Source organism: Coregonus lavaretus (assembly GCF_964263955.1).
Source record: "Coregonus lavaretus genome assembly, contig: HAP1_SCAFFOLD_1415, whole genome shotgun sequence".
NCBI classification, from domain to species: domain Eukaryota; kingdom Metazoa; phylum Chordata; class Actinopteri; order Salmoniformes; family Salmonidae; genus Coregonus; species Coregonus lavaretus.
Genome location: NW_028162922.1, coordinates 44172 through 116260, shown reverse-complemented (window position 1 = coordinate 116260; position 72089 = coordinate 44172). Strand labels below are relative to the sequence as shown.

The following is a 72089-nucleotide window of genomic DNA, read 5'->3' as shown; positions in this document are numbered from 1 at the left end:
TGAAGAGACATTATACTGTCTGACTGATATCTAACCAGCCCAGAGGCTTGAAGAGACATTATACTGTCTGACTGATATCTAACCAGCCCAGAGGCTTGAAGAGACATTAGACTGTCTGACTGATATCTAACCAGCCCAGAGGCTTGAAGAGACATTAGACTGTCTGACTGATATCTAACCAGCCCAGAGGCTTGAAGAGACATTAGACTGTCTGACCTGCACTGCCTCCTCCTGACTGATATCTAACCAGCCCAGAGGCTTGAAGAGACATTAGACTGTCTGACTGATATCTAACCAGTCCAGAGGCTTGAAGAGACATTAGACTGTCTGACTGATATCTAACCAGCCCAGAGGCTTGAAGAGACATTAGACTGTCTGACCTGCACTGCCTCCTCCTGACTGATATCTAACCAGCCCAGAGGCTTGAAGAGACATTAGACTGTCTGACTGATATCTAACCAGCCCAGAGGCTTGAAAAGACATTAGACTGTCTGACCTGCACTGCCTCCTCCTGACTGATATCTAACCAGCCCAGAGGCTTGAAGATACATTAGACTGTCTGACTGATATCTAACCAGCCCAGAGGCTTGAAGAGACATTAGACTGTCTGACGGATATCTAACCAGCCCAGAGGCTTGAAGAGACATTAGACTGTCTGACTGATATCTAACCAGCCCAGAGGCTTGAAGAGACATTAGACTGTCTGACTGATATCTAACCAGCCCAGAGGCTTGAAGAGACATTAGACTGTCTGACCTGCACTGCCTCCTCCTGACTGATATCTAACCAGCCCAGAGGCTTGAAGAGACATTAGACTGTCTGACTGATATCTAACCAGCCCAGAGGCTTGAAGAGACATTAGACTGTCTGACTGATATCTAACCAGCCCAGAGGCTTGAAGAGACATTAGACTGTCTGACTGATATCTAACCAGCCCAGAGGCTTGAAGAGTCATTAGACTGTCTGACTGATATCTAACCAGCCCAGAGGCTTGAAGAGACATTAGACTGTCTGACTGATATCTAACCAGCCCAGAGGATTGAAGATACATTAGACTGTCTGACTGATATCTAACCAGCCCAGAGGCTTGAAAAGACATTAGACTGTCTGACCTGCACTGCCTCCTCCTGACTGGTATCTAACCAGCCCAGAGGCTTGAAGTGACATTAGACTGTCTGACTGATATCTAACCAGCCCAGAGGCTTGAAAAGACATTAGACTGTCTGACCTGCACTGCCTCCTCCTGACTGATATCTAACCAGCCCAGAGGCTTGAAGAGACATTATACTGTCTGACTGATATCTATCCAGCCCAGAGGCTTGAAGAGACATTAGACTGTCTGACTGATATCTAACCAGCCCAGAGGCTTGAAGAGACATTAGACTGTCTGACTGATATCTAACCAGCTCAGAGGCTTGAAGAGACATTAGACTGTCTGACTGATATCTAACCAGCCCAGAGGCTTGAAGAGACATTAGACTGTCTGACTGATATCTAACCAGCCCAGAGGCTTGAAGAGACATTAGACTGTTTGAGCTACACTGCCTCCAACTGTGAGAGCCACGTCAGGCGACACTACATCGTCCCAACAATGCAAACACACATCCTGGTCGAGGTCACTGGAGACGGGGGGACACAAAGGCCACCATGGCAACGCTGGAAAGACAAAGATAACTCGAGATAATTTTCTGTTATTTAATGTTCCTTTATGCCATTGACAATACCCCAATTTGATAAATACTCCTATTTGATAAACCATTTCTTTGTATTTCAGTTAGAGAAACTAAACTGTGAACTGTGTGTGTCATGCTTAGGAAAGTGACACTGAGGAGGAGGAGGAGGAGGAGGAGGAGGAGGAGGAGGAGGAGGAGGAGGAGGAGGAGGAGGAGGAGGAGGAACGGGGGAGCTTCTGTAAAAAGATGAAGATGCAAGTTATTAAAGTGGAAGAAGATTCTGCTGAGGAGAATTCTGACAAACTATTGAGGAGGATATATGAGCTAGAGCAACAGAACAGAAACATCGATATAGACTTGAAGCAGGAGAACTCTGAATTAAAGAAAACTTCTAAGGACTTGAAGCAGAAGAACTCTGAGCTAGAGAACACTTCTGAAGACTTAAAGCAGAAGAACTCTGAGCTAGAGAACACTTCTGAAGACTTAAAGCAGAAGAACTCAGAGCTAGAGAACACTTCTGAAGACTTAAAGCAGAAGAACTCAGAGCTAGAGAACACTTCTGAAGACTTAAAGCAGAAGAACTCAGAGATAGAGAAAACTTCTGAAGACTTAAAGCAGAAGAACTCTGAGCTAGAGAACACTTCTGAAGACTTAAAGCAGAAGAACTCAGAGCTAGAGAAAACTTCTGAAGACTTAAAACAGAAGAACTCTGAACTAGAGAACACTTCTGAAGACTTAAAGCAGAAGAACTCTGAGCTAGAGAAAACTTCTGAAGACTTAAAACAGAAGAACTCAGAACTAGAGAAAGACTTGGAGCAGAAGAATCAACAGGAAAAGTCGTGTTCTATAAATTAAGCTCAGACTACACTAAAAGAAGGCGCTACCTAGAACCATAACGGTTCTTCAATTATCTTCGTAGGAGAGCCCTCTGAAAATATATATTTTTTGTTACAAGTGGAACCCTTTCACCACTAAAAGGTTCTAAGTAGAACCGTTTTCGCCACCCAAGGGTTCTACCTGAAACAAAAAAGGGTTTTCCTATGGGGACAAACGAAGAACCCCTTTGCGCGTAGTATCAAAATAACTATAAATGGGAATTCTCTTCTTGGAGATAAGTGTCAGAATCTGGGCACTAAACTCCCTGTTTTTGTGTTTTAATCACAGTTTATATCCATTTCTACTCAGAACAGACTAATAATACCCACCCAGTCCTGTAGATGAATACCTCTCTGAGTGGTTTTACAGTGTCCCAGTCCTGTAGATGAATACCTCTCTGAGTGGTTTTACAGTGTCCCAGTCCTGTAGATGAATACCTCTCTGAGTGGTTTTACAGTGTCCCAGTCCTGTAGATGAATACCTCTCTGAGTGGTTTCACAGTGTCCCAGTCCTGTAGATGAATACCTCTCTCTGTGGTTTTACAGTGTCTCAGTCCTGTACATGAATACCTCTCTGAGTGGTTTTACAGTGTTTCCGTCCTGTAGATGAATACCTCTCTGAGTGGTTTTACAGTGTCTCATTCCTGTAGATGAATACCTCTCTGAGTGGTTTTACAGTGTCCCAGTCCTGTGGATGAATAACTCTCTGAGTGGTTCTCCAGTGTCCCAGTCCTGTAGATTAATCCCTCTCTCTGAGTGGTTCTCCAGTGTCCCAGTCCTGTAGATGAATACCTCTCTGAGTGGTTCTCCAGTGTCCCAGTCCTGTAGATGAATACCTCTCTGAGTGGTTTTACAGTGTCCCAGTCCTGTAGATGAATACCTCTCTGAGTGGTTCTCCAGTGTCCCAGTCCTGTAGATGAATACCTCTCTGAGTGGTTTTACAGTGTCCCAGTCCTGTAGATGAATACCTCTCTGAGTGGTTCTCCAGTGTCCCAGTCCTGTAGATGAATACCTCTCTGAGTGGTTTTACAGTGTCCCAGTCCTGTAGATGAATACCTCTCTGAGTGGTTTTACAGTGTCCCAGTCCTGTAGATGAATACCTCTCTGAGTGGTTCTACAGTGTCTCAGTCCTGTAGATGAATACCTCTCTGAGTGGTTTTACAGTGTCCCAGTCCTGTAGATGAATACCTCTCTGAGTGGTTCTCCAGTGTCCCAGTCCTGTAGATGAATACCTCTCTGAGTGGTTCTCCAGTGTCCCAGTCCTTTAGATGAATACCTCTCTCAGTGGTTCTCCAGTGTCCCAGTCCTGTAGATGAATACCTCTCTGAGTGGTTTTACAGTGTCCCAGTCCTGTAGATGAATACCTCTCTGAGTGGTTTTACAGTGTCCCAGTCCTGTAGATGAATACCTCTCTGAGTGGTTCTACAGTGTCTCAGTCCTGTAGATGAATACCTCTCTGAGTGGTTTTACAGTGTCCCAGTCCTGTAGATGAATACCTCTCTGAGTGGTTCTCCAGTGTCCCAGTCCTGTAGATGAATACCTCTCTGAGTGGTTCTCCAGTGTCCCAGTCCTTTAGATGAATACCTCTCTGAGTGGTTCTCCAGTGTCCCAGTCCTGTAGATGAATACCTCTCTGAGTGGTTCTCCAGTGTCCCAGTCCTGTAGATGAATACCTCTCTGAGTGGTTCTCCAGTGTCCCAGTCCTGTAGATGAATACCTCTCTGAGTGGTTCTCCAGTGTCCCAGTCCTGTAGATGAAAACCTCTCTGAGTGGTTCTCCAGTGTCCCAGTCCTGTAGATGAATACCTCTCTGAGTGGTTCTCCAGTGTCCCAGTCCTGTAGATGAATACCTCTCTGAGTGGTTTTCCAGTGTCCCAGTCCTGTAGATGAATACCTCTCTGAGTGGTTCTCCAGTGTCCCAGTCCTGTAGATGAATACCTCTCTGAGTGGTTTTCCAGTGTCCCAGTCCTGTAGATGAATACCTCTCTGAGTGGTTCTCCAGTGTCCCAGTCCTGTAGATGAATACCTCTCTGAGTGGTTCTCCAGTGTTTCTGTGTTTAATCTACATGATATATCAGCTCTTACTGTTCGCTTCAGACTTGCTCATTCAAAACCTCTATTAGAGGCATTTCCACATTATCCCTGTAGGATCAGCTGGATCCTGGAGTGTTCAGAACATTAAAGCATGATCTGGCTTAAAGAAAAAAAATAAGCAAACACATTCCCCCTTCCATATGTTAGGGGGAGACTCCCCACACATATGGAAGAAGGTACTCTGGTCAGATGAGACAAAAATTGAGCTTTTTGGTCATCAAGGAAAACGCTATGTCTGGCGCAAACCCAACACCTCTCATCACCCCGAGAACACCATCCCCACAGTGAAGCATGGTGGTGGCAGCATCATGCTGTGGGGATGTTTTTCATCGGCAGGGACTGGGAAACTGGTCAGAATTTAAGGAATGATGGATGGCGCTAAATACAGGGAAATTCTTGAGGGAAACCTGTTTCAGTCTTCCAGAGATTTGAGACTGGGACGGAGGTTCACCTTCCAGCAGGTCAATGACCCTAAGCATACTGCTAAAGCAACACTTGAGTGGTTTAAGGGGAAACATTTAAATGTCTTGGAATGGCCTAGTCAAAGCCCAGACCTCAATCCAATTGAGAATCTGTGGTATGACTTAAAGATTGCTGTACACCAGCGGAACCCATCCAACTTGAAGGAGCTGGAGCAGTTTTGCCTTGAAGAATGGGCAAAAATCCCAGTGGCTAGATGTGCCAAGCTTATAGAGACATACCCATAAGAGCGTTGTGCCAGTAACCGAAAGGTCGTTGGTTCTAATCCCCGAGCCGACTAGGTGAAAAACCTGTCGATGTGCCCTTGAGCAAGGCACTTAACCCTAATTGCTCCTGTAAGTCGCTCTGGATAAGAGCGTCTGCTAAATGACCAATTAATTTTTTTATTTATACCCCAAGAGACTTGCAGTTGTAATTGCTGCAAAAGGTGGCTCTACTAAGTATTGACTTTGGGGGGGTGAATAGTTATGCACGCTCAAGTTTTCTGTTTTTTTGTCTTATTTCTTGTTTGTTTCACAATAAAAAATATTTTTCATCTTCAAAGTGGTAGGCATGTTGTGTAAATCAATTGATACAAACACCCAAAATATATATTTTAATTCCAGGTTGTAAGGCAACAAAATAGGAAAAATACCAAGGGGAGTGAATACTTTCGCAAACCACTTATATATATATACATTTATAATTAAAATTAATATGTTTTGTTTAACTGATTGAACAAACATTTTGTTTTTAACTTTTATTTGTGGTGTGGTTTTCATATCAGCCCTTTTGAGCTTCCAGCCTCACCTGAACACCGTTTTTACCTGTTTATTTATCTGCTGTGTTTTGTCTTTCACTTATTTTCTTTGGTGTGAATAAATAAAACCTAAAACCTAATTGAGAAATGTTTTCACTTGCAATGACATGTTATGTTTAAACCGTGATTTAAACTGAGACTCAGTGATATGACATGTAAGGCTGTGTGTCTGCCTGTATTCATATATGGACCTGATTTCCATTCAGACTGCTTTGTCCAGCCAAGTGGCACTTTGTGGGATACTGATGGAGTTGAAGTTGTGTTCCCAGCAGTCCACAGGATGGCGCCAGAGCAGCATAACTGGACGGGTGGGACCTGAGTAATATCCCAGGGAAATACACTGTATATCAAATCAAATCAAATCAAATTTTATTGGCCACATGCGCCGAATACAACAGGTGCAGACATTACAGTGAAATGCTTAATTACAGCCCTTAACCAACAGTGCATTTATTTTTTTTAGAAAAAAAGTAAAATAAAACATCAACAAAAAAGTGTTGAGAAAAAAAGAGCAGAAGTAAAATAAAATAACAGTAGGGAGGCTATATATACAGGGGGGTACCGGTGCAGAGTCAATGTGCGGGGGCACCGGCTAGTTGAGGTAGTTGAAGTAATATGTACATGTGGGTAGAGTTAAAGTGACTATGCATAAATAATTAACATAATATACACAAGCATGTGGACACTCTTCAAATGAGTGGATTCTGCTATTTCAGCCACACCCGTTACTGACAGGTGTATACAATCGAGCACACATAGTTACACAGTGCTTTCGGAAAGTATTCAGACCCCTTGACTTTTTCCACATTTTCAGCCTTATTCTAAAATTGATTAAATTGTTTTTTTTTTTACACATCAATCTACACACAACATCCCATAATGACAAAGTTATGGGTTTTTAGAACTCCTGTGTTGTCTTGGTTGTGTGCTTAGGCTCATTGTCCTGTTGGAAGGTGAACCTTCACCCCAGTCTGAGGTCCAGAGCGCTCTGGAGCAGGTTTTCATCAAGGATCTCTCTGTACTTTGCTCTGTTCATCTTTCCCTCGATTCTGACTAGTCTCCCAGTCCCTGCCACTGAAAAACATCGACACAGCATGCTGCCACCACCATGCTTCACTGTAGGGATGGTGCCAGGTTACCTCCAGATGTGACACTTGGCATTCAAGCCAAAGAGTTCAATCTTGGTTTCATCAGACCAGAGAATCTTGTTTCTCATGGTCTGAGAGTCCTTTAGGTGCCTTTTGACAAACTCCAAGCAGGCTGTCATGTGCCTTTTACTGAGGAGTGGCTTCCGTCTGGCCACTCTACCATAAAGGCCTGATTGGTGGAGTGCTGCAGAGATGTCCTTCTGGAAGGTTCTCCCATATCCACAGAGGAACTCTGGAGCTCTGTCAGAGTGACCATCGGGTTCTTCGCGGGTTCTTCGTCACCTCCCTGACCAAGGCCCTTCTCCCCCGATTGCTCAGTTTGGTCGGGCGGCCAGCTCTAGGAAGAGTCTTGGTGGTTCCAAACATCTTCCATTTAAGCATGATGGAGGCCACTGTGTTCTTGGGGACCTTCAATGCTGCAGACATTTTTTGGTACCCTTCCCCAGATCTGTGCCTCGACACAATCCTGTCTCGGAGCTCTACGGACAATTCCTTCGACCTCATGGCTTGGTGTTTGCTCTGACATGCACTGTCAACTGTGGGACCTTATGTAGACAGGTGTGTGCCTTTCCAAATCATGTCCTAACAATTGAATTTGAAGTCGTCCATGACGATGTTAACTCCAGTGGTGGAAAAAGTACCCAATTGTCATACTTGAGTAAAAGTAAAGATACCTTACCAGAAAATGACTCAAGTAAAAGTGAAAGTCAGCCAGTAAAATACTACTTGAGTAAAAGTCTAAAAGTATTTGGTTTTAAATATACTTAAGTATCAAAAGTAAATGTAATTGCTAAAATATACTAAAGTATCAAAAGTAATAGTACAAGTATAAATAATTTCAAATTCCTTACATAAAGCAAACCAGACAACTTTCTTGTTTTTAAAATTTACGTTCAGCCAGAGGCACACTCCAACACTCAGACAATTTACAAACAAAGCATTTGTGTTTAGTGAGTCTGCCAGATCAGAGGCAGTAGGGATGTTCTCTTGATAAGTGAGTGAATTGGACCATTTTCTGTCCTGCTAAGCATTCAAAATGTAACGAATACTTTTGGGTGTCAGGGAAAATGTATGGAGTAAAAAGTAAATTATTTTCTTTAGGAATGTAGTGAAGTGAAAGTAAAAGTAGTCAAAAATATGAATGGTAAAGTCAAGTACATATACCCCCAAAAAACTACTTAAGTAGTACTTTAAAGTATTTTTACTTAAGTACTTTACACCACTGGTTAACTCTCTTTCTTAGCTAGCTCGACTATGCACTTGCCCCTGCTAGCAATACACTGTGCTAACATTAGCCTATTCTCTACCACAGAAAATAACAGTTTTAAACAGTTGTAAAAACCCACTTCTTCCAGACAGAATAGTTCCTGTAGATTCGGACTTACTCATCACCAATCTTTTGTTATGTCTCGTGGGTTTCATAACCACGTCTGTATAACAATTCAATAATGATGAGACAGGATACAGGAATCAGTTCAACCATTTATCTGGAACGTGATCATCTCAATACATACAAACCCCCATGATGCTCTGCAGCACAACCCCAATATACAACAAATACATAGATAAGTAAATGGACACTAAACAAAACTCATAGAGGAATTTAAATGTTCAGTTGTAGAAAGTAGGGCCATGGGATAGGGTCAGAAAGGTCAGTATGTTTGATAACTGGTTACAGAGGTGACATAACAAGCATAAGGCCCATTATAACACAGTGAAGTAGAGGTGGGAGCTAAAAGCAGACATGGACAGTGAGACGGTGTGAGGAGGTCAGGGGTGAAACACTAGATCAGGACAGGTAGAAATGGCAGGGCTGGAAATAGACACAGAGACACATTCTGATCATGGCTCAGACCTGACCTGAGACACCCAAACAGAAGATGCCAGAGCAAAGTCCTGTCCAGTAGGCTATATGGGATTTCCTTTCATCAAAATCCAACACATGGAAATGTGTCCTGTGTGTGTGTGTGTGTGTGTGTCCAGTGTGTGTGTGTATCCAGTGTGTGTGTGTGTGTGTGTACAGTGTGTCTGTGTGTCCAGTGTGTGTGTTCAGTGTGTGTGTGTCCAGTGTGTGTGTGTGTGTGTGTCCAGTGTGAGTGTGTGTGTGTCCAGTGTGTGTTTGTGTGTGTCTAGTGTGTGTATGTATGTCCGAAGTGTGTTTGTGTGTGTGTGTGTGTCCAGTGTATGTGTGTGTGTGTGTGTCCCCGTTGTGTGTGTGTGTGTTTGTCCTGCGTGTGTGTGTCCAGTGTGTGTGTTCAGTGTGTGTGTGTGTGTACAGTGTGTGTGTGTGTGTGTGTTTGTTCAGTGTGTGTTTGTGTGTGTGTGTGTCAAGTGTGTGTGTGTGTCCAGTGTATATGTGTGTGTGTGTGTGTCCGGTGTGTGTGTGTGTCCAGTGTGTGTGTGTGTCCAGTGTGTGTGTTTGTCCAGTGTGTGTGTCCGGTGTGTGTGTTCAGTGTGTGTGTGTGTGTGTGTGTGTGTGTGTGTGTGTGTGTTTGTGTGTGTCCAGTGTATGTGTGTGTGTCCAGTGTGTGTGTGTCCAGTGTGTGTCTGTGTCCAGTGTGTGTGTTCAGTGTGTGTGTGTGTGTGTACAGTGTGTGTGTGTGTTCAGTGTGTGTGTGTGTGTGTGTGTGTGTGTGTGTGTGTGTGTGTGTGTGTGTCCAGTGTATATGTGTGTGTGTGTGTGTGTGTGTGTCCGGTGTGTGTGTTTCCAGTGTGTGTGTGTGTGTCCTGTGTGTGTGTCCAGTGTGTGTGTGTGTGTGTATGTACAGTGTGAGTGTGTCCAGTGTGAGTGTTTCCAGTGTGTGTGTTTGTCCAGTGTGTGTGTGTGTGTCTAGTGTGTGTGTGTTTCCAGTGTATGTCCAGTGTGTGTGTGCAGAGTGTGTATGTGTGTGTATTTGTACAGAGTGTGTGTTTGTCCAGTGTGTGTGTTTGTCCAGTGTGTGTGTGTGTGTGTGTGTGTGTGTGTGTGTTCAGTGTGTGTGTGTGTGTGTATGTGTGTGTCCAGTGTGTGTGTGTGTCCAGTGTGTGTGTTCAGTGTGTGTGTGTGTGTGTGTGTGTCTAGTGTGTGTATGTGTGTGTGTGTCCAGTGAATGTGTGTGTGTGTGTGTCCAGTGTGTGTGTGTGTGTTTGTCCAGTGTGTGTGTGTGTGTATGTGTGTGTGTGTCCAGTGTGTGTGTGTGTGTTTGTCCAGTGTGTGTGTGTGTGTATGTGTTTGTATGTTCAGTGTGTGTGTGTGTGTGTCCAGTGTGTGTGTTTGTCCAGTGTGTGTGTCCGGTGTGTGTGTTCAGTGTGTGTGTGTGTGTGTGTGTGTGTGTGTGTGTGTGTGTGTGTGTGTGTGTGTGTGTGTGTGTGTGTGTGTGTGTCCAGTGTATGTGTGTGTGTCCAGTGTATGTGTGTGTGTCCAGTGTGTGTCTGTGTCCAGTGTGTGTGTTCAGTGTGTGTGTGTGTGTGTGTGTGTGTGTACAGTGTGTGTGTGTGTGTTCAGTGTGTGTGTGTGTGTGTGTGTGTGTGTCCAGTGTATATGTCCAGTGTATATGTGTGTGTGTCCCCGGTGTGTGTGTTTCCAGTGTGTGTGTGTGTGTCCTGTGTGTGTGTCCAGTGTGTGTGTGTGTGTATGTACAGTGTGAGTGTGTCCAGTGTGTGTGTTTGTCCAGTGTGTGTGTGTGTGTGTTTCCAGTGTATGTCCAGTGTGTGTGTGCAGAGTGTGTATGTGTGTGTATTTGTACAGAGTGTGTGTTTGTCCAGTGTGTGTGTTTGTCCAGTGTGTGTGTGTGTGTGTGTGTGTGTGTGTGTTCAGTGTGTGTGTGTGTGTGTATGTGTGTGTCCAGTGTGTGTGTTCAGTGTGTGTGTGTGTGTGTGTCTAGTGTGTGTATGTGTGTGTGTGTCCAGTGAATGTGTGTGTGTGTGTGTCCAGTGTGTGTGTGTGTGTTTGTCCAGTGTGTGTGTGTGTGTATGTGTTTGTATGTCCAGTGTGTGTGTGTGTCCAGTGTGTGTGCTCAGTGTGTGTGTGTGTGTGTGGTGTGAGTGTGTCCAGTGTTTGTGTTTGTCCAGTGTGTGTGTGTGTGTGTGTGTTTGTTTGTGTCCAGTGTGTGTGTGTGTGTGTGTGTGTCCAGTGTGTGTGTGTGTCTAGTGTGTTTGTGTGTGTGTGTTCCCAGTGTGTTTGTGTGTGTGTGTGTGTGTGTGTGTCCAGTGTATGTGTGTGTGTCCAGTGTGTGTGTGTCTAGTGTGTGTGTGTGTGTGTGTGTGTGTCAGTGTTACCATGGTTATTATTTACAGGGACACTGAGGAGTCAACACCATGAACCCTAAACCCTGGATAGAGGGGCTCAGTGAATGTGGAGTGGAATGTGTTCAGGTGGGTCAGTGTGTCAGAGGAGACTCTGTAGAAGGACAGAGTGCCGGCTGGCCAGTCCAGATACACTCCTACTCTGTGGGAGCTGGAGGAGGGGACGTCTATGGTAGTGGGGTTATCATTGTGCCAGGCAGAGTAACTGTTGCCATAGCAGTTCAGACTCCAGGACTTGTCATTACATCCAATCCCACAGTCCTTACCCCTTCCTCTCCTGCTGATTCCTTTATATGTCACTCCTATATCAGCCCCTCTCCCACTCCACTCTACCTCCCAGTAACAGCGCCCAGTCAGACCCTCTCTACACAGCACCTGTTTCCAGTCCTCAAATCTCTCTGGGTGATCAGGATACGGCTGCTCCTCTCTCCTCCATGTCACCTTTCTGTTCTTCTTAGACAGAGAGAGGAATCTGTTTACTGTGTTTAGGTCCAGTATGAGATCACAGACATCTGATGGATGAAACCAGACACAATATGAGAAATCATCATCATTCACATTAGAATGTTAACTCACTTTTCACTAATTCATTTAATGTAGATGTTTCTAGGTATCAAAAGGAGAAGTTAAGGTAACTTGAGACTTGTTGAATGATCATATGTTATACTGTATGGTAATATAAAACACACTTATTCCCATTAATTACACACACACACACACACACACACACACATCCTGAACACACACAGGAACACGCCACACACACATTTCTAATGTAACAGGAACACGCCACACACACACAGACACACACATTGTCAAAGCAACTCTTTGTAAACTTTGGTGTCCCTGATTTGTGCTTCTGTAGAACTACAGCTGATATTTAATATGACCAAGTAAGTAATGATGGTGGTCTTTGACTTTGACTTCACTTGAAATAAGACTTATTCTTAGTCATATTCTTCACAGCAGTCAACACTCACATTTTCTAAGTCCAGGTTTCATTGTGTTCTCTCCACCATGTTCCACACTGTAGCGGCAAGCAGAAGAACAGACAGTCATTGAGGGATACACCTGAACTCACACACACACACTCACACACACACACACACACACACACACACACACACACACACACACACACACACACACACACACACACACACACACACACACACACAGGACACACACACAAACACTGTACACACACACACACACACACACAAACACACAGTCAGCATATAACTTTGTGTGTGTCTAGTGTGTGTGTGTACAGTGTTTGTGTCCGTTTGTCCAGCCTGTGTGTGTGTCCAGTGTGTGTGTGTGTGTGTGTCCAGTGCGTGTGTCTAGTGTGTGTGAGTGTGTCTGTGTGTCCATTGTGTGTGAATGTGTGTGTGTGTCCAGTGTGTGTGTACGGTGTGTGTGTGTGAGTGTGTCCAGTGTTTGTGTGTGTGTGTGTGTCCAGTGTGAGTGAGTGAGTGTGTGTGTCCAGTGTGTGTGTGTGTGTGTGTCCAGTGTTTGTGTGTGTGTCCACTGTCTGTGTGTGTGTGTGTATTTGTGTGTGTGTTTCCTTTTTGTGTGTGTGTGTGTCCAGTGTGTGTGTGTGTGTCCACTGTCTGTGTGTGTGTGTATTTGTGTGTGTGTTTCCTTTTTGTGTGTGTGTGTCCAGTGTGTATGTGTGTGTCCAGTGTGTGTGTGTGTGTCCAGTGTGTGTGTGTGTGTGTGAGTCCAGCGTGTATGTGTGTGTCCAGTGTGTGTGTCCAGTGTGTGTGTGTGTGTCCAGTGTGTATGTGTGTGTCCAGTGTGTGTGTGTGTGTGTGTGTGTCCAGTGTGTGTGTGTGTGTGTGTCCAGTGTGTGTGTGTGAGTCCAGTGTGTGTGTGTCCTGTGTGTGTGTTTGTCCAGTGTGCGTGTGTGTGTGTGTCCAGTGTGTGTATGTGTGTGTGCCCAGTGTGTGTGTGTGTTTGTGTGTGTGTGTCCAGTGCGTGTGTCTAGTGTGTGTGAGTGTGTCTGTGTGTCCATTGTGTGTGAGTGTGTGTGTGTGTCCAGTGCGTGTGTCTAGTGTGTGTGAGTGTGTCTGTGTGTCCATTGTGTGTGAATGTGTGTGTGTGTCCAGTGTGTGTGTACGGTGTGTGTGTGTGAGTGTGTCCAGTGTTTGTGTGTGTGTGTGTGTCCAGTGTGAGTGAGTGAGTGTGTGTGTCCAGTGTGTGTGTGTGTGTGTGTCCAGTGTTTGTGTGTGTGTCCACTGTCTGTGTGTGTGTGTGTATTTGTGTGTGTGTTTCCTTTTTGTGTGTGTGTGTGTCCAGTGTGTGTGTGTGTGTCCACTGTCTGTGTGTGTGTGTATTTGTGTGTGTGTTTCCTTTTTGTGTGTGTGTGTCCAGTGTGTATGTGTGTGTCCAGTGTGTGTGTGTGTGTCCAGTGTGTGTGTGTGTGTGTGAGTCCAGCGTGTATGTGTGTGTCCAGTGTGTGTGTCCAGTGTGTGTGTGTGTGTCCAGTGTGTATGTGTGTGTCCAGTGTGTGTGTGTGTGTGTGTGTGTCCAGTGTGTGTGTGTGTGTGTGTCCAGTGTGTGTGTGTGTGAGTCCAGTGTGTGTGTGTCCTGTGTGTGTGTTTGTCCAGTGTGCGTGTGCGTGTGTGTCCAGTGTGTGTATGTGTGTGTGCCCAGTGTGTGTGTGTGTTTGTGTGTGTGTGTCCAGTGCGTGTGTCTAGTGTGTGTGAGTGTGTCTGTGTGTCCATTGTGTGTGAGTGTGTGTGTGTGTCCAGTGTGTGTGTGTGTGTCCAGTGTGTGTGTGTGTGTGTCCAGTGTGTGTGTGTGAGTCCAGTGTGTGTGTGTGTGTGTCCAGTATGTGTGTGTGAGTCCAGTGTGTGTGTGTACTATGTGTGTGTGTAGGTGTGTGTCCAGTGTGAGTGTGTCCAGTGCATGTGTGTGTTTGTGTGTGTGTGTGTCCAGTGTGTGTATGTGTGTGTCCAGTGTGTGTGTGTCCATTGTGTGTGTGTGTGTCCAGTGTGTGTGTGTGTGTCCAGTATGTGTGTGTTTGTCCAGTGTGTGTGTCCATTGTGTTTTTGTGTGTGTCCACTCTGTGTGAGTGTCCAGTGTGTGTGTGTGTCCAGTGTGTGTATGTGTGTGTCCAGTGTGTGTGTGTCCATTGTGTGTGTGTGTGTCCAGTGTGTGTGTGTGTGTCCAGTATGTGTGTGTTTGTCCAGTGTGTTTTTGTGTGTGTCCACTCTGTGTGTGTGTCCATTGTGTTTTTGTGTGTGTCCACTCTGTGTGTGTGTCCACTCTGTGTGTGTGTCCAGTGTGTGAGTGTGTGTGTGTGTGTGTCCATTATGTGAGTGTGTGTGTGTGTGTGTGTGTGTGTGTCCATTATGTGAGTGTGTGTGTGTGTGTGTGTGTGTGTCCAGTGTGTGTATGTGTGTGTCCTGTGTGTGTGTGTCCATTGTGTGTGTGTGTGTGTGTGTCCACTCTGTGTGTCTGTCCAGTGTGTGAGTGTGTGTGTGTGTGTGTGTCCATTATGTGAGTGTGTGTGTGTGTGTGTGTGTGTGTCCAGTGTGTTTGTGTATGTGTCCAGTGTGTTTTTGTGTGTGTGTGTGTGTATGTGTGTGTCCAGTGTGTGTGTGTGTGTGTGTGTGTGTGTCCACTGTATGTGTGTGTGTATTTGTGTGTGTTTCCTTTGTGTGTGTGTGTCCAGTGTGTGTCCAGTGTGTTTGTGTGTATGTCCAGTGTGTTTGTGTGTGTGTGTGTGTGTGTGTGTATGTGTGTGTGTCCAGTGTGTATGTGTGTGTCCAGTGTGTGTGTGTGTGTGTGTGTGTGTGGGTCCAGTGTGTGAGTGTGTGTGTGTGTCCAGTGTGTGTGTGTGTGTGTGTCCACTGTCTGTGTGTGTGTGTATTTGTGTGTGTGTTTCCTTTTTGTGTGTGTGGGTCTAGTGTGTGTGTGTGTGTCTCTGTGTCCATTGTGTGTGAGTGTGTGTGTGTGTGTGTGTATTTTCAATGGACACACACACACACACACACACACACATACACACTGGACACACACACACACACACAGTCTTTATATAACTTAGTCCAAGTGGTGGTCAGAATGTTTGTCTTAACTAGCCTGATAACTCCAACATGTCTGATATGAACATTGACATAAACCCTCTACATACTTGAGTTTCTCCAGTCTGCAGTGTGGATCCTCCAGTCCAGCAGAGAGCAGTCTGACTCCTGAGTCTCCTGGGTGATTGTAGCTCAGGTCCAGCTCTCTCAGGTGTGAGGGGTTTGACTTCAGAGCTGAGACCAGAGAAGCACAGCCTTCCTCTGTGACTAGACAGCCTGACAGCCTGTAAAGAGTCAAATCATATTAAAACCACACTGCTATTCTTTGGTGGTGAAAATAGTGGCAGTATATTTTTTCAACATATTCAGATATATCAGTGTCCTGAAACCTGCCATATCTATTCATAAATTAATGTATCATTATTAGAAATTACAAATTATCAAAGTATTGCTAGTAGAGAGATGAATATAAAAGTACAAATATTTGAGTAGACTGACCAGAGCAGTTTAAAAAGCAGTATCAGTCAAAAGACAGACAGTGAGGTATCAGATTTAGATTGTATTGAGTATACAGTCCACACCATATATATTTTGACAGTGAAGCTAACATTTTAAATTTGGTTCTATACTCCAGCATTTTGGATTTGAGATCAAATTTTTCATATGAGGTGACAGTATATAATGTCACCTTTTATTTGAGGGTATTTTCATACATATCTGTTTCACCATTTAGAAAAATAAAAGCACTTTATGTGTCTAGTCCCCCTATTTGAAGAAGTCATAAGTATTCTGACCAATTCACTTATAGTGTATTAAAGTAGTTCAAAGTTTAGTATTTTGTTCCAAACTCGTTGGTTACATTTGCAGTTTGTTTTGGTTGTGTTTTGGGTTATGTTTTGTCCAATAGTAACTGAATGGTGGATGATGACTGGATTAATCTTCTGTCTAAGTGAGTAGATAACATGTTTCAAAACACTACTAAATTAATCCTGATGATGCCATGATTAAGAAAAATCATGAATGAATCATGAATAATAATGAATGGGAAAGTTATAGAGGCTACAACAAAACATACTAACCTCTCACCATTACCAATAACAGAGGGGGTATGATCCTTGTTCCTCTGTAACTTTCTCATTCATCATCATTCACGATTCATTCATGATTATTCATAATCATGGTAGCATCCACATGAATGTAGAAGTCTTCAGAAACATCTTCTATTCGTACTGACAATACAAGTGAAGTGACTCCAAAATGACAGGACATTATTCACCATTCAGTTTTTATTGGGGAAAACATCATCCAAAACACAACCAAGTCAAACTGCAAATGTATTCAACAAGTTTGTAGAATCACAAGCTTGATGTAATCACTGCAGATAAGGAATATGGGACCAAATACTAAACTTATGACTACTTTAAAACAATATAAGTGACTATGTCCAAATTAATACGACTTTTTCAAATGGGAGAACTAGACACATCAAGTGTTTTCATTTCTAAACAGTAACACAGATTTGTATGAAAATATCCTCAAATAAAAGGTGACATTCTGTACTGTCGCCCAATATGAAACATTCTATCTCAAATCCAAAATGCTGGAGCATTGCACCAAATGTAAAACTGTAAGCTTCACTTTCCAAACACATATGGTGTGGACTATGTGTGCCTGGTAAACACATGTGGATCTGGTGAACAGTTATCACTTGTTGACCAACTACAGGAATACTGACCTCAGAGTCTCCAGTTTACAGTGGGGATTCCCCAGTCCAGCAGAGAGCAGCTTCACTCCTGAATCCTTCAGGTCATTGTTACTCAGGTCCAGCTCTCTCAGGTGTGAGAGGTTTGACTTCAGAGCTGAGACCAGAGAAGCACAGCCTTCCTCTGTGACTAGACAGCCTGACAGCCTGCAAAGAGTCAAATCATATTAAAACCACACTGCTATTCTTTGGTGGTGAAAATAGTGGCAGTATATTTTTTCAACATATTCAGATATATCAGTGTCCTGAAACCTGCCATATATATTCATAAATTAATGTATCATTATTAGAAATTACAAATTATCAAAGTATTGCTTGTAGAGAGACAAATATAAAAGTACAAATATTTGAGTAGACTGACCAGAGAAGTTTAAAAAGCAGCATCAGTCAAAAGACAGACAGTGAGGTATCAGATTTAGATTGTATTGAGTATACAGTCCACACCATATATATTTTGACAGTGAAGCTAACATTTTAAATGTGGCTCTATACTCCAGCATTTTGGATTTGTGATCAAATGTTTCATATGAGGTGACAGTATATAATGTCACCTTATATTTTATGGTATTTTCATACATATCTGTTTCACCATTTAGAAAAATAAAAGCACTTTATGTGTCTAGTCCCCCTATTTGAAGAAGTCGTAAGTATTCTGACCAATTCACTTATGGTGTATTAAAGTAGTCAAAAGTTTAGTATTTTGTTCCAAACTCGTTGGTTGCATTTGCAGTTTGTTTTGGTTGTGTTTTGGGTTATGTTTTGCCCGATAGTAACTGAATGGTGGATGATGACTGGATTAATCTTCTGTCTAAGTGAGTAGATAACATGTTTCTAAACACTACTAAATTAATCCTGATGATGCCATGATTAAGAAAAATCATGAATGAATCATGAATAATAATGAATGAGAAAGTTACAGAGGCTACAACAAAACATGCTAACCTCTCACCATTACCAATAACAGAGGGGGTATGATCCTTGTTCCTCTGTAACTTTCTCATTCATCATTATTCACGATTTATCACATCAATGACGATTTATTAATGATTATTCATAATCATGGTAGCATCCACATGAATGTAGAAGTGTTCAGAAACATATTCTATTCTTACTGACAATACAAGTGAAGTGACTCCAAAATGACAGGACATTATTCACCATTCAGTTTCTATTGGGAAAAACATAATCCAAAACACAACAAGTCAAACTGCAAATGTATTCAACAAGTTTGTAGAATCACAAGATTGATGTAATCACTGCAGTTAAGGAATATGGGACCAAATACTAAACTTATGACTACTTTAAAACAATATAAGTGACTATGTCCAACATATTACGACTTTTTCAAATGGGAGAACTAGACACATCAAGTGTTTTCATTTCTAAACAGTAACACAGATACGTATGAAAATATCCTCAAATAAAAGGTGACATTATATACTGTCACCTAATATGAAACATTCTATCTCAAATCCAAAATGCTGGAGTATAGCACCAAATGTAAAACTGTAAGCTTCACTGTCCAAACACATATGGTGTGGACTATGTGTGCCTGGTAAACACATGTGGATCTGGTGAACAGTTATCACTTGTTGACCAACTACAGGAATACTGACCTCAGAGTCTCCAGTTTACAGTGGGGATTCCCCAGTCCAGCAGAGAGCAGCTTCACTCCTGAATCCTTCAGGTCATTGTTACTCAGATCCAGCTCTCGCAGGTGTGAGGGGTTTGACTTCAGAGCTGAGACCAGAGAAGCACAGCCTTCCTCTGTGACTAGACAGCGTGACAGCCTGCAAAGAGTCAAATCATATTAAAAACACACTGCTATTCTTTGGTGGTGAAAATAGTGGCAGTATATTTTTTCTACATATTCAGATATATCAGTGTCCTGAAACCTGACATATCTATTCATAAATGAATGTATCATTATTTGAAATTATCAAATTATTGCTTGTAGGTAGAAAAATGTATATTACAAATATTTGAGTAGACTGACCAGAGCAGTTTAAAAAGCAGTATCAGTCAAAAGACAGACAGTGAGGTATCAGATTTAGATTGTATTGAGTATACAGTCCACACCATATCTATTTTGACAGATAAGCTAACATTTGAAATGAAAGCACTTTACGTATCTAGTCCCCCTATTTGAAGAAGTCAAAAGTATTCTGACCAATTCACTTCAAGTGTATTAAAGTAGTCAAAAGTTGAGTATTTGGTCCCAAACTCGTTGGTTGCATTTGCAGTTTGTTTTGGTTGTGTTTTGGGTTATGTTTTGCCCGATAGTAACTGAATGGTGGATGATGACTGGAGTAATTTTCTGTCTAAGTGAGTAGATAACATGTTTCTAAACACTACTAAATTAATCCTGATGATGCCATGATTAAGAAAAATTATGAATGAATCATGAATAGTAATGAGTGAGAAAGTTACAGAGGCTACAACAAAACATGCTAACCTCTCACCATTACCAATAACAGAGGGGGAATGATCCTTGTTCTTCTGTAACTTTCTCATTCACGATTCATTCATGATTATTCATAATCATGGTAGCATCCACATGAATGTAGAAGTGTTCAGAAACATATTCTATTCTTACTGACAATACAAGTGAAGTGACTCCAAAATGACAGGACATTATTCACCATTCAGTTTCTATTGGGAAAAACATCATCCAAAACACAACTAAAACAAACTGCAAATGCATCCAACAAGTTTGTAGAATCACAAGCTTGATGTAATCACTGTGGGTAAGGAATATGGGACCAAACACATACACTTTTGACTAAATTAATTTGTCTAAATAATTATGACTTTTTCAAATGGGAGAACTAGACACATAAAGTGCTTTCATATCTAAACAGTAACACAGATATGTATGAAAATATCCTCAAATAAAAGGTTACATTATATACTGTTGCCTAATATGAAACATTTTATCTCAAATCCAAAATGCTGGAGCATAGCACCAAATGTAAAACTGTAAGCTTCACTGTCCAAACACATATGGTGTGGACTATGTGTGCCTGGTAAACACATGTGGATCTGGTGAACAGTTATCACTTGTTGACCAACTACAGGAATACTGACCTCAGAGTCTCCAGTTTACAGTGGGGATTCCCCAGTCCAGCAGAGAGCAGCTTCACTCTTGAATCCTTCAGGTGATTGTTACTCAGGTCCAGCTCTCTCAGGTGTGAGGGGTTTGAACTGAGAACTGAGGCCAACACTTCACAGGATGTGTCTGTGAGTTCACAGCCAGTGAATCTGTCAACAGAGTAAATACCATGAGGGACAGGTTGTATTAAAATGTTACATTTAGCTTCCCTGCTTACACTGTTACCCCTGCACTAATAATGTGAACACTGTGTATAGATGTCTCAATGCTACAACTTTTCTGATCCGTTTGTATTACAGTTTGTTTAAGACTTTTCAGCTGATAGAAAGTTTAGTCAGCCAATGAAAATATTGTTGTTCTTACATACAGTAAAGTTTGGTCTGAGGGATAGTCACATGAGTACTTACAGAGCCAGTCAGCCAATAAAAATGCTGCTGTAACTACAATGTATTTTGGTGTGGGATATTCCCATGAATACTTACAGAGCTTTCCTGCAGCCTCTCACAGCTGGGAGCAGTCTCCTACGACCCTCCTCTGATGTCTTGTATACCTTCAGGTCAAACACATCCAGAACCTCCTCTGATATCTGTAGCATGTAGGCCAGTGCTGAACAGTGAGCATGTGTGAGTTTTTTTGATCTCTTCTCTGACCTCAAGTACGCTTGGATTTCCTCCTGTACTGAATGGTCTTTCATCTCTATCAGACAGTGGAAGAGATTGATGCACCTCTCAGGGGAGATGTTCTTCCTCTGCATCACCTTAAGGGATCGGATTGTTTTCTTGACGCTGTCTGGACTGCTTTCTGTCTGTGTCACCAGACCTCGTAGGAGTTTCTGATTGGACTCCAGTGACATACCATGAAGGAAGCGGACAAAGAGGTCCAGGTGTCCGTTCTTGCTCTCCAAGGCTTTATCCACGGTACTCTTCAGCAGCTCATGCAAGGTTAGCTCTTCAGATACAGCTCTAGACTTTCTCTTGAGGAAGGGCTTCAGTGCATCCATGTTCTTGGTTGTGTAACAATGGTACATGTAGACAGCTGAGAGAAACTCCTGAATGCTCAGATGAACAAAGCAGTACACCACTCTCTGAAATAACACAGACTCTTCTTTAAAGATTTGTGTGCACACTCCTGAGTACACTGAGGCTTCTTTGACATCAATGCCACACTCTTTCAGGTCTTCTTCATAGAACATGAGATTACCCTTCTCCAGATTTTCAAACGCCAGCTTCCCCAGCTTCAGAAGAATTTCCTTATCTGACTCCATGAGCTCCTGTTGATCCATCTCATCTCTTCCATGATACTTCTGGTTCTTCAGGCTGGTCTGAATGAGCAGGAAGTGTATTGACATCTCAGTCAGAGTCGTGGGCATCTCTCTCCTCTTGTCTGTACTCAACATGTGTTCAAGGACTACTGCAGAAATCCAACAGAAGACTGGCATGTGGCACATGATGTGGAGGCTCCTTGATGTCTTTATGTGTGAGATGATTCTGCTGGCCAGGTCCTCATCACTGAATCTCTTCCTGAAGTACTCCTCCTTCTGTGGGTCATTGAACCCTCGTACCTCTGTCACCTGGTCAACACACTTAGTGGGGATCTGATTGGTTGCTGCTGGTCGGGAGGTTATCCATAGGAGAGCAGAGGGAAGCAGATTCCCCTTGATGAGGTTTGTCAGCAGAACATCGACAGACGATGTCTGGGTGACATCAGACACCTTTTCATTGTGCTGGAAATCCAATGGAAGTCTGCTTTCATCCAAACCATCAAAGATGAACATAGCTTTACAGGCAGTGAGTTTCTTTGCATTGCCTATGTCTAGTTCTGTGTGGAAGCCATTTAAAAGTCTGAGAAGACTGTACTGGAGATCTTTAATCAAGTTCAGCTCCCGGAAAGGAAGCACAAATATGATATCCACATCTTGGTTCGCCTTCTCTTCAGCCCAGTCTAGGATGAACTTCTGCACAGAGACTGTTTTTCCGATGCCAGCGATGCCCTTCGTCAGCACAGTTCTGATGCTTCTCTCTTGGCCTGGTAAGGGTTTAAAGATGTCATTGCAGTGGATTGCTGTGTCATGTGAGGTTGGCATCCTGGATGCTGTCTCTAGCTGCCACACCTCATGTTCATTGTTAACCCCTTCACTCTCTCCCTCTGTGATGTAGAGCTCTGTGTAAATCCTGTTGAGGGGAGTTTGGTTCCCTGCTATTTCCATACCTTCTATCACACATTCATACCTCCTTTTCAGACTGTCTTTATGGTTTACTATAGCTCTCTGCAGGTTGTCATCCACTACAAGGGAAGAGGGAAAATTATGTGTATCAGAAACATTCATTGACAGGATGAAAAGTGGGCCTTCCACAACTACAGTAACTTCTATTATCTCATAATATTGTAGTTAACTACTGTAAATCATATTAAGGTATTGACTTGGCCCACGTGTGCAAGTGGTCTTACTGTTTTCAGAGCCTCTTGTTTTATTGGGTTGACTCAGCTGCTGTAGTACAGGCCGTGTCCTTGTTCTCTTTCTACACTGAGGACAGCCATAGTCTCCTGAAGGAGCAGGTTTCTCCCAGTATCTGGTGATGCACTGTCTGCAGAACCTGTGTCCACAGGTGATAGAGACTGGATCCCTCAGCACCTGCTGACACACTGCACCCCTGGACTGATCCTCTAACAGAGTAGACCATCCACTACAGAGATAAAGGAGAGAGAGATTATAGATGTTAATACTGATCCTCTAACAGAGTAGACCTTCCACTACAGAGATAAAGGAGAGAGAGATTGTAGATGTTAATACTGATCCTTTAACAGAGTAGACCTTCCACTACAGATATAAAGGAGAGAGAGATTGTAGATGTTAATACTGATCCTCTAACAGAGTAGATCATCCACTATAGAGATAAAGGAGAGAGAGAGATTGTAGATGTTAATACTGATCCTCTAACAGAGTAGACCTTCCACTACAGAGATAAAGGAGAGAGAGAGAGATTGTAGATGATAATACTGATCCTTTAACAGAGTAGACCTTCCACTACAGAGATAAAGGAGAGAGAGATTGTAGATGTTAATACTGATCCTTTAACAGTGTAGACCTTCCACTACAGAGATAAAGGAGAGAGAGAGATTGTAGATGTTAATACTGATCCTTTAACATAGTAGACCTTCCCCTACAGAGATAAAGGAGAGAGAGAGAGAGATTGTAGATGTTAATACTGATCATTAAACAGAGTAGACCTTCCACTACAGAGATAAAGAAGAGAGAGAGAGTTTGTAGATGTTAATACTGATCCTTTAACAGAGTAGACCATCCACTATAGAGATAAAGGAGAGAGAGAGATTGTAGATGTTAATACTGATCCTCTAACAGAGTAGACCTTCCACTACAGAGATAAAGGAGAGAGAGAGAGATTGTAGATGATAATACTGATCCTTTAACAGAGTAGACCTTCCACTACAGAGATAAAGGAGAGAGAGATTGTAGATGTTAATACTGATCCTTTAACAGAGTAGACCTTCCACTACAGAGATAAAGGAGAGAGAGAGATTGTAGATGTTAATACTGATCCTTTAACAGAGTAGACCATCCACTACAGAGATAAAGGAGAGAGAGAGAGAGATTGTAGATGTTAATACTGATCATTAAACAGAGTAGACCTTCCACTACAGAGATAAAGGAGAGAGAGAGAGTTTGTAGATGTTAATACTGATCCTTTAACAGAGTAGACCTTCCACTACAGAGATAAAGGAGAGGGAGAGATTGTAGATGTTAATACTGATCCTTTAACAGAGTAGACCTTCCACTACAGAGATAAAGGAGAGAGAGATTGTAGATGTTAATACTGATCCTTTAACAGTGTAGATCATCCACTACAGAGATAAAGGAGAGAGAGGGGGATTGTAGATGTTAATACTGATCCTTTAACAGAGTAGACCTTCCACTATAGAGATAAAGGAGAGAGAGATTGTAGATGTTAATACTGATCCTTTAACAGAGTAGACCTTCCACTATAGAGATAAAGGAGAGAGAGAGAGATTGTAGATGTTAATACTGATCCTTTAACAGAGTAGATCATCCACTACAGAGATAAAAGAGAGAGAGAGAGAGATTGTAGATGTTAATCCTGATCCTCTAACAGAGTAGACCTTCCACTACAGAGATAAAGGAGAGAGAGAGAGATTGTAGATGTTAATACTGATCCTTTAACAGAGTAGACCATCCACTACAGAGATAAAGGAGGGAGAGATTGTAGATGTTAATACTGATCCTTTAACAGAGTAGACCTTCCACTATAGAGATAAAGGAGAGAGAGATTGTAGATGTTAATACTGATCCTCTAACAGAGTAGACCTTCCACTACAGAGATAAAGGAGAGAGAGATTGTAGATGTCAATACTGATCCTTTAACAGAGTAGATCATCTACCAATGTTCCCTCTAAATATTTTGGGGCACTGAGCAAATTTCTGCTCTTGTGAGCGGAAACTTGAACGTTGTGAGAATTCTGAGCAACTTCCGGCGCACGTTTACAGTAAACACTGACGCTGTACCCTTACAGTTCTAGGCAGTAGCCAATAGGCTGTACCCTGACAGTTGTAGACAGTAGCCAATAGGCTGTACCCTGACAGTTGTAGACAGTAGCCAATAGGCTGTTGTGGCTATTGGAGTATAATGTAGGCCTACCAACCAAACCAATGGAGCAAATCCTATATGTGGTGTTCAATGCAGGCCTACATTGCATGAGACTTCAAAAAAAGTTTTTACCTTATTCAGGGCTTGCCATTAACCCTTAAAAGTATATTGACGCACCAGTGCGTCAACCTAAGTAACATAAAAATCCATAAAAATCCCCAACAAAATCAGTCAGTTTAAGCTGGAGATATCGTCTCAATCCACTGCATCCGCCTATGTTGGCCTTCCACATCTGCGGTGGAAGGTGGCGGATCTACAGCGGAGTTTGTCAGACCATGAGACATCCCGAAAATTGGTCTTCTCACGAAAATGTCTGAAGCATCTGTATGATCCCACTATGAAAAGGAGAGACTCTCGTGAACATGGCAGTGCTCTCCGTTTTGCTCTACGACCCACACAAGTGCTACGGGACTCGTCTGAAGCTATCCCATACAAACAAATAGAAGCATGGAGGCAGTTTTGTGCCCCATAAATATGGGGTTATATGGGTAAAAAAAAATAAAGAATCCTGATCTGTCTTATGTCTCCTAGATACAGGACAGACACTTCAAAACTTTATTCCTTATGATGTATTTTTTTGACTGTCTTTTTTTGCCATTTATGAATGTGTTATTCAATGAGTTTATATGGGCTTTAGTAGTAAAGGCCAAATTCAATATTTTATCAAATAATTGTTATATATATATATATATTACTAAAATATTACAATTTTTTTTACATCTAATGCTAGCTAGCTACCCAACCAGCCCATAGAGAGAGCATTGCAGATGTTGTAGTCAACTTTAACTGCAACAGATTTCCACAACAATTTTCACGTTGCTACCAACCTTACTATAACACGAAAATGTAATATTTGTTCACAAAAAACATTGTTCTCACATATTAGTGTTATTTAACGCTGTAAATTATAGGAATTTGTGGTTTTGGGTGGATTTTTCCTTTAATTTAGGCACGACAGAAAAACATAAAAGCCCATTGATGTAGCTATGCTCTTTTAGGTAAATCAATGAAACAAGCTCCAGTAGGCTAATCTTTTTGAGTGTGGACTGTACTGTATGGTATTATACTGTATTATATGGACTGGAATTACACATATTGTTCAAACCATGAAGCTGGGAGAGAACATGCATGCTTTCGCAGGACATGTAACCTACAAAGTTACAATCATAAGCTAGCGAATTAGATTTTAATAATAGGGCCTACTTTACATGTATAATGTATATATACACCTTTCATAATATTCCCCCTAATATTATTAGCCTACCTCCTCCTTCTCTCTCTATTGGTGCTTCATTCCTTCCTCGCTTTAAAACAGTTAAATGAAATAGGTTTCGTTGTCCTGATCTTCATCATTCTAATGACATGCTGAATAATACAGGCCTATAATAAGATGCAGACGTCTTTCACTTCTTTTCACGAAGATTGAACAGTTATAGGTCTGAATAAATAACTGCTATAGCCCAGAGTTTCCCAAACTTGGTCCTGGCCCCATTGTGTACATTGCCCATGCTACGTCCATGGGCCGCGCGGTGCATTCTGGGCAATTCTGGGACAAGGAGAGCTCTCCTTCAAGGAGTGAATGGGAGGCAATTGAGTGCTAGCTAAAAAAAAAAACATTAGCACGAATTTTCGTCAACAAGGTACAACATTACGAATCTTTTCCGAGTTATGATATAATTGATCTCTTTATATCTGTAATATTGTATAGCTTTGGAATCGTCACATTATGTACTTTCGAGGAAAATAGGCACGTTTCTCGACTCATACCCTACTTTGAGAAGGGATTGCGCGACGATTAGTTTAGCAACCGCGTGACGCTGCATGACAACTTCAACGGGATTGGTCGACAGTCTGCTGGGTGGAGCGTTATACTCTCCGACGTGCATTGCCCAATGTGATTCCTATCTGTTTTCTCTAATATCTCTGGCAACGGCACCAGAGGCAGACAAATAGGAGAAATGTGCTAGACAGATGGTTTTATTTGGTTTTATTTCCTGCAGTGTCAATTCATTGTCCAAACGCACGGCCACTTTCTGGCTTGCTCCTGACTGCTGTAGAGTTTTCACAAATGCCTTAGTACACATCATTCCCAAACATTCAAAATAATTTATTAAAACGTGAAAATGAACATTTCTAAGTGGTCACTTGTCAGAAAATGTTTTAAAAGTATCATATTATTCCCGGGGGTGTATAATGCATTTAATTCAGTTGACTGATTGCCTTATATGAACTGTAACTCAGTAAAATCTTTGAAATTGTTTGCTGTTGCATTTATATTTTTGAGAGAAAGGCTGCGAGAGAGTGCTGGCATGTGCATTGATTTAAAGCAACGATATTCAAGTGATAGGCTGTTTTAAAACTCTGCCGCTGCAATAAATAAAAATATAAGTATCTTTACAATAAAAAAATTGCCCCTCCCCCGAAACCAGAAGTAGATGTGTAAATTAGACTCGCATTGTGTCCTTATGTTACTGTAGCAACAGTTACCATGATGAGATGGTAGGTCTACATGCATTGTCTTGCGCTCCATCCTGAGAGGTGCTCTGTCCCCACCCGGAGGGTTGATGATTGATCATGCAGATAGCAGAGACAATGCCGTCGATAAGACAGATTTAGACATTGCATATAATTTAACAGTTCCATTTTACATTTTGCTGTTAATATAAACAATGTATTATAATCGACCCGGTTCCCGCTATTCAACCCTAATCACCATGCACTCCTTAAATATCTCAGTGTCAGTGAAGAACTTGTTGTGTTAAGTTAAAACCAGGGCTCTAATTGAGAGGGTATGTGAGTGTATTGTGGCTTTTGTTAAAGAAAATGGCTGATTATATAAAGCGATCTATATGCCAGAAACAAGCTGTAAAATGCAGGCGAAAGACGTGACCGATGCATATTGGACATCTTTGATTTGTCTATGATATGCAGAGGCTGCACAACATTTTACAGGATAAACAAAATTGACTTTGCTTAAGCAATGTGTGATTCTGTCACCATCAATTGATGTTCGACATTTCAACTGGCTGTTAAACAACATACTAACTCTAAATGAGTCAGGAGCAAGCCAGGTAGCCTAAGGAACGAAAATGAATTATTTAGGCTGTATTATTATTATTATTCCAAGGCTATAGCCTGCCATTTAAGAAATCAATTGTGAAGCATTTCAAATCAAAATCAAATGAAATTGTATTGGTCACATACACATATTTAGCAGATGTTATTGCGGGTGCAGAGAAATGCTTGTATTTCTAGCTCCAACAGTGCAGTAGTATTTAACAATTCACCACAGGACACACTAATCTAAAAGTAGAAGAATGGAATTAAGAAATATATAAATATTAGGACGAGCAATGTCGGAGTGGCATAGACTAAGATACAGTAGAATAGAATAGATTACAGTATATACATATGAGATGAGTAAAGCAGTATGTAAACATTATTAAAGTGGTTAGTGTTCCATTATTAATGTGGCCAGTGATTCCATGTCTGTGTATATCGGGCGGCAGCCTCTAAGGTGCAGGGTTGAGGAACCGGCTGGTAGTGTTCCATTATTAATGTGGCCAGTGATTCCATGTCTGTGTATATCGGGCGGCAGCCTCTAAGGTGCAGGGTTGAGGAACCGGCTGGTAGTGTTCCATTATTAATGTGGCCAGTGATTCCATGTCTGTGTATATCGGGCGGCAGCCTCTAAGGTGCAGGGTTGAGGAACCGGGTGGTAGTGTTCCATTATTAATGTGGCCAGTGATTCCATGTCTGTGTATATCGGGCGGCAGCCTCTAAGGTGCAGGGTTGAGGAACCGGGTGGTAGTGTTCCATTATTAATGTGGCCAGTGATTCCATGTCTGTGTATATCGGGCGGCAGCCTCTAAGGTGCAGGGTTGAGGAACCGGGTGGTAGTGTTCCATTATTAATGTGGCCAGTGATTCCATGTCTGTGTATATCGGGCGGCAGCCTCTAAGGTGCAGGGTTGAGGAACCGGGTGGTAGTGTTCCATTATTAATGTGGCCAGGGATTCCATGTCTGTGTATATCGGGCGGCAGCCTCTAAGGTGCAGGTTTGAGGAACCGGCTGGTAGTGTTCCATTATTAATGTGGCCAGTGATTCCATGTCTGTGTATATCGGGCGGCAGCCTCTAAGGTGCAGGGTTGAGGAACCGGTTAGTGTTCCATTATTAATGTGGCCAGTGATTCCATGTCTGTGTATATCGGGCAGCAGCCTCTAAGGTGCAGGGTTGAGGAACCGGCTGGTAGTGTTCCATTATTAATGTGGCCAGTGATTCCATGTCTGTGTATATCGGGCGGCAGCCTCTAAGGTGCAGGGTTGAGGAACCGGCTGGTAGTGTTCCATTATTAATGTGGCCAGTGATTCCATGTCTGTGTATATCGGGCGGCAGCCTCTAAGGTGCAGGGTTGAGGAACCGGCTGGTAGTGTTCCATTATTAATGTGGCCAGTGATTCCATGTCTGTGTATATCGGGCGGCAGCCTCTAAGGTGCAGGGTTGAGGAACCGGCTGGTAGTGTTCCATTATTAATGTGGCCAGTGATTCCATGTCTGTGTATATCGGGCGGCAGCCTCTAAGGTGCAGGGTTGAGGAACCGGCTGGTAGTGTTCCATTATTAATGTGGCCAGTGATTCCATGTCTGTGTATATCGGGCGGCAGCCTCTAAGGTGCAGGGTTGAGGAACCGGCTGGTAGTGTTCCATTATTAATGTGGCCAGTGATTCCATGTCTGTGTATATCGGGCGGCAGCCTCTAAGGTGCAGGGTTGAGGAACCGGCTGGTAGTGTTCCATTATTAATGTGGCCAGTGATTCCATGTCTGTGTATATCGGGCGGCAGCCTCTAAGGTGCAGGGTTGAGGAACCGGCTGGTAGTGTTCCATTATTAATGTGGCCAGTGATTCCATGTCTGTGTATATCGGGCGGCAGCCTCTAAGGTGCAGGGTTGAGGAACCGGCTGGTAGTGTTCCATTATTAATGTCGCCAGTGACTCCATGTCTGTGTATATCGGGCGGCAGCCTCTAAGGTGCAGGGTTGAGGAACCGGTTAGTGTTCCATTATTAATGTGGCCAGTGATTCCATGTCTGTGTATATCGGGCGGCAGCCTCTAAGGTGCAGGGTTGAGGAACCGGTTAGTGTTCCATTATTAATGTGGCCAGTGATTCCATGTCTGTGTATATCGGGCGGCAGCCTCTAAGGTGCAGGGTTGAGGAACCGGTTAGTGTTCCATTATTAATGTGGCCAGTGATTCCATGTCTGTGTATATCGGGCGGCAGCCTCTAAGGTGCAGGGTTGAGGAACCGGGTGGTAGTGTTCCATTATTAATGTGGCCAGTGATTCCATGTCTGTGTATATCGGGCGGCAGCCTCTAAGGTGCAGGGTTGAGGAACCGGCTGGTAGTGTTCCATTATTAATGTGGCCAGTGATTCCATGTCTGTGTATATCGGCCGGCAGCCTCTAAGGTGCAGGGTTGAGGAACCGGCTGGTAGTGTTCCATTATTAATGTGGCCAGTGATTCCATGTCTGTGTATATCGGGCGGCAGCCTCTAAGGTGCAGGGTTGAGGAACCGGCTGGTAGTGTTCCATTATTAATGTGGCCAGTGATTCCATGTCTGTGTATATCGGGCGGCAGCCTCTAAGGTGCAGGGTTGAGGAACCGGCTGGTAGTGTTCCATTATTAATGTGGCCAGTGATTCCATGTCTGTGTATATCGGGCGGCAGCCTCTAAGGTGCAGGGTTGAGGAACCGGCTGGTAGTGTTCCATTATTAATGTGGCCAGTGATTCCATGTCTGTGTATATCGGGCGGCAGCCTCTAAGGTGCAGGGTTGAGGAACCGGGTGGTAGTGTTCCATTATTAATGTGGCCAGTGATTCCATGTCTGTGTATATCGGGCGGCAGCCTCTAAGGTGCAGGGTTGAGGAACCGGGTGGTAGTGTTCCATTATTAATGTGGCCAGTGATTCCATGTCTGTGTATATCGGGCGGCAGCCTCTAAGGTGCAGGGTTGAGGAACCGGCTGGTAGTGTTCCATTATTAATGTGGCCAGTGATTCCATGTCTGTGTATATCGGGCGGCAGCCTCTAAGGTGCAGGGTTGAGGAACCGGCTGGTAGTGTTCCATTATTAATGTGGCCAGTGATTCCATGTCTGTGTATATCGGGCGGCAGCCTCTAAGGTGCAGGGTTGAGGAACCGGCTGGTAGTGTTCCATTATTAATGTGGCCAGTGATTCCATGTCTGTGTATATCGGGCGGCAGCCTCTAAGGTGCAGGGTTGAGGAACCGGGTGGTAGTGTTCCATTATTAATGTGGCCAGTGATTCCATGTCTGTGTATATCGGGCGGCAGCCTCTAAGGTGCAGGGTTGAGGAACCGGCTGGTAGTGTTCCATTATTAATGTGGCCAGTGATTCCATGTCTGTGTATATCGGGCGGCAGCCTCTAAGGTGCAGGGTTGAGGAACCGGGTGGTAGTGTTCCATTATTAATGTGGCCAGTGATTCCATGTCTGTGTATATCGGGCGGCAGCCTCTAAGGTGCAGGGTTGAGGAACCGGGTGGTAGTGTTCCATTATTAATGTGGCCAGTGATTCCATGTCTGTGTATATCGGGCGGCAGCCTCTAAGGTGCAGGGTTGAGGAACCGGCTGGTAGTGTTCCATTATTAATGTGGCCAGTGATTCCATGTCTGTGTATATCGGGCGGCAGCCTCTAAGGTAAAGGGTTGAGGAGCCGGGTGGTAGTGTTCCATTATTAATGTGGCCAGTGATTCCATGTCTGTGTATATCGGGCGGCAGCCTCTAAGGTGCAGGGTTGAGGAACCGGCTGGTAGTGTTCCATTATTAATGTGGCCAGTGATTCCATGTCTGTGTATATCGGGCGGCAGCCTCTAAGGTGCAGGGTTGAGGAACCGGGTGGTAGTGTTCCATTATTAATGTGGCCAGTGATTCCATGTCTGTGTATATCGGGCGGCAGCCTCTAAGGTGCAGGGTTGAGGAACCGGCTGGTAGTGTTCCATTATTAATGTGGCCAGTGATTCCATGTCTGTGTATATCGGGCGGCAGCCTCTAAGGTGCAGGGTTGAGGAACCGGCTGGTAGTGTTCCATTATTAATGTGGCCAGTGATTCCATGTCTGTGTATATCGGGCGGCAGCCTCTAAGGTGCAGGGTTGAGGAACCGGGTGGTAGCCGCCTAGGTCACATGGGGTAGCATTGGTCACATGCTGCATGTAGCATTGGTCACATGCTGCATGCTGGCAGGAGCATTCAGCATTTCAACAACACATGAACAACAGCACTTCAACAACATGCCTATACATTGAGCATTTAGGCTGTATAAAACGTATGCCTTATTAAGCTATACAGTGCCTTTGAATTTACTTTTTAGAAACACGAGTTTGGCCAGTCTTTGGTTTGAGGATCATGTGGTGAGTTATAAATGCCTAGTTTGTTAATTTAGCCTAGCAGAGGCTAGTGTATTCCCATGCCCTAATCACAGTCAACACAAATCTATTTTGTAACAACAATATCATGGAATGAAATAGAATATATTAGAAAATGATAGTTTCCCCAAAAAATAATTTACAAGTGCACATTTGCCCACCTGATGATTTGTGGCTGCTGTGTTGAAAAATGAATAACTTTTTCTCGAATTCATTGATGATCAGATACTTCAGTTGTAACTGGTTCTGTTGCATCCCATGTTTACAGTTGATGGACATAATGTAGAATAATAGTGAAGACATCAAAACTATGAAATAACACATATGGAATCATGTAGTAACCAAAAAAGTGTTTTTAGCAACCCTTTGCCTTCACAACAGCTTTACACACTATTGGCATTCTCTCAACCAGCTTCACCTGGAATGCTTTTACAACAGTCTTGAAGCAGTTCTCACATATGCTGAGCACTTGTTGGCTGCTTTTCCTTCACTCTGCGGTCCAACTCATCCCAAACAATCTCAAACGGGTTGTGGTCGGGTGATTGTGGAGGCCAGGTCATCTGATGCAGCACTCCATCACTCTCCTTCTTGGTCAAATAGCCCTTACACAGCCTGGGGGTGTGTTGGGTCAGTGTCCTGTTGTAAAACAAATGGTAGTCCCACTAAGCGCAAACCAGATGGGATGGCGTATCGCTGCAGAATGCTGTGGTAGCCATGCTGGTTAAGTGTGCCTTGAATTCTAAATAAATCACAGACAGTGTCACTAGCAAAGCACCCCCACACCATCACACCATCACACCTCCTCCTCCATGCTTCACGGTGGGAACCACACATGCAGAGATCATCTGTTCACCTACCCTGCATCTCACAAAGACACGGCGGTTGGAACCAATCCAAAGAAAAGGATAGGCGGGAGCTTTGTGGACAACAACACCCATTGTGAGGGCAGAGAGACGGATCTTGTCAGTGTATCCATAATCTTTGATTGCACTGAATTAAATTCGACTTTCTGTTACTCAAATTCAAATTCCTGTGGGATGTGGCCAATTAGAATTTCAACTCATGAGCAATGTTCTCTCCAACTTGATAGTTTTCCCGATTAGTTAACACTATTAACATTTGCCTCTACTGTGGGAATTCTGATGGAATCAACACAATATTAGCCACTTTCAGTCCAACATACTGAAATAAAGCAAACTATGCAAGACTTAGTATACAAAACTAACTATGCAGTAGATTTAGTAGGCAGAGCGCATCAGAGAAGGATTCTGTAGCATTGCCAGGCACGACTCAGGCCTGTACTCTGAGCCATTGTACTCATGCATAAGAAAACAACAAAGGAAAGAAAAGCATTGCAAGTTTACAATTTGCAAAGTTAGTGTGGGAGAGGTAGAATTGTTTTTGTTATCGATCAATAATGAAAAACCTCCTGGCATTGACAACTTAGATGGGAAGCTACTGAGGATGGTAGCTGACTCTATAGCCACTCCTATCTGTCATATCTTTAATCTGAGCCTAGAGGAAAGTCTTTGTCCTCAGGCCTGGAGGGAAGCCAAAGTCATTCCGCTACCCAAGAGTGGTAAAGCGAACTTTACTGGTTCTAACAGCAGACCTAGCAGCTTGCTGCCAGCTCTTAGCAAATTGTTGTGTTTGACCGAATACAATGCTATTTCTCTGTAAACAAATTAACAACAGACTTCCAGCATGCTTGTAGAGAAATTAATATACTTGGCTAGTGTTAAAACTGTAACTTCCAGCTGGGACAGCCTCAGTGTTCACAGACCTGAAATTTGCTCAATGCCGATTAATCTTCCTCACGAGTTGAATGGGAGTCAATTCCAAAATTCTGAATTGAGCCCAACCCTGATTGCTACAGATATTATGACCTGTGTCTTTATCTAAACCAAAGCAGTTTGACTTCTTAGCAATGGAGTTGCAACTGTGAGCTGCTGTAAACCTATGTGATTGGGTACAAAGGTTGAGTCTCTAGATTCCCTTGCTGCACTGGGGAAATAATGAAATGGTTGTCATGGTGATTTAAACTGGGCCTGGTTATCTCCCAACTCGGAGGCCATGTCATTTATTACATTTCAGCCAATTGATAAAAGCAGCTCCAAGGCTGAACCTAAAAGACAACTCTAAATAGATACTTATTTATATTATCCTAAAATCCTTTATCTCATTCTATTGAGTCTCTTTGTTCAACAGGTAGTCTATGATATTAATATTGTAGCAAACAGCGGGGCAGGGAAGTGAACCCGGGTCACTGGCGAGAAAGGCAAACACCCTACACATGGCAATAGGGTTAACCCACATGGTGGGAATTGTAACGTGGCTCACTACACAGCCCCCTCCAAAACAGGAAGGTATTGGGGATTTTTCAGTAGACTATAGTTCAATCCTTTTAGACTCAGTAGACTATAAGTTAAACAGTTAATCACAACATGACAAGCACGGAGCCTGGGTTAAACATAGTTACATCTCTGTTGCTAGGCAGGAACTTCATTGGTTCCTCTCGCTGGTGTAGTCATGGCCCTGCCTGATGCTAGAACCTTCGTGGGCGTGGAAGTTTCTTCTCTCGTCATCTGATCTGACTTCGGGTCGAATTCCTCGCTCCTCCCTAATCCACGGCTGTCCTGCCTTATCAGTGACTGAAACCAGACTGTTGCCCTTTGCCTCCCTCCTTAGGCATATTCTTGGAACGTAGCCAGGGGTTACACATAGTTCAGACTACAAATTAAACATGGTTAATCACAGCATGACAGGTGTTGGGACTGAGTGGTACAGAAGGAAGAGGCTTGGAAGAATGCCTACAGTGTGTGAGAACTGCTTGCTATGTGTGGGAACTGTATATGATTGAGAAATTGATTATGGACCTGCCATGTTTAAGCCATATTTAAGTACCAATTGATAGGTATGGGAATCAATTAGGGGGTCAGAATGGAGCCAGGAAATGGCTCTGCTATTTTTACAGGACAGGGCTGTTAGTTTTCACAGGACAGTGCTGTTATTTCTACAGGACAGGGCTGTTATTTTTACATGACAGGGCTGTTATTTTTACAGGACAGGGCTGTTATTTTTATACTGGAATCGAACCCACAACCCTGGAGTTGCAAACACCATGCTCTACCAACTGAGCTACATCCCTGCCGGCCATTCCCTACCCTACCCTGGACAAATTGTGCGCAGCCCCATGTGTCTCCCGGTCACGGCCGGCTACGACAGAGCCTGGATTCGAACCAGGATCTCTAGTGGCACAGCTAGCACTGCGATGCAGTGCCTTAGACCACTGCGCCACTCGGGAGTATTATTTATGTATGATGTTGGTAGAATGTATACATTGGGATAGTAGTAAGAGGCCGGTGGGTAAATGACTAAGATTCAAGCCTCCCGTCAGTTAAGGAGATTTGTTTCTTTATTGTGTGTTTAGTTGTACCTTTACCTTCCTGTAGTTGGTCATTTGGAAGGATTCTGAATGGAGGAATGGTATAATATCACTCCAACTCAAAACATTTTAGAAAAAGGCTCAGTGCCGTTATCCTCGCAAGGGAGGTATTGAAGGGGAGAGCCAATTTTGACCCCTACCTTTTTGAGAAAAAAAGTATTACTTGTTAAACAAAATCTCTTTCTCTGAGCAATTGTATTAGTATAAAATCATTTAATTTAATAATTTGGGACCCCACTGTATACTTCAAAGTTAGAGATATGTTGAAACTGGATCCCTCATAATGATTCTACATTTTATAGTATGCCATGGCCATTACTGGCCAAAGGTTAAACTACTGTTATGTTAATGCTATTCTATGGTGTTGTGCCACTAGACTTTGACCAGATATTATTGCATCCAAAGATCAACTGTACCTAGAACACAGATACAGAGCCACTTGTCATCAGGAAGGTGCTCTCTCAGCACAACGGAAAATATCGCAGTGACTTGACATGTTCTGGTTGTGAATTCAGGCTACAAGGTAAGAATCTTCCAAGGGATTATTGTAAAGTGTGTAGAGAAATTAAATATATGGTGTTATTATAGTATAGAGAATGACAGTAAAACACTCAGATCTAACAGTCCATTTCACCTGGGACAGGTACGTGACAGTTCAATCATACAAAATGGCGCTAACTGGGCGTAGGCAAGTCAAATTCAAAAACATATTGTTGTTCATATCTCCTATTATAGGATTCGTATATCGTGGTTATTTTACAATTTGTAGAAATGTTAATGTATCATAGTTCTAAATCATCTTTCAGAATATCAGAACATTTGTTGTTTTCTAAATTACAATGAGCTCCTGCTTCCTGTGTAATTTGGTATGAAACCTGAACGTACTTTTCTTAACATTGATATTATGAATTAAATTAAATAATATCATAATTATAGCAGACCTGTTGAACAAAGCAACACACTAGAATGAGTGGAATTATTACAAGAGAAAGTGAGACATTATTATCATTTTTATTTTATTTTATTTTAGTTTTAGATCAGCTTTAATATTTCAGATAGATTGTAACTTCCATCAATCCCCCATTATTATTACTATTAGTTCCACTACATGGAGAAAAGGTTAACAATATCAGTCATGACATTTACATTTTAGACATTTAGCAGACGCTCTTATCCAGAGCGACTTACATGAGCAATTAGGGTTAAGTGCCTTGCTTAAGGGCACATCGACAGATTTTTCACCTAGTCGGCTCTGGGATTAGAACCAGCGACCTTTCGGTTACTGGCACAACGCTCTTACCCACTAAGCTACCTGCTCACTAAACTACGTGTTGATGTGATTGCATTAAATCACCTGTCTGTTTGGACGTGTCTGTTAGTAAATGTTTTATTTCTAAGAGATAATGAATAAAATAGAACAATTGACCTTCAATAATTAGTTGTCACTGTGTTAACCACAACCAAACTGTTGGATCTCTGTTTAGGGGTCAGTGCTCTAAAATGAGTCTCTCTGGGGAGAGAGAGGAGGGGGTCCCTGCCTCTAAAACAAGTCTCTCTGGGGGACATGACATCAAAGCTAAGAGGTGAGATGACAATGTTGTTTAAGAATTTATAAGGAGTTTATTTCTAAAACGTTATATCCACCATTTTTAGCACACACACACACACACACACATCTTTACCAGCATACACACACATCTATAGAAGTTCTGCATGACACAATCATTTATCCTACTCTTAGTTATTGTCTAATATGTTGTCATGCAGAACCTTATTGTTTTGACTAATTCTGATCGTTGTTACAAGCGGAATTTTGACAATACTACCGTCAAATCAACACACTCTTCACTCCTGTTTTAAACAAAAAGGGTTCTATCGCTTGCTTAATATATGGAACCACTAAAAGTTCTATATAGAAACCTTTTATAGGGTTCTTTAATCAGAACTCTAGAGGTTCTTCTTCCCTGAACCAAAATGGCTCCATATAGAACCCTACATGGTGTAATTTATGAATTATGGCTACTACTATTAAATAGGAATATGTTTAGCTAAGAATATAATTTATAGGAAAATAGGAATGGTTGAAAAATCCCAATATTCATAAAAAATTATCCTTAGAAATAGCAGTGCTGGGGGTTTGGAAAGCCATAGTCAGTCAATCAACAATAGAACAATACTCTTATGAAAAATATTGATCTTTAACTTACAGTCTGTGGATACTATGCGACTAGAAAGGTTAAAAATGCATGTAAGAAATCACAGCGCAGCTGAAAAAAATATGGCAGGTGGAAATCAAAAGAGGATGTTCTACGGAGATAGGTGGGCGGGGCTGAGAGTAGTAGAGGGGTGGGATTAAAAAAGATCATGATCGGTAATAGTCATTACTGTAAACACTATAGATGTCTGAGTACTATCTATCCAAAATGTAATGTGTATAATTAATTATTATTATTATTATATATAAAAAAAGTAATTACTGTGTATGAAAGTATTGTATGGGGGGTAGAATTTATCTTCGTTATATTCAAAGACACTGGTGGCCAGGGAGGCATCTCTTTGTTCGAACAATGGCCCAACTCTGGCTGACTTCTTTACAATACAATACATTACAATACAGTACAACTTTGTCCATTAGTTCCAGCAAACAACAAAAATGTATTTTCTGCTCCGTTCATAACCCCCCCAAACAGCAGACCTCACACATACAGTTGAGACCAGCACAGGTTCAAGCTGCAGTGCAGCGCCCCTGGATAGAGAGCATGTTGTGGGGTTAAGGGCCTTGCTCAAGGGCCCAACGAAAGGTGATTGTTTTGAGGACGTGGACCCAGCAGCCCTCCAGGGGTCAGAAAAATTTCCGTCCGTTCTTTCCAGCGCCCGGCCCGGGATTTAAACTGGACACTTTTCGGCCACAGGTCCAACGCCTGCCACAGCTCCAACTCATTTGCCGCTGGGCGAAAACCTGAGTTAATATTCAGAAATAAGCATGGGTTAATCTGCCAAAATGAAGACAAAATGTTATGCAGACATCATTATTATGATAACATACATTCAGTTGTCATCAGCAGCAGCCACAAGAGAGAGAGCCTCTGATAGTTCTGGGTAACTGCCAGACTGAGCAAAATATAGATAGTGTGTTAAAAGACATGTAATGATTAACTAGGCTATTGAATCACCAACATGTATTATACATAATTATTATACAGAAATCATTGTCAAAAGCTGAAGAGAAACTGTTGCATGTAGGTCTATATTATTTATGGATTGATCATATAGAAATATAGAAACATTATTTTAACTACTCCAAAGCAATTACATGTGGCGCAGGAACCACTGACTCGCTGCATTATTCTATAGTATTATCAAGACACCTGCTGTTAACTCTTAACTGGTTAGGACAGCTCATGAGGTGTACTAAATATCTACCGACTAGGTGGGACTAGAGGCTTCATGCATAGCTTTAATTTATACCCATAAGAGTAAAATGTCTTTCTTCTCAGCACTTATACGACCAATGTTCTACTCTGAGATACTTTGTTATTAAAAAACTTTGAATGTTTGTTTTACATATAAAAATAAATAAATGAATATTACTAATGTAAGCCAGTATAAAGACTGGGTTATGTATGCACTCACTAACTGTAAGTCGCTCTGGATAAGAGCGTCTGCTAAGTGATTAAAATGTAAATGTATTGTGTTGCTCTGCTCATGTCCGCGTTCTGGAACTGCCCGCGTCCACGTACAGAACTGTCCGCGTCCACGTACAGAACTGTCCGCGTCCACGCCCAGAACTGCCCGCGTCCACGGACGGTTTGGCGCCAAGCATATTGTTCAGTTACGCGCTGAGTGGACTGAGGTGATGTTGGGGAACAACGACAGAGTTCGTTACAGTGTTGAGACGCCGAAGTTTATTGTTCAATTAGCTTTTTTGCGTAATGGTCAGTGACAGTATGAGTGTAGCCAGATCCTTTTCACTCGTAGCCAGATCCTTTTCACTCGCTATCCTTGTTTCATCTTGTGGTTCACCGGATTCGTCATCATCCTCGAGGGACAGACGAACGACCTGATAGCTAGCCAAGCTAGTCGGTACAGCTAGCTAAGCTAGCTACTCTACCAGCAGCATCCTAGTTATCCTAGCTACCACTACATCATCACCGGCTGCCTGCATTTCTTGTGGACCGATGGAGCTCCCTGGTTGTTTCTTCCACCTGTTAAATACGGTGGAGGGCTTCTCTCTCTCTCGTTGACGGATGCTGGCTACCTACCATCCCTCTGTCCGGTTCTCCTCTTCACTAGATGGACGGTAACTTTAGTGTTTAACCCCTCTGTGTCCAAGGACTGAACTTTTTGAATACTATTTTCGGGGCGCCTCAAGTTACATTTTTTACAACGTTTATTTCTGATAAAATTAGTTCATTGCATCCGCCATGGAGCCAAGTTTCATAATATTACCTTCTGTCCCTGGTTATGAAGTAATCGCGAAAAAACAGGCCTTATGTTTGGGCATTTTTCACCCTGCCAGCTCCTATTAGTTCTACTGTAGGTTTACCTCAGTTAACTTATTATTAACAAGGTTACGGCTACTTGGTGAGCGTTAACCCTGTAGGTTTACCTCAGGTAACTTATTATTAACAAGGTTACAGCTACTTGGTGAGCGCTAACCCTGTAGGTTTACCTCAGGTAACTTATTATTAACAAGGTTACAGCTACTTGGTGAGCGCTAACCCTGTAGGTTTACCTCAGGTAATTTATTATTAACAAGGTTACGGCTACTTGGTGAGCGTTAACCCTGTAGATTTACCTCAGGTAACTTATTATTAACAAGGTTACGGTTACTTGGTGAGCGCGCTCACTGTTAACCTGAGTACATGTTGTGGTGAGCCACAGTCTAAGAGGTGTTGTCTGGCGCAAAGCCATCAAACGTTAAACATTTTCTGGTCATGGTTAAACATATTTGTTTTAAGAAAAAAGTGTACAATCTAAACAAAACGCATATCCCTGTCCTCTTTTTCAAGATGTGGCAGATTTAAACAGCCAGAATACATTTTTTAATTAAGAAAATAACCTTTTCTTTGAGGACTTGTTGTTTCTAAAAGGCTGCTGTGTAATTTGATAATTTGATATGCATCGAAGTCTTCGTTCGTAGGCATCAAATTGAGCGAATGCTGCGCAGGTTCACTGAGTTACAAACCAAATGGGTATAATGGGGTGATTGTTGTTGCCTCCCCTGTACATTTCTGAAAATGGATTTATAGCGTTTTAGAATGAAACTCTTCTTATGTTTCCCCATCTGAGCTCAGAGTAGATGAGAGATGTAATGTTTGTCTCTGTTGTGTTGAAGCCCAATCAAGCAGGAGAGACCAGCCTCCCCTGTACCCAGCTGTGTGTCCATGAAGAGTGACAAGTCTATGGATCTACCTATGAAGTTCAGAGAGGGAGCCTTTTCTAGTGAACAAAGGTAAGAAGAACTCATGGGTCATGGTCAGTGAGTTAAACAACACTGTCTCTAGTCATTTCTCCTCTCCCATTTTCCCATTTATTTTTGTTGTTTTCATAATCCATAGGCTAATCCTTTTTTCCATTTTCATAGTCCTGAAACAATATTAAACAAACACAACATTCCCTCCCTGTCTGTGTGTCTGTCAGTGAGTGTGTGTGTGTGTGTCTGTCAGTGAGTGTGTGTGTGTGTGTGTGTGTGTGTGTGTGTGTGTGTGTGTGTGTGTGTGTGTGTGTGTGTGTGTGTGTGCACTCCCTGGATGAGGAGATGTAATCTATATCCTGATTGCCGTGTCACAATAGAGTAGCAAAATAGAACTCAATGGCGCTGCTCTTGGATCAGTTTTCTCCATTCAAATCTTTCCTTAACATTATAATTAGTTCCCAATACTGATGACAGATCAGCTCCTAGAGAGATATTACCACCTACGGCTGCAAATATTGAGGCGGCTTATTCTAAATCACAGATTTGGCACATCATTGTTCACATGTTAGGCTACACATCATGAAATATATTGAGAGAAATTACAGACCGTAGTCTACAAGTAGCAAAATAAAACTAAATATATTGAACATTGAATATATTTCAATATGATTGAAATAGGCCTATAGCCTACTGTTTATATTGTAATGCAGTCATCTCTGTTTTCATTTGAAGCATAATTTTAAATGGCATATTATTATTTATAAAAAATGTTACATTTGACTGTGTAAAACCTAGCAGTACTACTTATTTATCTGAGAGAGCGGCAGATGTACATTCAAGAATTAGTTGTCATTGTGTTAACCACAACCAACATGCTGTATCTCTGTTTAGGGGTTAGTGGTCTAAAATGAGTCTATCTGGGGAGAGAGAGGAGGGGGGCCCTGCCAACATGCTGTATCTCTGTTTAGGGGTTAGTGGTCTAAAATGAGTCTGTCTGGGGAGAGAGAGGACCAATTTTCTACTGTGAGACGCTTTGTGGATATGGGCCCAGATCTCAAAATATTGTTTTAAAAAACAACAAATTTTTGTTTTACATATGTAATACCTTGCTAAAACCAAGTATAGAGTTTATTTGTTATAATTAATTGGTATTAGATTTAAAAGGTGATCGAATAGCTCCTGATTTGTAATGTCATTAATGCATTTCTTTTGAAGCAATGTTTAAAAAAAAATGTACAAGTGAATAGGTTGGTTTACTTTTAAGTTTAAATTTCCCACGTATCTCGTTAAAGTTTTGATCAATGAGGTAACTTGTTAAGTTGTGGCCAATGGGAGAGTGGACTGGTTGCTGGGAAAGAAAAGAGAGGGAAAGGTTGAAAGAAGGGAGAGGAGAGACGTTAGTGGGGTTGGTGAAGGAAAAACGACCAAAGGAAACGATAAAGAGAGAACAAAACCATACCTACAGAGTTTTTTTTAGGGAAATCCTGATTTTATTTCTATAAGAGAGTGTTTATTATTTAGTTAAGAAAGACCAAGTGGAGACTGAAGCTGCCGTCGCATTGTGGAGACATTCGACATCCTAGAGGTTAGCCTAGCATCCTGCAAGACTTGGAGAGAGTTGCTTGTGACGATCAACGAGTTCGGGTTTCCAACGAATGTCTGTTGCTGCTACCGAGTACTGGCTGCATTGATAGCTGTGTTCGCTGTGGATCTTGTGAGGACACCTGCACGGAACTACTATATTTTGCTGAGGCATTATCTACAAGTAGTGAGTAACTACAAATGTGTGGTGGACTTCGGGACTTTATGTATGTCGTAATTTTTTTATGAGCTCCAACGCGCGCCCAGGGTTTAAGCAAGCTTGCAAATAATTTGGACATGGGTTGTGGAAAAATCATTGGGGTTTATAATTTTTATTTCTTTTGATGTGATACATTGAACATTTGATTAATATAGATCTTGAACCTTATGTCTGTTGTATTGGTGGAGTCATTTACTGTTTCATTTAATGCATGGGAAAGCATATCCTTATAACAATAACCAAGTCTATAATCATTCTATCTGAAGTTAATACCCTATTTGTCATTCACCCTAGCAAGTTTACAATAGGGATTCTTATTGGAGATGTCCTTCTCACCTAATATCCCATGCTGTTCAGATATTCTAAATAAGGTAATATCGTGAGAGTCAAATTCGAGCCTGGTGAGAGGGTTACACATAATAATAATAAAAATGAATATTACTAATGTACCCGACTGTAAAGACTTGGTTTAGTTTATTGTGTTGCTCTGCTCATGTCCGCGTTCTGGAACTGTCCGCGTCCACGTACAGAACTGCCCGCGTCCACGTACGGTTTGGCGCCAAGCATATTGTCCAGTTACGCGCAGAGTGGACTGAGGTGATGTTGGGGAATAACGACGGAGTTTGTTACAGTGTTGAGACGCCGAAGTTTATTGTTCAATTTGCTTTTTGGTCAGTGACAGTATGAGTGTAGCCAGATCCTTTTCACTCGCTATCCTTGTTTCATCTTGTGGTTCACCGGATTCGTCATCATCCTCGAGGGACAGACGAACGACCTGCTAGCTAGCCAAGCTAGTCGGTACAGCTAGCTAAGCTAGCTACTCTACCAGCAGCATCCTAGTTATCCTAGCTACCACTACATCATCACCGGCTGCCTGCATTTCTTGTGGACCGATGGAGCTCCCGGGTTGTTTCTTCCACCTGTTAAATACCGTGGAGGGCTTCTCTCTCTCTCGTTGACGGATGCTGGTTTCCTACGCTCCCTCTGTCCGGTTCTCCTCTCTTCACTAGATGGACGGTAACTTTAGTGTTTAACCCCTCTGTGTCCAAGGACCGAACTTTTGAATATTATTTTCGGGGCGCCTCACGTTTGTAACTCTTTTTTCTGATAAAAACTAGTTTCATAATATTACCTTCTGTCCCTCGTTATAAAGTAATCTCGAAACAACAGGCCTTATGTTTGGGCATTTTTCACCCTACCAGCTCCTATTAGTTCTATTGAGCTCCGTGACACCGACTCGCCTTCAGAACATTCTATTCCCAGCCCATTGTTCTGCGTCACAATGCCAGCTTCACTATTGTTATCAATGAGACCTGCCTGCATTAACCCTGTTGGTTTACCTCAGGTAACTTATTATTAACAAGGTTACGGATACTTGGTGAGCGTTAACCCTGTAGGTTTACCTCAGGTAACTTATTATTAACAAGGTTACATCTACTTGGTGAGCGTTAACCCTGTAGGTTTACCTCAGGTAACTTATAATTAACAAGGTTATGGCTACTTGGTGAGTGTTAACCCTGTAGGTTTACCTCAGGTAACTGATTATTAACAAGGTTACGGCTACTTCGTGAGCGTTAACCCTGTAGGTTTACCTCAGGTAACTGATTATTAACAAGGTTACGGCTACTTGGTGAGCGTTAACCCTGTAGGTTTACCTCAGGTAAGTTATTATTAACAAGGTTACGGCTACTTGGTGAGTGTTAACCCTGTAGGTTTACCTCAGGTAACTGATTATTACCAAGGTTACAGCTACTTGGTGAGCGTTAACCCTGTAGGTTTACCTCAGGTAACTTATTATTAACAAGGTCACGGCTATTTGGTGAGCGTTAACCCTGTAAGTTTACCTCAGGTAAGTTATTATTAACAAGGTCACGGCTATTTGGTGAGCGTTAACCCTGTAGGTTTACCTCAGGTAAGTTATTATTAACAAGGTTACGGCTTCTTAGTGAGCGCGCACACAGTTCACCTGAGTAAATGTTGTGGTCACCAATAGTGAGGTGAGACACAGTTTAAAAGGCAATGGCTGGCGGATAGCCATCAAACATTAAACATTTTCTGGTCATGGTTAACCATATTTGTTTTAAGAAAAAAGTGTACAATCTATACAAAACGCATGTCCCTGTCCTCTTTTTCAAGATGTGGCCGATTTAAACAGCCATAATACATTTTTTAATTAAGAAATAACCATTTTTTCATGACTTGTTGTTTCTAAGTGGCTGCTGGGTAATTTGATATGCATCGAACTCTTCGTTCGTAGGCACCAAATTGAGCGAATGCTGCGCAGGTTCACTGAGTTGCAAACCAAATGGGTATAATGGGGTGATTGTTGTCTAATTGGGTGGTCTAGCTAATGGATTTGTAGATCTGACGCAGTTGCTACCTCAGATTATGAGCCTAGCAAGTGTCATGAATGAGTTATGTAGTACCCACATACGGCCACAAGGAGGAGCAAGTGTGCCATAAACCCATACAGTTTTTTGCCATATAAACCCTAAACCTAACAATCAATCAAATGTATTTATAAAGCCCTTTTTACACCAGCAGATGTCACAAAGTGCTATACAGAAACTCTTACCCTACTTATAACCTATTTTAGCCGTAACCCTAACCCCTGATTCTAAGGTAGGGTAGCCTAGAACACTTTTATAAACTATTTTAGTAATAATATTATCTTAGTAAGTAGAATTATAGTACTTAGTAAATACAATTATAGTAGTTAGTAAATACAATTATAGTACTAAATAGCATTTTGATTATTTTGTTAATCAAAACCTGTCTAAGCGTTTTGCTGTTAGTTTTTTTGTTATTAGTTATTTTATGCTATTTATTATTGAAAGGTAGAACGCTTGATAAATAAGACATATTTGAAATACACTTTATTTCTCAGCTGTCTCACCAATGTCTACATTAATTAATAACTTTTAATTGCTAAATATTTCCCATAGATGGCAGCATAAGACAACGAAGCATCAGTTATAGGCTACAAGCAGCAATATGATTGACATAAAATAGCATGCAACCAAATACTATATGTCCCATGATTTTCTAAAGTGGTCACTCATTACTTTAGTTAGCTATATATCTCGTATTAGGCCTGTGATGCTTTTGGAAGAGCAATTAAATAGTGACTATAGCAGGTGTTGAACCCCTGATAAATAATCACTAGTCAGATGCGCTAACCTCAACCCTAGTATACATGCATTATAAAACATGATCTTAATATCTGATATTGGGAGTAAACAACCTCGGAATAGAAAAGACAAGAGTGCGTCTTCCAGCCGGCCAATAAATTACATCATGCAACCCTCGCGGTTAGCAAATGTACCTCAACATGCCCCTCGCTTGTGCTAGAAGGCAGAGTGCTCGCTGCTGGTTGATGAATCTGACAATGAATGTACTAGGAAAATACATTTTTCTCGACCAGAGGTGACTAAATTACTGTTCAGGCTTATTGATAATTGTTATATTAATGAAGTATAATTTCAAAACATGACCATAAAAACAGGTAATAATAAACATGAATCATCATTATATTATTTCACAGTAATCTGTTAAATGCTTTTTCAGTCGTTCCTCTTGCGTTAGCAGTGTGGAAAGGGACAGTAAAAAGCGTGTGCAGGAGTTTTCCTGTGAGGGGGAGTGGTGGTGTATCCAGGGAGAAAACTAAACTAACCTTCTGAAATGTCATTCCTGGTCTTAGCTGCATTCTATTGGAATTATTTAGCAACTGCAGTAGTACTGAATAAAGTATTTCCTTACTAAAGTAGTAATTACTCAGAATTTCAAAATATGACATTTTCTAATTCATTTTACCACTTACAACCATAACATAACAATTTATAGCATAACAAACAATGAAACTGACATAAACCAAAAACACCATACATTTAATTAACTATATATATACACTGCTCAAAAAAATTAAGGGAACACTTAAACAACACAATGTAACTCCAAGTCAATCACACTTCTGTGAAATCAAACTGTCCACTTAGGAAGCAACACTGATTGACAATACATTTCACATGCTGTTGTGCAAATGGAATAGACAACAGGTGGAAATTATAGGCAATTAGCAAGACACCCCCAATAAAGAAGTGGTTCTGCAGGTGGTGACCACAGACCACTTCTCAGTTCCTATGCTTCCTGGCTGATGTTTTGGTCACTTTTGAATGCTGGCGGTGCTTTCACTCTAGTGGTAGCATGAGACGGAGTCTACAACCCACACAAGTTGCTCAGGTAGTGCAGCTCATCCAGGATGGCACATCAATGCGAGCTGTGGCAAGAAGGTTTGCTGTGTCTGTCAGCTCAGTGTCCAGAGCATGGAGGCGCTACCAGGAGACAGGCCAGTACATCAGGAGATGTGGAGGAGGCCGTAGGAGGGCAACAACCCAGCAGCAGGACCGCTATCTCCGCCTTTGTGCAAGGAGGAGCAGGAGGAGCACTGCCAGAGTCCTGCAAAATGACCTCCAACAGGCCACACGTGTGCATGTGTCTGCTCAAACGGTCAGAAACAGACTCCGTGGGGGTGATATGAGGGCCCGACGTCCACAGGTGGGGGTTGTGCTTACAGCCCAACACCGTGCAGGACGTTTGGCATTTGCCAGAGAACACCAAGATTGGCAAATTCACCACTGGCGCCCTGTGCTCTTCACAGATGAAAGCAGGTTCACACTTAGCACATGTGACAGACGTGACAGAGTCTGGAGACGCCGTGGAGAACGTTCTGCTGCCTGCAACATCCTCCATCATGACCGGTTTGGCGGTGGGTCAGTCATGGTGTGGGGTGGCATTTCTTTGGGGGGCCGCACAGCCCTCCATGTGCTCGCCAGAGGTAGCCTGACTGCCATTAGGTACCGAGATGAGATCCTCAGACCCCTTGTGAGACCATATGCTGGTGCATGTTGGCCCTGGGTTCCTCCTAATGCAAGACAATGCTAGACCTCATGTGGCTGGAGTGTGTCAGCAGTTCCTGCAAGAGGAAGGCATTGATGCTATGGACTGGCCCGCCCATTCCCCAGACCTGAATCCAATTGAGCACATCTGGGACATCATGTCTCACTCCATCCACCAACGCCACGTTGCACCACAGACTGTCCAGGAGTTGGCGGATGCTTTAGTCCAGGTCTGGGAGGAGATCCCTCAGGAGACCCTCCGCCACCTCATCAGGAGCATGCCCAGGTGTTGTAGGGAGGTCATACAGGCACGTGGAGGTTACACACACTACTGAGCCTCATTTTGACTTGTTTTAAGGACATTACATCAAAGTTGGATCAGACTGTAGTGTGGTTTTCCACTTTAATTCTGAGGGTGACTCCAAATCCAGACCTCCATGGGTTGATACATTTGATTTCCATTGATAATTTTTGTGTGATTTTGTTGTCAGCACATTCAACTATGTAAAGAAAAAAGTATTTAATAAGATTATTTCATTCATTCAGATCTAGGATGTGTTGTTTAAGTGTTCCCTTTATTTTTTTTTGCAGTGTATATATATGTATATCATATATATCGAGTGGCGCAGTGGTCTAAGGCACTTAACCGCAGTGCTAGCTGTGCCACTAGAGATCCTGGTTCGAATCCAGGCTCTGTCGTAGCCGGCCGCGACCGGGAGACTCGTGGGGCGGCGCATAATTGGCCCAGTGTCGTCCAGGGTAGGGGAGGGAATGGCCGGCAGTGATGTAGCTTGGTTGGTAGAGCATGGCGTTTGCAACGCCAGGGTTGTGGGTTTGATTCCCATGGGGGGCTAGTATTAAAAATAATGTATGCACTCACTAACTGTAAGTTGCTCTGGATAAAACTGTCTGCTAAATATATATATACTATTTATTTAGATGGGTGCCATTATCTGCCAAAGTAACACCACTGTAGATAAAGAAGAGCTCTCCAGTAGGTGAACCAAAACTTTCAAAGGCCATTTTCTCAAAATTGAGGTTACAAGTTTATCATCTTTCAAAGCAGAATTACTTCCCCATTGTTCCTCAACTGTAGTGTATGATATACCTTTTTCTAGCTGAGTCTCTACTTTTATCCAATGTAAAAAACACAATTTCTAATTTTGCTACATAAGTTCGAATCGAGCAGGTCGGCCACATTTGACTGTGTAAAACCTAGCAGTACTACTTATTTCTCTGAGAGTGAGATAGCTATATATTATTACTGTGTAAAACCTAGCAGTACTACTTATTTCTCTCAGAGTGAGGCAGATATATATATATATTATTACTGTGTAAAACCTAGCAGTACTACTTATTTCTCTGTGAGTGAGGCAGATATATATAGCATTTTGCAAAAAAACATGATTATTTGTCTCTCTGAAATGAAACCATCAAGTGATAGATTTTAAACAAATACATGTCTGTCATTGAACAACCCATACCATGATTAGCTACTGAAAAAACACACCAATCTCTTTCATAATTTCTTCAAACAATAAAAGCTAATTTACGAACATTTCTGAAAATTGATACAGTGGGGAGAACAAGTATTTGATACACTGCCGATTTAGCAGGTTTTCCTACTTACAACGCATGTAGAGGTCTGTAATTTTTATCATAGGTACACTTCAACTGTGAGAGACGGAATCTAAAACAAAAATCCAGAAAATCACATTGTATGATTTTTAAGTAATTAATTTGCATTTTATTGCATGACATAAGTATTTGATACATCAGAAAAGCAGAACTTAATATTTGGTACAGAAACCTTTATTTGCAATTACAGAGATCATACGTTTCCTGTAGGTCTTGACCAGGTTTGTACACATTGCAGCAGGGATTTTGGCCCACTCCTCCATACAGACCTTCTCCAGATCCTTCAGGTTTCGAGGCTGTCGCTGGGCAATACAGACTTTCAGCTCCCTCCAAAGATTTTCTATTGGGTTCAGGTCTGGAGACTGGCTAGGCCACTCCAGGACTTTGTGATGCTTCTTATGGAGCCACTCCTTAGTTGCCCTGGCTCGTGGGGTGGCGCATAATTGGCCCAGGGTAGGGGAGGGAATGACTGGCAGGGATATAGCTTGGTTGGTAGAGCATGGTGTTTGCAACGCCAGGGTTGTGGGTTTGATTCCCACGGGGGGCTAGTATGAAAAATAAAAATAATGTATGCACTCACTAACTGTAAGTTGCTCTGGATAAGACCGTCTGCTAAATATATATATACTATTTATTTAGATGGGTGACATTATCTGCTAAAGTAACACCACTGTAGATAAAGAAGAGCTCTCCAGTAGGTGAACCAAAACTTTCAAAGGCCATTTTCTCAAAATTGAGGTTCAATCAATCAATCAATTTTATTTTATATAGCCCTTCTTACATCAGCTAATATCTCGAAGTGCTGTACAGAAACCCAGCCTAAAACCCCAAACAGCTAGTAATGCAGGTGTAGAAGCACGGTGGCTAGGAAAAACTCCCTAGAAAGGCAAAACCTAGGAAGAAACCTAGAGAGGAACCAGGCTATGAGGGGTGGCCAGTCCTCTTCTGGCTGTGCCGGGTGGAGATTATAACAGAACCATGCCAAGATGTTCAAAAATGTTCATAAGTGACAAGCATGGTCAAATAATAATCAGGAATAAATCTCAGTTGGCTTTTCATAGCCGATCATTAGAGTTTAAAACAGCAGGTCTGGGACAGGTAGGGGTTCCATAGCCGCAGGCAGAACAGTTTAAACTGGAATAGCAGCAAGGCCAGGCGGACTGGGGACAGCAAGGAGTCACCACGGCCGGTAGTCCCGACGTATGGTCCTAGGGCTCAGGTCTCTCAGTTGGCTTTTCATAGCCGATCATTAAGAGTTGAAAACAGCAGGTCTGGGACAGGTAGGGGTTTCGTAGCCGCAGGCAGAACAGTTGAAACTGGAATAGCAGCAAGGCCAGGCGGACTGGGGACAGCAAGGTGTCATCATGCCCGGTAGTCCTGACGTATGGTCCTAGGGCTCAGGTTCTCAGAGAGAAGGAGAGAACGAGAGAATTAGAGAGAGCATACTTAAATTCACACAGGACACTGGATAAGACAGGAGAAGTACTCCAGGTATAACCAACTAACCCCAGCCCCCCGACACATAAACTACTGCAGCATAAATACTGGAGGCTGAGACAGGAGCGGTCCGGAGACACTGTGGCCCCATCCGAAGAAACCCCCGGACAGGGCCAAACAGGAAGGATATAACCCCACCCACTCCGCCAAAGCACAGCCCCCGCACCACTAGAGGGATATCCCCAACCACCAACTTACAATCCTGAGACAAGGCCGAGTATAGCCCACAGAGGTCTCCACCACAGCACAAACCAAGGGGGGGGCGCCAACCCAGACAGGAAGATCACATCAGTAACTCAACCCACTCAAGTGACGCACCCCTCCCAGGGACGGCATGAAAGAGCACCAGCAAGCCAGTGACTCAGCCCCTGCAACAGGGTTAGAGGCAGAGAACCCCAGTGGAGAGGGGAACCGGCCTGGCAGAGACAGCAAGGGCTGTTCGTTGCTCCAGCCTTTCCGTTCACCTTCACACTCCTGGGCCAGACTACACTCAATCATATGACCTACTGAAGAGATAAGTCTTCAGTAAAGACTTAAAGGTTGAGACCGAGTCTGCGTCTCTCACATGGGTAGGCAGACTGTTCCATAAAAATGGAGATCTATAGGAGAAAGCCCTGCCTCCCGCTGTTTGCTTAGAAATTCTAGGGACAATTAGGAGGCCTGCGTCTTGTGACCGTAGCGTACGTATTGGTATGTACGGCAGGACCAACTCGGAAAGATAGGTAGGAGCAAGCCCATGTAACGTTTTATAGGTTAACAGTAAAACCTTGAAATCAGCCCTTGCCTTAACAGGAAGCCAGTGTAGGGAAGCTAGCACTGGAGTAATATGATCAAATTTCTTGGTTCTAGTCAGGATTCTAGCAGCCGTATTTAGCACTAACTGAAGTTTATTTAGTGCTTTATCCGGGTAGCCGGAAAATAGAGCATTGCAGTAGTCTAACCTAGAAGTAACAAATGCATGGATTAATTTTTCTGCATCATTTTTGGACAGAAAATTTCTGATTTTTGCAATGTTACGTAGATGGAAAAAAGCTGTCCTTGAAACAGTCTTGATATGTTCGTCAAAAGAGAGATCAGGGTCAAGAGTAACGCCTAGGTCCTTCACAGTTTTATTTGAGACGACTTTACAACCATCAAGATGAATTGTCAGATTTAACAGAAGATCTCTTTGTTTCTTGGGACCTAGAACAAGCATCTCTGTTTTGTCCGAGTTTAAAAGTAAAAAGTTTTCAGCCATCCACTTCCTTATGTCTGAAACACAGGCTTCTAGCGAGGGCAATTTTGGGGCTTCACCATGCTTCATTGAAATGTACAGCTGTGTGTCATCCGCATAGCAGTGAAAGTTAACATTATGTTTTCGAATAACATCCCCAAGAGGTAAAATATATAGTGAAAACAATAGTGGTCCTAAAACGGTACCTTGAGGAACACCGAAATGTACAGTTGATTTGTCGGAGGACAGACCATTCACAGAGACAAACTGATATCTTTCCGACAGGTAGGATCTAAACCAGGCCAGAACTTGTCCGTGTAGACCAATTTGGGTTTCCAGTCTCTCCAAAAGAATGTGGTGATCGATGGTGTCAAAGGCAGCACTAAGGTCTAGTAGCACGAGGACAGATGCAGAGCCTCGGTCTGACGCCATTAAAAGGTCATTTACCACCTTCACAAGTGCAGTCTCAGTGCTATGATGGGGTCTAAAACCAGACTGAAGCATTTCGTATACATTGTTTGTCTTCAGAAAGGCAGTGAGTTGCTGCGCAACAGCTTTTTCTAAAATTTTTGAGAGGAATGGAAGATTCGATATAGGCCGATAGTTTTTTATATTTTCCGGGTCAAGGTTTGACTTTTTCAAGAGAGGCTTTATCACTGCCACTTTTAGTGAGTTTGGTACACATCCGGTGGATAGAGAGCTGTTTATTATGTTCAACATAGGAGGGCCAAGCACTGGAAGCAGCTCCTTCAGCAGTTTAGTAGGAATAGGATCCAGTATGCAGCTTGAAGGTTTAGAGGCCATGATTATTTTCATCATTGTGTCAAGAGATATAGTACTAAAACACTTAAGTGTCTCTCCCGATCCCAGGCCCTCGCAGAGCTGTGCAGATCCAGGACAGCTAAGCCCTGGAGGAATACGCAGATTCAAAGAGGAGTCCGTAATTTGCTTTCTAATGGTCATGATCTTTTCCTCAAAGAAGTTCATGAATTTATCACTGCTGAAGTGAAAACCATCCTCTCTTGGGGAATGCTGCTTTTTAGTTAGCTTTGCAACAGTATCAAAAAGAAATTTTGGATTGTTCTTATTTTCCTCGATTAAGTTGGAAAAGTAGGATGATCGAGCAGCAGTGAGGGCTCTTCGGTACTGCACGGTACTGTCTTTCCAAGCTAGTCGGAAGACTTCCAGTTTGGTGTGGCGCCATTTCCGTTCCAATTTCCTGGAAGCTTGCTTCAAAGCTCGGGTATTTTCTGTATACCAGGGAGCTAGTTTCTTATGACAAATGTTTTTCGTTTTTAGGGGTGCAACTGCATCTAGGGTATTGCGCAAGGTTAAATTGAGTTCCTCAGTTAAGTGGTTAACTGATTTTTGTCCTCTGACGTCCTTGGGTAGGCAGAAGGAGTCTGGAAGGGCATCAATTAATTTTTGTGTTGTCTGAGAATTTATAGCACGACTTTTGATGCTCCTTGGTTGGGGTCTGAGCAGATTATTTGTTGCGATTGCAAACGTAATAAAATGGTGGTCCGATAGTCCAGGATTTTGTGGAAAAACATTAAGATCTACAACATTTATTCCATGGGACAAAACTAGGTCCAGAGTATGACTGTGGCAGTGAGTAGGTCCAGAGACATGTTGGACAAAACCCACTGAGTCGATAATGGCTCCGAAAGACTTTTGGAGTGGGTCTGTGGACTTCTCCATGTGAATATTAAAATCACCAAAAATTAGAATATGATCTGCTATGACTACAAGGTCTGATAGGAATTCAGGAAACTCAGAGAGGAACGCTGTATATGGCCCAGGAGGCCTGTAAACAGTAGCTATAAAAAGTGATTGAGTAGGATGCATAGATTTCATGACTAGAAGCTCAAAAGATGAAAACGCCATTTTTTTTTTTTGTAAATTGAAATTTGCTATCGTAAATGTTAGCAACACCTCTGCCTTTGCGGGATGCACGGGGAATATGGTCACTAGTGTAACCAGGAGGTGAGGCCTCATTTAACACAGCAAATTCATCAGGCTTAAGCCATGTTTCAGTCAGGCCAATCACATCAAGATTATGATCAGTGATTAGTTCATTGACTATGACTGCCTTTGAAGTGAGGGATCTAACATTAAGTAACCCTATTTTGAGATTTTTTATTTTATTTTTTTATTTATTTTTTTATTTTTATTTTTATTTCACCTTTATTTAACCAGGTAAGTCAGTTGAGAACAGGTTCTCATTTACAACTGCGACCTGGCCGAGACAAAGCAAAGTAGTGCAACAAAAACAACACAGAGTTACATATGGGGTAAAAAAAAACATAAAGTCAGAGATACAACAGAAAATATATATACAGTGTGTGCAAATGTAGCAAGTTATGGAGGTAAGGCAATAAATAGGCTATAGTGCAGAATAATTACAATAGTATTAACACTGGAATGCTAGATGTGCAAGAGATTATGTGCAAATAGAGATACTGGGGTGCAAAAGAGCAAATTAAATAACAATATAGGGATGAGGTAGTTGGGTGGGCTAATTTCAGATGGGCTGTGTACAGGTGCAGTGATCGGTAAGGTGCTCTGACAACTGATGCTTAAAGTTATTGAGGGAGATAAGAGTCTCCAGCTTCAGAGATTTTTGCAATTCGTTCCAGTCATTGGCAGCAGAGAACTGGAAGGAATGGCGGCCAAAGGAGGTGTTGGCTTTGGGAATGACCAGTGAGATATACCTGCTGGAGCGCAGACTACGGGTGGGTGCTGCTATGGTGACCAATGAGCTAAGATAAGGCGGGGATTTGCCTAGCAGTGATTTATAGATGGCCTGGAGCCAGTGGGTTTGACGACGAACATGTAGTGAGGACCAGCCAACAAGAGCGTACAGGTCACAGTGGTGGGTAGTGTATGGGGCTTTGGAGACAAAACGGATGGCACTGTGATAGACTACATCCAATTTGCTGAGTAGAGTGTTGGAGGCTATTTTATAAATGACATCGCCGAAGTCAAGGATCGGTAGGATAGTCAGTTTTACGAGGGCATGTTTGGCAGCATGAGTGAAGGAGGCTTTGTTGCGAAATAGGAAGCCGATTCTAGATTTAACTTTGGATTGGAGATTCTTTATGTGAGTCTGGAAGTTGAGTTTACAGTCTAACCAGACACCTAGATATTTGTAGTTGTCCACATACTCTAGGTCAGACCCGTCGAGAGTGGTGATTCTAGTCGTGTGGGCGGGTGCTAGCAGCGTTCGATTGAAAAGCATGCATTTAGTTTTACTAGTGTTTAAGAGCAGTTGAAGGCTACTGAAGGATTGTTGTATGGCATTGAAGCTCGTTTGGAGGTTTGTTAACACAGTGTCCAATGAAGGGCCAGATGTATACAAAATGGTGTCGTCTGCGTAGAGGTGGATCTGAGAGTCACCAGCAGCAAGAGCGACATCATTGATATACACGGAGAAAAGTGTCGGCCCAAGAATTGAACCCTGTGGCACCCCCATAGAGACTGCCATAGGTCCAGACAACAGGCCCTCCGATTTGACACACTGAACTCTATCTGAGAAGTAGTTGGTGAATGTGAGGTATCACGATCTCTTTCAATAATGGCAGGAATGGAGGAGGTCTTTATCCTAATAAGATTGCTAGGGTGAACACCGCCATGTTTAGTTTTGCCCAACCTAGGTCGAGGCACAGACACAGTCTCAATGGGTATGGCTGAGCTGACTACACTGACTATGCTATTGGCACAAGTTTACAAGTTTACAAGTTTATCATCTTTCAAAGCAGAATTACTTTCCCATTGTTCCTCAACTATAGTGTATGATATACCTTTTTCTAGCTGAGTCTCTACTTTTATCCAATGTTTATCTAAAAAAAAAAAAAAAAAAAATCAAATTTTGCTACATAAGTTTGAATCGAGCCGGTCGTCACATTTGACTGTGTAAAACCTAGCAGTACTCCTTATTTCTCTGAGAGTGAGGCAGATATATATTATTACTGTGTAAAACCTAGCAGTACTACTTATTTCTCTGAGAGTGAGGCAGATATATTATTACTGTGTAAAACCTAGCAGTACTACTTATTTCTCTGAGAGTGAGGCGGATATATTATTACTGTGTAAAACCTAGCAGTACTACTTATTTCTCTGAGAGTGAGGTAGATATATATTATTACAGTGTAAAACCTAGCAGTACTACTTTTTTCTCTGAGAGTTAGGCAGATATATATTATTACTGTGTAAAACCTAGCAGTACTACTTATTTCTCTGTGAGTGAGGCAGATATAGCATTTTACAAAAGAAACACATTATTTGTCTCTGAAATGAAACCATCAAGTGATGGATTTTAAACAAATACATGTCTGTCTTCGAAAAACCCCATGCCATGATTAGATATTGAAAAAACACACCAATCTCTTGAATAATGTCTTTAAACAATAAAAGCTAATTCATCAACATTTCTGAAAATAGCGTTTTAGAATGAAACTCTTGTTTCCCCATCTGAGCTCAGAGTAGATGAGAGATGTAATGTTTGTCTCTGTTGTGTTGAAGTTCAATCAAGCAGGAGAGACCAGCCTCCCCTGTACCCAGCTGTGTGTCCATGAAGAGTGACTGGTCTATGGGTAAACCTATAGAGTTCAGAGAGGGAGACTTTTCTAGTGAACAAAGGTAAGAAGAACTCATGGGTCATGGTCAGTGAGTTAAACAACACTGTCTCTAGTCATTTCTCCTCTCCCATTTTCCCATTTCTTTTTGTTGTTTTCATAATCCATAGGCTAATCCTTTTTTCCATTTTCATAGTCCTAAAACAATATTAAACAAACACAACATTCCCTCCCTGTGTGTGTGTGTGTGTGTGTGTGTGTGTCCCTGAAAGAGGAAATGTAATCTCATGTTTTGTCCACAGAAACCAACAGGAGAGATCAGAGTCAGAGATTGTCAGTGGTCAGTCTTCCCAGAGTCATCAAACAGACCTGGCCTCCATATTCAGTGTATGTGGTCCTGTTATGTACATTTGTTTTTGTTTACCTCAAGTAAAGTTGATCTGTCAATCATTCATTAATGTGTTAATGAGAAAGCATTTAGTCTCTTGCTTAACTGATTTACTTGATTTATTTCAGTTGCTTGAAGAGAATATTATGACATTTGTGAAGAATGAGCTGAAGATGTTCAAGAGGATTCTTAGTCCAGAACTCCCAGAAGGCTTTGAGAGTCAGAAGCAGGATAAGGAAGTGGTGGATGCTGAAGATGGGAAGCAGGAGAGCAGTGCCAGAGAGTGGGCCTTGAAGATCACACTGCACGTCCTGAGGAAAATGAACCAGAAGGAGCTTGCTGACACACTGGAGAAAAGTAAGAGCTGTCTGCCTCATGTTGAATGCTGTTTTATAACAATCATTTAAAAGCTGTAGCTAAAGTACAGCTAAAGTAGCTGTGTAACTAAATGATATTGTAGCAGCCTTAACACAACACCTAGTGACCTCATCAAGTAGCAGCAGGGATGTGTTGTGTTGATTAATTGAGAGAGAGAGAGAGAGAGAGAGAGAGAGAGAGAGAGAGAGAGAGAGAGAGAGAGAGAGAGAGAGAGAGAGAGAGAGAGAGAGAGAGAGAGAGAGAGAGATAATAACAATAATAATATAATCAGTCACACCAGTCTGTAATGCATTATGAAAACATTTACACATTTATACAGTCAGTTAAGCGAAGAAATGATTATAATTAAAAATATATATAACAGTCCTAGATATACTGTAGGCATTAAAACAGATGTATTATTAATATCCTCTGTGTTATTTCTTCATTCAGATGAGCTTGCTGTGATTTGCCAACGTGAACTCAAATCTAATCTAAAGAAGAAGTTTCAATGTGTATTTGAGGGGATCGCTAAACAAGGAAACCCAACACTTCTCAATAAGATCTACACAGAGCTCTACATCACAGAGGGTGGAACAGGAGAGGTCAATAATGAACATGAGCTGAGACAGATTGAGACAACAACCAGGAAACAAGCAAGACCAGAGACTGCAATCAAATGTAACGACATCTTCAAACCCTTAACTGGACAAGACAAACTTATCAGAACTGTGCTGACAAAGGGAGTCGCTGGCATTGGAAAAACAGTCTCTGTGCAGAAGTTCATTCTGGACTGGGCTGAAGGAAAAGCAAATCAGGATGTCCAATTTGTATTTGCATTCCCTTTTCGGGAGCTGAATTTGATGAACGGGGAAAAACACACTTTGATTGAACTTCTCAATCACTTCTCAATGGAAACCAAAGAATCAAGAATCTCCAACTACGACAAGTACAAAGTTCTGTTCATCTTTGATGGTCTGGATGAGTGCCGACTGCCCCTAGACTTCCAGAAGAACACGATTTGTTGTGACGTCACAGAGTCAACCTCAGTGGATGTTCTGCTGACAAATCTCATCAAGGGAAATCTGCTTCCCTCTGCTCTCCTCTGGATAACTACCCGACCTGCAGCGGCCAATAAGATCCCTTCAGTGTGTGTTGACCAGGTGACAGAGGTACGAGGGTTCAATGACCCACAGAAGGAGGAGTACTTCAGGAAGAGATTCAGTGATGAGGACCTGGCCAGCAGAATCATCTCCCACATAAAGACATCAAGGAGCCTCCACATCATGTGCCACATTCCAGTCTTCTGTTGGATTTCTGCAACAGTCCTTGAACACATGCTGAAACATAAGAGAGAAGAGATGCCCAAGACTCTGACTGAGATGTACTCACACCTTGTGGTGTTTCATACCAAACAGAAGAATGAAAAGTATCTTGGGAAAGAAGAGACAGGTCCACACTGGAATAAAGAGAGCATTCTGTCACTGGGAAAACTGGCTTTTCAACAGCTTATGAATGGCAATCTGATTTTCTATGAAGAAGACCTGAAAGAGGCTGGCATTGATGTCAATGAAGCCTCAGTGTACTCAGGATTGTGCACACAGCTCTTTAAAGAGGAATGTGGGCTGTACCAGGAAAAGGTGTACTGCTTCGTGCATCTGAGCATTCAGGAGTTTCTGGCTGCTGTATATGTGTTCCTCTCATTCATCAACAACAATGAGAATCTAATGGCCGAACCGCAAGTTACTGAAGTTACTGTCTACAAGAATGCTGTGGATAAAGCCTTACGAAGTGAGACGGGAAACCTGGACCTGTTCCTCCGCTTCCTTCTGGGCCTCTCACTGAAGTCCAATCAGAAGCACTTACGAGGTCTACTGACAAAGACAAGAAGCAGCTCACAGAGCCGTGAAGAAACAGTAAACTACATCAAGGAGAAGATCAGGGAGAATCCCTCTCCAGAGAGGTGCATCAATCTGTTCCACTGTCTGAATGAACTGAATGACCATTCTCTAGTGGAGGAGATCCAAAGCTTCCTGAGCTCAGGAAGTCTGTCAAAAGCCGAACTGTCACCTGCACAGTGGTCAGCTCTGGTCTTTGTGTTGCTGACTTCAGAAAAGGAGCTGGATGTGTTTGACCTGAAGAAATACTCCAGATCAGAGGAAGGTCTTCTGAGGCTGTTGCCAGTGGTCAAAGCCTCCAGAGCTGCTTTGTAAGTACATAAAATGACATTTAAGTACTAATCATCAGGAAGAAATATTCAGTTTAGAGAAATATATCTATTATAATATGAATATAATGTATAATATTACATTGAAAAACTTACTGAATCAATGCATTGATGGTCATATTAGTATAACAATATGAATATACAATTCTAGGAGACGGAAGATGAATCTATATGTTGTTTGAGAGAATAAACCAAATGCATCTGCCATTGTCCTTCTACACTACTGGTGTTAAATTAACAGTGTGTTTGTGAAATCATGATGATCTCTCTGTCAGGCTGTCAGGCTGTGGAGTCACAGAGAAAGGCTGTGCTTCTCTGGTCTCAGCTCTGAAGTCAAACCCCTCACACCTGAGAGAGCTGGATCTGAGTAACAATGACCTGAAGGATTCAGGAGTGAATCTGCTCTCTGCTGGACTGGGGAATCCCCACTGTAAACTGGAGACTCTGAGGTCAGTATTCCTGTAGTTGGTCAACAAGTGATAACTGTTCACCAGATCCACATGTGTTTACCAGTCACACATAGTCCACATCATATGTGTTTGGACAGTGAAGCTTACAGTTTTACATTTGGTGCTATGCTCCAGTATTTTGGATTTCAGATATAATGTTTCATATGAGGTGACAGTATATAATGTCACCTTTTATTTGAGGATATTCATACATATCTGTGTCACTGTTTATAAATGAAAGAACTTTATGTGTCTAGTTCTCCCATTTGAAAAAGTCGTAATAATTTGGATATATTCACTTATATTGTATTAAAGTAGTCATAAGTTTAGTATTTGGTCCCATATTCCTTACCTGCAGTGATTACATCAAGCTTGTGATTCACAGTGGTCCTCTGTAGCTCAGCTGGTAGAGCATGGCGCTTGTAACGCCAAGGTAGTGGGTTCGATCCCCGGGACCACCCATATATGTAAAAATGTATGCACACATGACTGTAAGTCACTTTGGATAAAAGTGTCTGCTAAATGGGATATTATATTATTATTATTACATGCTTGTGATTCTATATATTCTAATGCATTTGCAGTTTGTTTTGGTTCACACACACAGACACTGGACACACACACACTGGACACACACACACACACACTGGACACACTCGCACACACATTTGACACACACACACACACTGGACACACACAACATGGACACACACACACACACACACTGGAGACACATATACACACTGGACACACACAAACGCTGGACACACAAACAACGTGGACACACACACACACACTAGGATTAATTTAGTCAAAAGTGTAGTATTTGGTAACATATTCCTTGCCTGTGGTGATTACATCAGGCGTGTGATTCTACAAACTTGTTGAATACATTTGCAGTTTGTTTTAGTTGTGTTTTGGATTATGTTTTTCACAATAGAAACTGAATGGTGAATAATGTCCTGTCATTTTGGAGTCACTTCACTTGTATTGTCAGTAAGAATAGAAGATGTTTCTGAACACTTCTACATTCATGTGGATACTACCATGATTATGAATAATCATGAATGAATCGTGAATGATGATGAATGAGAAAGTTACAGAGGAACAAGGATCATACCCCCTCTGTTATTGGTAATGGTGAGAGGTTAGCATGTTTTGTTGTAGCCTCTGTAACTTTCTCACTCATTATTGTTCATGATTCATTCATGATTATTCTTAATTAATTTAATTAATTTAGTAGTGTTTAGAAACATGCAAAGAATTGCAGTGTGGTTTTAATATGATTTGACTCTTTGCAGGCTGTCACACTGTCTAGTCACAGAGGAAGGCTGTGCTTCTCTGGTCTCAGCTCTGAAGTCAAACCCTTCACACCTGAGAGAGCTGGATCTGAGTAACAATGACCTGAAGGATTCAGGAGTGAAGCTGCTCTCTGCTGGACTGGGGAATCCCCACTGTAAACTGGAGACTCTGAGGTCAGTATTCCTGTAGTTGGTCAACAAGTGATAACTGTTCACCAGATCCACATGTGTTTACCAGGCACACATAGTCCACACCATATGTGTTTGGACAGTGAAGCTTACAGTTTTAAATTTTGCGCTATGCTCCAGCATTTTGGATTTGAGGTAGAATGTTTCATATTAGGCAACAGTATAGAATGTCACCTTTTATTTGAGGTTAATGGTGAGAGGTTAGCATGTTTTGTTGTAGCCTCTGTAACTTTCTCACTCATTATTATTCATGATTCATTCATGATTTTTCTTAATCATGGCATCATCAGGATTCATTTAGTAGTGTTTAGAAACATGTTATCTACTCACTTAGACAGAAAATTACTCCAGTCATCATCCATCATTCAGTTACTATTGGACAAAACATAACCCAAAACACAACCAAAACAAACTGCAAATGCAACCAACGAGTTTGGGACCAAATACTCAACTTTTGACTACTTTAATACACTATAAGTGAATTGGTCAGAATACTTATGACTTCTTCAAATGGGGACTAGATACATAAAGTGCTTTCATTTCTAAACGGTGAAACAGATATGTATGAAAATACCCTCAAATAAAAGGTGACATTATATACTGTCACCTCATATGAAACATTTCATCTGAAATCCAAAATCCTGGAGTACAGAGCCACATTTAAAATGTTATCTTTGTCAAAATAGATATGGTGTGGACTGTATACTCAATACAATCTAAATCTGATACCTCACTGTCTGTCTTTTGACTGATACTGCTTTTTAAACTGTTCTGGTCAGTCTACTCAAATATTCGTACTATACATTTTTCTCTCTACAAGCAATATTATGATAATTTCTAATATATGCATGTTATATATAGTATATAATGTCACCTTTTATTTGAGGATATTTTCTTACATATCTGTGTTACTGTTTGGAAATGAAATCACTTCATGTGTCTAGTTCTCCCATTTGAAAAAGTCTTGATAATTTGGACATATTCACTTATATTGTAGTAAAGTAGTCATAAGTTTAGTATTTGGTCCCATATTCCTTACCTGCAGTGATTACATCAAGCTTGTGATTCTACAAACTTGTTGAAAACATTTGCAGTTTGTCTTGGTTGTGTTTTGGATGATATTTTTCCCAATAGAAACTGAATGGTGAATAATGTCCTGTCATTTTGGAGTCACTTCACTTGTATTGTCAGTAAGAATAGAAGATGTTTCTGAACACTTCTACATTCATGTGGATGCTACTATGATTATGAATAATCATGAATGAATCGTGAATGATGATGAATGAGAAAGTTACAGATGAACAAGGATCATACCCCCTCTGTTATTGGTAATGTTGAGAGGTTAGCATGTTTTGTTGTAGCCTCTGTAACTTTCTCACTCATTATTATTCATGATTCATTCATGATTTTTATTATTCATGGCATTATCAGGATTCATTCAGTAGTGTTTAGAAACATTTACATTTACATTTTAGTCATTTAGCAGACGCTCTTATCCAGAGCGACTTACAGTTAGTGAGTGCATACATTATTTTTTATTAAATTTTTTCAAACTGGCCCCCCGTGGGAATCGAAACCACAACCCTAGCGTTGCAAGCGCCATGCTCTACCAACCAAACTACATCCCTGCCGGCCATTCTTTCTCCTACCCTGGACGACGCTGGGCCAATTGTGCGCCGCCCCATGGGTCTCCCGGTCGCGGCCGGCTACGACAGAGCCTGGATTCGAACCAGGATCTCTAGTGGCACAGCTACAGAAACCTGTTATCTACTCACTTAGACAGAAATTACTCCAGTCATCATCCACCATTCAGTTACTATCGGGCAAAACACATCCAAAACAAACTGCAAATGCAACCAACGAGTTTACAACCAAATACTCAACTTTTGACTACGTTAATACACTATAAGTGAATTGGTCAGAATATGTTTGACTTCGTCAAATGGGGGGACTAGATACATAAAGTGCTTTCATTTCTAAACGGTGAAACAGATATGTATTAAAATACCTTCAAATAAAAGGTGACATTATATACTGTCACCTCATATGAAACATTTGATCTCAAATCCAAAATGCTGGAGTATAGAGCCACATTTAAAATGTTAGCTTCACTGTCAAACTAGATATGGTGTGGACTGTATACTCAATATAATCTAAATCTGATACCTCACTGTCTGTCTTTGGACTGATACTGCTTTTTAAACTGCTCTGGTCAGTCTACTCAAATATCTGTAATATACATTTTTCTATCTACAAGCAATACTTTGATAATTTGTCATTTCTAATAATGAAACATTCATTTATGAATAGATATGGCAGGTTTCAGGACACTTATATATCTGAATATGTTGAAAAAAATATACTGCCACTATTTTGACCACCAAATAATAGCAGTGTGGTTTTAATATGATTTGACTCTTTGCAGGCTGTCAGGCTGTCTAGTCACAGAGGAAGGCTGTGCTTCTCTGGTCTCAGCTTTGAAGTCAAACCCCTCACACCTGAGAGAACTGGATCTGAGTAACAATGACCTGAAGGATTCAGGAGTGACGCTGCTCTCTGCTGGACTGGGGAATCCCCACTGTAAACTGGAGACTCTGAGGTCTGTATTCCTGTAGTTGGTCAACAAGGGATAACTGTTCACCAGATCCACGTGTGTTTACCAGGCACACATAGTCCACACCATATGTGTTTGGACAGTGAAGCTTACAGTTTTACATTTGGTGCTATGCTCCAGTATTTTGGATTTCAGATACAATGTTTCATATTAGGTGACAGAACAGAATGTCACCTTTTATTTAAAGGTATTCATATATATATTACCGTTTAGAAATGAAAGCACTTAATGTATCTAGTTCTCCCATTTGAAAAAGTATTTTATTATTTGGACAAATTAATTTAGTCCAAAGTTTAGTGTTTTAGTGTTTGGTCTTTGAATATTCTTTACCTGCAGTGATTACATCAAGCTTGTGATTCTAGCTCCTGAGTGGCGCAGTGGTCTAAGGCACTGCATCGCAGTGCAAAACTGTTCCACTAGATCCTGGTTCGAATCCAGGCTCTGTCGCAGCCGGCCGCGACCGGGAGACTCATGGGCGGCGCACAATTGGCCCAGCGTCGTCCAGGGTAGGGGAGGGAATGGCCGGCAGGGATGTAGCTCAGTTGATAGAGCATGGCGTTTGCAACGCCAGGGTTGTGGGTTCGTTTCCCACAGGGGGCCAGTATAAAAAATAATAATAATAATAATAATAATATGTAAGTCGCTCTGGATAAGAGCGTCTGCTAAATGACTAAAATGTAAATGTAAATGTACAAACTTGTTGAATGCATTTGCAGTTTGTCTTGGTTGTGTATTGGATGATGTTTTACCCAATAGAAACTGAATGGTGAATAATGTCCTGTCATTTTGGAGTCACTTCACTTGTATTGTCAGTAAGAATAGAATATGTTTCTGAACACTTCTACATTCATGTGGATGCTACCATGATTATGAATAATCATGAATGAATCGTGAATGATGATGAATGAGAAAGTTACAGAGGAACAAGGATCATACCCCCTCTGTTATTGGTAATGGTGAGAGGTTAGCATGTTTTGTTGTAGCCTCTGTAACTTTCTCACTCATTATTATTCTTGATTCATTCATGATTTTTCTTAATCATGGCATCATCAGGATTCATTTAGTAGTGTTTAGAAACATGTTATATACTCACTTAGACAGAAGATTAATCCAGTCATCATCCACCATTCAGTTACTGTCGGGCAAAACATAACCCAAAACATAACCAATACAAACCGCAAATGCAACCAACGAGTTTACAACCATATACTCAACTTTTGACTACTTTAATACACTGTAAGTGAATTCGTCAGAATAATTCTGACTTCGTCAAATGGGGGGACTAGATACATAAAATGCTTTCATTTCTAAATGGTGAAACAGATAAGTATTAAAATACCCTCAAATAATAGGTGACATTATATACTGTCACCTCATATGAAACATTTGATCTCAAATCCAAAATGCTGGAGTACAGAGCCACATTTAAAATGTTATCTTCACTGTCAAACTAGATATGGTGTGGACTGTATACTCAATACAATCTAAATCTGATACCTCACTGTCTGTCTTTTGACTGATACTGCTTTTTAAACTGCTCTGGTCAGTCTACTCAAATATTTGTACTATACATTTTTCTCTCTACAAGCAATACTTTGATAATTTGTCATTTCTAATAATGAAACATATGTTTATGAATAGATAGGGCAGGTTTCAGGACACTGATTTAACTGAAAATGTTGAAAAATATACTGCCACTATTTTCACCACCAAAGAATAGCAGTGTGGTTTTAATATGATTTGACTCTTTGCAGGCTGTCAGGCTGTCTAGTCACAGAGGAAGGCTGTGCTTCTCTGGTCTCAGCTCTGAAGTCAAACCCCTCACACCTGAGAGAGCTGGATCTGAGCTACAATCACCCAGGAGACTCAGGAGTCAGACTGCTCTCTGCTGGACTGGAGGATCCACACTGCAGACTGGAGAAACTCAAGTATGTAGAGGGTTAAAGTCAATGTTCATATCAGACATGTTGGAGTTATCAGGCTAGTTAAGACAAACATTCTGACCACCACTTGGACTAAGTTATATAAAGACTGTGTGTGTGTGGGGGGGGGGGGGGGGGGGGGGGGTCCAGTGTGTGTGTGTGTTAGTGTTAGTGTGTGTGTGTGTGTGTGTGTGTGTGTGTGTGTGTGTGTGTGTGTGTGTGTGTGTGTGTGTGTGTGTGTGTGTGTGTGTGTGTGTGTGTGTGTGTGTGTGAGAGTTCAGGTGTATCCCTCAATGACTGTCTGTTCTTCTGCTTACCGCTACAGTGTGGAACATGGTGGAGAGAACACAATGAAACCTGGACTTAGAAAATGTGAGTGTTGACTGCTGTGAAGAATATGACTAAGAATAAGTCTTAATTCAAGTGAAGTCAAAGTCAAAGACCACCATCATTACTTACTTGGTCATATTAAATATCAGCTGTAGTTCTACAGAAGCAGAAATCAGGGACACCAAAGTTTACAAAGAGTTGCTTTGATAATGTGTGTGTCTGTGTTTGTGTGTGGCGTGTTCGTGTTACGTTAGAAAGTGTGTGTGTGTGTGTGTGTGTTTGTGTGTTCAGGATGTGTGTGTGTCCAGTGTGTGTGTGTGTGTGTGTGTGTGTAATTAATGGGAATAAGTGTGTTTTATATTACCATACAGTATAACATATGATCATTCAACAAGTCTCAAGTTACCTTAACTTCTCCTTTTGATACCTAGAAACATCTACATTAAATTAATTAGTGAAAAGTGAGTTAACATTCTAATGTGAATGATGATGATTTCTAATATTGTGTCTGGTTTCATCCATCAGATGTCTGTGATCTCACACTGGACCTAAACACAGTAAACAGATGCCTCTCTCTGTCTGAGGAGAACAGAAAGGTGACATGTAGGAGAGAGAAGCAGCCGTATCCTGATCACCCAGAGAGATTTAAGGTCTGGTACCAGGTGCTGTGTAGAGAGGGTCTGACTGGGCGCTGTTACTGGGAGGTAGAGTGGAGTGGGAGAAGGGCTGATATAGGAGTGACATATAAAGGAATCAGCAGGAGAGGAGGGGGTAGTGACTGTGGGATTGGATGGAATGACAAGTCCTGGAGTCTGATCTGCTCTGACAACAGTTACTCTGCCTGTCACAATAATAAGTCCACTACCATAGACGTCCCCTCCTCCAGCCCCCACAGAGTAGGAGTGTATCTGGACTGGCCAACCGGCACTCTGTCCTTCTACAGAGTCTCCTCTGACACACTGACCCACCTGAACACATTCCACTCCACATTCACTGAACCCCTCTATCCAGGGTTTAGGGTTTTGGACTCAGTGTCCCTATGTTAAATACACACTGGACACACACACACTGGACACTGTACGCACACACACACACACACTGGACAAACACACACACACTGGACACACACACACACACACTAGACACACACACACACACACACACTGACACACACACACACACTGGACACACACACACACACTGGACACACACACACACACTGAACAAACACACTGGACAAACACACCCACACACTGGACACACACACACTCTGGACACACACACACACTGGACACACACACTGAACACACACACACTGGACACACACACACTGGACACACACACACTGGATACACACACGCACACACACACAGAGGATACACACACACTGGACACAAACACACACACACACTGGACAAACACACACACACACACACACACACACTGGACACACACACACACACACTGGACACACACACTCACACACACTGGACACACACACACACACACACACAGGAAACACACACAGGACACACACACACACTGGACACACACACACACACACACACAGGACACACACACACACTGGACACACACACACACACACTCACACACACTGGACAAACACACATACAGGACACACACACACTGGACACACACACACACACTGGACACACACACACTGGACACACACAAACACACACACACACTGGACACACACACTGGACACACACACAGACGCTGGACACACACACACACACATACTCACACTGGACCCACACACATACACACTGGACACACACACACTGGACACACACAAACACACACACACACAGGACACACACACACACACACACACACACACACACACACTGGACACACACACACCTGACACACACACACACAGGACACACACACACACACTCACACACACTGGACACACACACACACACTGGACACACACACTCACACACACTGGACACACACACAGACACTGGACACACACACATACACACTTACACACACACTCACACACACTGGACACACACACACACACTGGACACACACACACTGGACACACACAAACACACACACACAGTGGACGCACACACTGGACACTCACACATACGCTGGACACACACACACTGGACACACACACACACTCACACTGGACACACACACACATACACACAGGACACACACACCTGACACACACACACACACAGGACACACACACTGGACATACACACACACACTGGACACACACACATACACACTGGACACACACACTGGACACACACACACACACACTGGACACACACACACACACACACACTGGACACACACACACTGGACATACACACACTGGACACACAAACACACACACACACACACACACACACACTGAACACACACACACACACACACACTGGACACACACACTGGATACACAAACACAATGGACACACACACACTGATCACACACACACACTGAACACACACATGCTGAACACACACACACACACACACACACACACTGGACACACTCACACTGAACACACACACGCTGAACACACACACACACTGGACACACACACACACACACTGAACACACACAAACACACTGGACACACAAACACACTGGACACACACACACACACTGGACACACACACACTGGACACACGCACACACACTGGACACGCATCCACACACACACACTGGACACACACATCCATACACATTGGACACACACACACACTGAACACACACACACACTGGACACACACACACACTGGACAAACACACACAGGACTCACACACACACAAACACACTGGACAGACACACACTGGACACACACACACTGGAAACACACACACACACACACTGGAAACACACACACTCACACACTGAACACACACACACACACTGACACTGAACACACACACATACTGGACACACACACATTGAACACACACACACACAGGACACACACACACACACACACACTGGACACACATACATACACTGGACACACACACACACTGGACACACACACTGAACACAACCAGCCCTGCCATTTCTACCTGTCCTGATCTAGTGTTTCACCCCTGACCTCCTCACACCGTCTCACTGTCCATGTCTGCTTTTAGCTCCCACCTCTACTTCACTGTGTTATAATGGACCTTATGCTTGTTATGTCACCTCTGTAACCAGTTATCAAACATACTGACCTTTCTGACCCTATCCCATGGCCCTACTTTCTACAACTGAACATTTAAATTCCTCTATGAGTTTTGTTTAGTGTCCATTTACTTATTTATGTATTTGTTGTATATTGGGGTTGTGCTGCAGAGCATCATGGGGGTTTGTATGTATTGAGATGATCACGTTCCAGATAAATGGTTGAACTGATTGCTGTCTCCTGTCTCATCATTATTGAATTGTTATACAGACGTGGTTATAAAACCCACGAGACATAACAAAAGATTGGTGATGAGTAAGTCTGAATCTACAGGAACTATTCTGTCTGGAAGAAGTGGGTTTTTACAACTGTTTAAAACTGTTATTTTCTGTGGTACAGTCTAGGCTAATGTTAGCACAGTGTATTGCTAGCAGAGGCAAGTGCATAGTCGAGCTAGCTAAGAAAGAGAGTTAACCAGTGGTGTAAAGTACTTAAGTAAAAATACTTTAAAGTACTACTTAAGTAGTATTTTGGGGTATATGTACTTGACTTTACTATTTCTATTTTTGACAACTTTTACTTTTACTTCACTACATTCCTAAAGAAAATAATGTACTTTTTACTCCATACATTTTCCCTGACACCCAAAAGTACTTGTTACATTTTGAATGCTTAGCAGGACAGAAAATGGTCCAATTCACACACTTATCAAGAGAACATCCCTACTGCCTCTGATCTGGCAGACTCACTAAACACAAATGCTTAGTTTGTAAATTGTCTGAGTGTTGGAGTGTGCCTCTGGCTGAACGTACATTTTAAAAACAAGAAAATCGTCTGGTTTGCTTTATGTAAGGAATTTGAAATGATTTATACTTGTACTTGTACTTTTGATACTTTAGTATATTATAGCAATTACATTTACTTTTGATACTTAAGTATATTTAAAACCAAATACTTTTAGACTTTTACTCAAGTAGTATTTTACTGGGTGACTTTCACTTTTAGTTGAGTCATTTTCTATTAAGGTATCTTTACTTTTACTCAAGTATGACAATTGGGTACTTTTTCCACCACTGGAGTTAACATCGTCATGGACGGCAGAAAAGGACTGGAGACAGACGTCGCATAACTTTGTCCAAGTGGTGGTCAGAATGTTTGTCTTAACTAGCCTGATAACTCCAACATGTCTGATATGAACATTGACATAAACCCTCTACATACTTGAGTTTCTCCAGTCTGCAGTGTGGATCCTCCAGTCCAGCAGAGAGCAGTCTGACTCCTGAGTCTCCTGGGTGATTGTAGCTCAGGTCCAGCTCTCTCAGGTGTGAGGGGTTTGACCTCAGAGCTGAGATCAGAGAAGCACAGCCTTCCTCTGTGACTAGACAGCCTGACAGCCTGCAAAGAGTCAAATCATATTAAAACCACACTGCTATTCTTTGGTGGGGAAGATATTGGCAGTATATTTTTCAACATTTTCAGTTAAATCAGTGTCCTGAAACCTGATCTATCTATTCATAAATGGATGTTTCATTATTAGAAATGACAAATTATCAAAGTATTGCTTGTAGAGAGAAACATGTATAGTCCAAATATTTGAGTAGACTGACCAGAGCAGTTTAAAAAGCAGTATCAGTCCAAGACAGACAGTGAGGTATCAGATTTAGATTGTATTGAGTATACAGTCCACACCATATCTACAGTGCATTCAAAAAGTATTCAGACCCCTTGACTTTTTCCACATTTTGTTAAGTTACAGCCTTATTCTAAAATAGATTAAATTAGTTCTTTTTCCTCATCAATTTACACACAATACCCCATAATGACAAAGATAAAACAGGTTTTTAGACATGTTTGCAAATATATAGAAATACCTTATTTACAGAAGTTTTCAGACCCTTTGCTATGAGATTCGAAATTGAGCTCATGTGCATCCTGTTTCCGTTGATCATCCCTGAGATGTTTCTACAACTTGATTGGAGTTCACCTGTGGTAAATTCAATTGATTGGACATGATTTGGAAAGGCACACACCTGTCTACATAAGGTCCCACAGTTGACAGTGCATGTCAGAGCAAAAACCAAGCCATGAGGTCGAAGGAATTGTCCGTAGAGCTCCGAGACAGGATTGTGTCGAGACACAGATCTGGGGAAGGGTACCAAAAAATGTCTGCAGCATTGAAGGTCCCCAAGAACACAGTGGCCTCCATCATTCTTAAATGGAAGAAGTTTGGAACCACCTAGATTCTTCCTAGAGCTGGCCGCCTGGCCA

The 72089-nt window shown here is 42.1% G+C and overlaps 2 protein-coding genes across 2 annotated transcripts; one reads left to right on the top strand and one right to left on the bottom strand.

Moving 5' to 3' along the window:
* Positions 1–11269: 11269 nt before the first annotated feature.
* LOC311118684 (NLR family CARD domain-containing protein 3-like) lies at positions 11270–22758 on the bottom strand. The gene is made up of 8 exons (XM_084193472.1): positions 22708–22758; positions 20742–22542; positions 20235–20408; positions 18764–18937; positions 17121–17294; positions 15496–15669; positions 12332–12378; positions 11270–11863 (listed from the first exon to the last, which is right to left on the bottom strand). Coding segments are annotated over exons 1-8 (3072 nt in total). The 5' UTR covers positions 22709–22758; the 3' UTR covers positions 11270–11336.
* A 34046-nt stretch (positions 22759–56804) lies between these two features.
* On the top strand, positions 56805–67978 carry LOC311118682 (NLR family CARD domain-containing protein 3-like). The gene is made up of 10 exons (XM_084193470.1): positions 56805–56925; positions 57164–57248; positions 57378–57606; positions 58060–59815; positions 60109–60277; positions 61651–61757; positions 64198–64371; positions 66141–66314; positions 66634–66640; positions 67145–67978. The coding sequence occupies exons 1-10, from the start codon at positions 56858–56860 to the stop codon at positions 67682–67684; spliced, it is 3309 nt and encodes a 1102-aa protein (XP_084049596.1). The 5' UTR covers positions 56805–56857; the 3' UTR covers positions 67685–67978.
* The last annotated feature ends 4111 nt before the right edge of the window (positions 67979–72089 follow it).

What these genes read in the sequence shown, in the direction of transcription:
- LOC311118684 (XM_084193472.1), bottom strand. An exon ending in AGAGGCTGCAGGAAAGCTCT is followed by an intron (nt 20,409 to 20,741) that starts GTAAGTATTCAT and finishes CTCTGTTGACAG; the next exon opens with ATTCACTGGCTGTGAACTCA. An exon ending in TGTAAACTGGAGACTCTGAG is followed by an intron (nt 18,938 to 20,234) that starts GTCAGTATTCCT and finishes GACTCTTTGCAG; the next exon opens with GCTGTCACGCTGTCTAGTCA.
- LOC311118682 (XM_084193470.1), top strand. Translation starts at nt 56,858, where the DNA reads ATGAAGAGTGACTGGTCTATGGGTAAACCTATAGAGTTCAGAGAGGGA. An exon ending in AAAGCCTCCAGAGCTGCTTT is followed by an intron (nt 59,816 to 60,108) that starts GTAAGTACATAA and finishes TCTCTCTGTCAG; the next exon opens with GCTGTCAGGCTGTGGAGTCA. An exon ending in CCCACTGTAAACTGGAGACT is followed by an intron (nt 60,278 to 61,650) that starts CTGAGGTCAGTA and finishes AAGTCAAACCCT; the next exon opens with TCACACCTGAGAGAGCTGGA.